The following is a 72,089-nucleotide window of genomic DNA, read 5'->3' as shown; positions in this document are numbered from 1 at the left end:
CAGGTTGAAATTCATTTATCTGGCCAGGCACGACTCAATTCTTTACCCTTCATTCCATTCGTAATACTAATAATCTGTGTTCTAACGTGGTCTGTAGATGTCTCACATCTTCAAGGATGCATTTTATCACTTTCCTTTTTTTACTCTGATGTGTTTGCTTGTGTGCCAAGCAGTTGCAGATGGCAGCTCCATTCTCCTTATTTTATGCAATAAAATTTAGAGCACACATTCCCCTGCAACCGTGAAAATCATTTTTCTGTATTTGTATCTCACACAACTCAAATTGGAAGAGGGTTATTCTCGGGCGGCTAAAGCTCGGCACACAGATCTCCTTTGTCTGTATTTGTATCTCTCACACAACTCAAATTGGAAGAGGTTTTTTTCGGGCGGCTAAGGTTTCATTAAATCTCTCTTGACCCTGCAAAGCTCTTTCTGTCAGAAGCATTTTTCCGAGGTAAGCCATTGTAACATCCATTTACCTGCACCAGATTCTTAATTTTTTATGAGGATTAGTAATAGGACGTTTTCTGGTGATAAATTGCTGCGATCCTCTTTCCATATTTGTTGCGCGAGGAGTTATCATCAGTACCCAGAAGTATACTCGGTAATTGTGCTCGAATATCAACAACCCAGTTGCTCTTCATGAACTAAAACATGACAAAGATTGAAGACAAGTACTCTTAGAAAAGAACGAACAAAAGAACACATTCGTTGTAGTAGAGACGCTCCATCTCCATGCAACCAGAGAAAAGCTCTCGAGATCCATGTCGATGGGTGATGTGTTAGGATAGTATAGCTAGTTAGCTAGCTAGGGAGCCTTAATTAAATTATACACAAGGGACTTTGGACCGATCCCTATATAGGAAATTGCTAGGTAACTTGGAAATTTAACTAGATAGGAAGAGGGATTTTCTCCTCTTTATCTAGGAAATGCGTTTTCCTATATAGACCAGGTAGTGCTGTCTAGGGAATTTGACTTTAATATGGAGAATCAATGTTATCTAGATAGCAAATGAGGTGTTTGGTATATAGGAAATTATATTTCCTATATAGAACACTCAATGCTATCTAGGAAATGTCACTTTCTATATGGTGAATCAAGTGGATTTTAAGTTTCCTTATATAGGAAATCACTTTCTTTTCTAAGAAATGTGAGTTTTTATGTGGAGAATCAAAGTTTCTTATATAGGCAGTTAGCAAGAATGTATCTTTTCTATGTGGTGATTTCAATTACCTACATAGAAATGAGTTGTTTATGCAAGAAATAATACTGGATAATCCATGGAGAAAAAAGTTTTTATATTAAAAAGGAGCATATACATAACAAACTTGTTTAATTTTAATTTTAATGAGATACAATATAGGCTAATTATAATTTTTCTAATTTTAACTCTCATATTTCTTCTATATATCCAAAAATTTCAAATGAATGTGCATTGTGAAATGAAGTTTAATCTATTTCTAAGTGCAATTTAAAATAATATATCTATTTGTAAGTGCAACATATAATATTATCAAATGTGTTAAAAAAAAAAAGATATGTAATTCCAAATTGATGTTTCAAATAAAAGAGTCAATTAAAAGTAAATGCACAATATGGATCTGATATTTAGATGAAAGTCTCAATTGTCTAAGATTTTCAAAGAAAAAGTTGCCACCAATAAACAGCAAATAATTCCTTGAGCCATGATAAAGCACAATGTGTGATGTGAAATAGAATGTTTTGGTGTTGGAATCAATTATCTCATGTTAATCCGAATGATAAAATTATAACTCAAAATAAACTCTCTTGAGCATCAAATAAATATAGTTTGCCAATAGATTTATAAAGTCGATTAAAGTAATTGTGAATGAAATGTTTATATCCTCTAGTACACAAGTTTTCAATTAGATTTGTAAACTTTTATGATGTCATGTCAACGGGGTGCAATGTATCTTCATTCCATTGACTTTTTGATACCCTAAACTTCCATTTACATTTGAAAATAAATATGACAAAAAAAACTTCTAGGTTGCTTGCTATATTATCCACCCAAAGGGCATTCATCTAATCGATAGTTAGTTTGCTTCTCTCCAAATGTTTTCCCTTACATTTTTGTATCTTTCTCATATACATTATACATTAAGTTTATATTATGTTGTGGTGTTAATGCATAGTTACTCTATGAATGTTTTGATACCCTTCATCTATGTACATTTGAAAAGAATCCAAAATAAACGTCAATGTTTCTTGCTATATTGTCGATCCAAAAGGAAGCCATCTAACAATAACATAATTTTCTTGGGTCCATGCGAGCGAAGTGACGGAATTAGCCCGAGTAGTGCACATGTGCCACCCATCCCTATGTGGTGCTAGGGAGTAGAGGCTCCCTGAAAAGATGGAGAAGCGATTCAATTGTCATCGAGTGTGTGAAACCAATGAGTGTGGTGTGTGGTGAGGATGGAAGTACCTCGAAAGAGGTGGAGAGCAGTGATGGAGAGAGCAGTGCCTCGAAAGATGTGGCCTCTATTGGTGGGATCAGCTCGAGGAGTATGGAGAATCGATATTTTACATGGAAGAATTGGCAAAAATTTGCCAAGCAGCTTCACTCTACTAGATTTGGAAGAAGCCAAAGAGATCCTACAAGCAGAGGTTGCTCGATGCACTAGGGAAATTGCCACCAAAGGGTGGTACGAAGTGGGTCAAAAGCATGTTGCACAGTGTGAGCTTCAGGTTGAAGACATGAAGCCTGTGCTCGAGTGGTTGGCAAGAGGAAGTGCCTACTTCTTTAGAGGCAAGCTACCAACTTTGGAGGAGATCCAATAGTTCTGGGTTTTTGAATGTGATATTGCATCCTTGGCCTACATGGCAAAATTCATTGGTAAAGGTTTTTTTATTGTGCTTGTTGTTTTGGAATCTCTTTGCAACAATACTTTGGGTAGGTCTTTCTTTTTTGCTGATTCTTCGGTGCTTGATATCCCTTGGAGTGCGACCTTCTCTATAGATGAATTTCTATACCACGACTATCCACACTGTGGATGGATTTTTTGAATCTCCCACCTTGGTTGGGTGAGTGAGTCGACAAGATTGCTACAACAATGGGGAAAGTGCTGCTTATTCCTCCGATTGCATGTTCTCCTTTTGGTTGTAAGAGGGCCTAGGTCCTATGGGATCATGCCGAGCTAATTCTAGATTTTATTGAGGTTAAACTCCCAAGTAGGCTTTTGTTTTTTGGACAACTCAAAGTTGGGTGATTCTCGGATTCTTGCTCCACCATTCTTGGATTCCTACCAAGGAGTGTCTGGAGAGACCAACTAGCATGGCCCTTGCATGAGGGGACAAGTTCTCTTCACCATCGGATTCAAGCATGCAAGAGGGTGCACCAATCCAATCTGCTTCTAATCAAGCAATCCCGTTGTTGCACCCAACCACAAGCAAATGCGATCATGGATCAACGAGGGCCAACACACAGTTAGGTGAACATTGGCGGGTGGTGGGTTAAAAAGTTAAGTCCAAAGGGGTTGACTCCAGTGAGAAGACCATGCATAGTGTTGGCCCATTATGGCAAGCCCTCACAGTTCATGATAAGGGGCTATTAGTGTTGGATTCAATAGCTGTGGTCTCTTAACTTCTAGACACTCCACAAATTGTCTTACATGATGATCAAGATCTTCCTGACGCTATGTCTCTATGCTTATGGCTATGCTATGGTATGTCTCTATGCTATGTATGTATTTATGCTATGCCTATATATGTATGGTTATGCTATGCTATGTACATGCCTATATATGCCTATGTATTCTTATGCATGCCTATCTATATAATTTATTCTTATGGTTATGCTATGTGTTTGTCGTTATCGTCTTTATGGTCATGCTTTATGATATGTCTTTATGCTATTTATCCATGCCATGTCTCTATATATTCTTATGCCTATATATGCCTATGTATTCTTATGGATGCCTATGGTATGTCTCTATGCTATGTATGTGTTTATGCTATGCCTATATATGTATGGTTAATATGCTATGCTATGTATGCTATGGTTATGCTATACTATGCTATGCTTATGCTTATGATTATGCTATGTGTTTATCCATGCTATGTCTCTATGCTTATGCTTTGTTGAACGTCTCTATGCCTATATAAGCCTATGTATTCTTATGCATGCCTATCTATATAATTTATTCTTATGGTCATGCTTTATATTTTTATTTTATATGTTTTCTATTTGTTAGAGTTCTCGTTTTCATTAGATACTTTTAGAAGCCCTTGCAAGTAGCCTTTGAATTGTAATAAAGAAAAAGATGCTATGCCTATATATGTATGGTTATGCTATGCTATGTTATGCCATGCTATTTACATGCCTATATATGCCTATGTATGCTTATGCATGCCTATCTATATAATTTATTCTTATGGTTATGCTATGTATGTATTTATGCTATGCCTATATATATATGGTTATGATATGCTATGTACATGCCTATATATGCCTATGTATGCTTATATATGCTCATGTACGCTTATGTATGCCTCTCTATGCTATGTATGCTAATGGGTATGCTATGTGTTTATCCATGCTATGTCGCGATGCTTATGGTTATGCTATGGTATATTATGCTATTCCTATATATGTATGGTTATGCTATGCTATGTACATGCCTATATGGTTACGCTATGTGTTTATGGTTATCAGCTTTATGGCCTTATCTATGCTATGTCTCTATGCTTATGGTTATGCTATGCCTATATACATATGGTTATGCTATGCTATGGTATATTATGCTATGCCTATATATGTATGGTTATGCTATGCTATGTCTCTATAGTTATGCTTATGCTATGTGCTTATTTATGCTATGTCTCTATGCAAATGGTTATGCTATGGTATGTCTCTAAGCTTTATGTTATGTCTCTATGCTTATGGTTATGCTATGTGTTTATCCATGCCATGTTTCTATGCTTATGCTTATGCTATGTGTTTATCCATGCCATGCCTCTATGCTTATGCTTATGCGATCTGTTCATCCATGCTATGTCTCTATGCTTTATGTTATGTCTCTATGCTTATGGTTATGCTATGTGTTTATCCATGCCATGTCTCTATGCTTATGCTTATGCTATGTGTTTATCCATGCTATGTCTCTATGCAAATGGTTATGCTATGGTATGTCTCTATGCTATGTATGTATTTATGCTATGCCTATATATGTATGGTTATGCTATGCTATGTACACTATAGGTGCCTATGTATGCTTATGCATGCCTATCTATATAATTTATTCTCATGGTTATGCTGTATGTTTATGGTTATCGTCTTTATGGACAATTCTTTATGCTATGTCTCTATGCTTTGATATGCTATGCAAGGAATTGAGGTTATCCAATGTCATATATCTTTGGATGTGGCGTCTCTTTTAATCAAACCTTCAAGGCACGTGCTATGCTTATGATGGTGACTGGAGACCATCTAGCTCAATCTCTCTTTCCTTTCCCCCTTATTCTCTATTTCCTTTCCCTCTTATTCTCTTATGCTTATGCTTCTCTCATTCCCCCTTCTCTATTTCCCCCTTCTCTCATTCGCATAAGCTCTTTTTCCGCAAGAGCTTATGCGGAAATAGAGAATGAGAGAAGCATATGCTTCTCTCATTCTCTTTTTCCGCATAAGCTCCTTCTCTTTTTCCGCATGAGCATAAGCATAAGCATAAGCTCATGCTTATGCTCATTCATGAGCATGAGCTTATGCGTAAGTTTCGGCATAAGCTCCTTCTCTCATTCCGCATAAGCTCCTTCTCTATTTCCGCATGAGCATAAGCATGAGCTTATGCTTATGCTTATGCATAAGCATAAGCATAAGCATAAGGTCATGCTTATGCTCATGCATGAGCATGAGCTTATGCGTAAGTTTCCGCATAAGCTTATGTGGAAATAGAGAATGAGAGAAGCTTATGCTTCTCTCATTCTCTTTTTTCGCATAAGCTCCTTCTCTCATTCCGCATAAGCTCCTTCTCTATTTCCGCATGAGCATGAGCTTATGCGTAAGTTTCCGATTAAGCTTATGCGGAAATAGAGAACGAGAGAAGCTTATGCTTCTCTCATTCTCTTTTTCCGCATAAGCTCCTTCTCTCATTCCGCATAAGCTCCTTCTCTATTTCCGCATGAGCATAAGCATGAGCTTATGCTTATGCGCATGCATGAGCATGAGCTTATGCGCAAGTTTCCGCATAAGCTTATGCGCAAGTTTCCGCAAGTTTCCGCATGAGCTCCTTATTCTCTTATGCTTATGCTTCTCTCATTCCCCCTTCTCTATTTCCCCCTTCTCTCATTCGCATAAGCTCTTTTTCCGCAAGAGCTTATGCGGAAATAGAGAATGAGAGAAGCATATGCTTCTCTCATTCTCTTTTTCCGCATAAGCTCCTTCTCTTTTTCCGCATGAGCATAAGCATGAGCTTATGCATAAGCATAAGCTCATGCTTATGCTCATTCTTATGCTCATTCTTTTTCCGCATGAGCATAAGCATGAGCTTATGCTTATGCTTATGCATAAGCATAAGCATAAGCATAAGCTCAGCTTATGCTCATTCTTATGCTTATGCTCATTCTTATGCTTATGCTCATTCTTAAGCTCATGCTCACCCATGAGCATAAGCATAAGCTCATGCGGAAAAAGAGAAGGAGCTTATGCGGAAATAGAGAATGAGTTTCCGCATAAGCTCTTTCTCTTTCTCTTTTGCGTGAGCATATGCGGAAATAGAGAATGAGAGAAGCTTATGCTTCTCTCCTTCTCCATTTCCGCATATGCGGAAACATGAGCATAAGCTCATGCTCACCCATGAGCATAAGCATAAGCTCATGCGGAAAAAGAGAAGGAGCTTATGCGGAAATAGAGAATGAGTTTCCGCATAAGCTCTTTCTCTTTTTCCGCATAAGCTCTTTCTCTTTCTCTTTTGCGTGAGCATATGCGGAAATAGAGAATGAGAGAAGCTTATGCTTCTCTCCTTCTCTATTTCCGCATATGCGGAAACATGAGCATAAGCTCATGCTCACCCATGAGCATAAGCATAAGCTCATGCAGAAAAAGAGAAGGAGCTTATGCGGAAACAGAGAATGAGTTTTCGCATAAGCTCTTTCTCTTTTTCCGCATAAGCTCTTTCTCTTTCTCTTTTGCGTGAGCATATGCGGAAATAGAGAATGAGAGAAGCTTATGCTTCTCTCCTTCTCTATTTCCGCATATGCGGAAACATGAGCATAAGCTCATGCTCACCCATGAGTTTCCGCATAAGCTCTTTCTCTTTTTCCGCATAAGCTCTTTCTCTTTCTCTTTTGCGAAAAAGAGAAGGAGCTTATGCGGAAATAGAGAATGAGAGAAGCTTATGCGGAAAAAGAGAAGGAGCTTATGCGGAAATAGAGAATGAGAGAAGCTTATGCTTCTCTCCTTCTCTTTTTCTGCATAAGCTCCTTCTCTTTTTCCGCATGAGCATAAGCATGCGGAAAGTCATCCTTCTCATGCTTATGCTCATGCATGTGCATGAGCTTATGCTTAAGTTTCCGCATAAGCTCATGCTTATGCGTGAGCTTATGCGGAAATAGAGAATAAAAGAAGCATAAGCTCATTCTCTATTTCTGCATAAGCTCATTCTCGATTTCCCACTCTATTTCCCCCTTCTCTCATTTCCCCCTTCTCTCATTCTCTATTTTCCCTCATCTCTTTCCCTTTCTCTCATTCTCTATTTCCTCATTCTCATTCTTTTCTTTCCTTTACATCTTCTTTCCCTCTTATCTTTCCCTCTTCTTTCCCTCTTTCCTTTCCCTCTTCTTTCCTTTCCCTCTTCTTTCTTCTTGCCTATGCCTATGCCTATGAGAATGCTCATGTTTGTTTATTTGTTTTCTATTTTCGTGTTTGTGTCTATGTTAGACATGGGATCACGTCGCTCATCGGACGAGTACGGACAGCCTCGCAGGAGGAGAGCTCACGATCTATATGCTCCAGAGGACTTTGATTCCTCTCAGGCGACTACCCCGAGGACTACCCCTGGTCTGACTCCTCTCGGTCCTAGCACTGTGACTACCCCTGGTCCGACCCCTCTTCCACGTAGCACTGCGACTACCCCTCAGGGGACTCCTTTGCTAGCCGCGCATGGCTTTGTTGGGACTCCCGACGAGTTTGTAGCGCAGATGAGCGATGAGGAGGCAGTGAGATTCTTCTCTCTGCTCTCTCAGAGGACCTCCGCAATTCCTTCCCCTACACCGACGGGTGGACGTACAGCCCAGCCATCCCCTTGCGCCCCTTCGACCGCGGGATCATCACCTGCGCATGCCTCCCGCAAGGGAAGGAAGAGTAGGATGGGCGGATCATGTTGTGCTGGCTCAGGAGATGTAGACGAGTCAGCACACTCACGCTCCTTTAGGTCTCCACTTGGTCCGGAGACACAGTATCAGTCAGGTCCCTTTCCCTCTCCTACTCCCACAGCTACTCCTCGATCCGGAAGCGGTCGCGCAGCTTCCACTCCTTCAGACTCTGCTACCGTCAGTCCCCCTTACTCATCAGGGGATCTCTCCTATCAAATCACATCTGCCGGAGAGATAATAGAAGACAAAAAGGGCAAAGCAGTGATGGCCGCCATGAGGCGGTTGATGAGTCATCACTTCAAGAGCGGCATAAATATCGATTGGCGGTATCAAGATGCCCAAAAGAAGCAGGCGGTGATCGATGAGTTAAAACAAAGATATCCTAATCCACCAAATGTGGAGTTTAATAACAGTTATATGCTCGAGCGCATGGGTTTGGTCCTAAAGCATCGCAGATCAACCATGCGTACTTCCATTACAAAGGGGTTGGCTAAACCCAGCTGGGCAGACAAAGCTGATTGGAAGTACTTCAAGAAGCAACATAGGGACCATCCTGAAATGTTCGAGGGTCAGAGGAGGGCTGCGAAGAGACGGCTGGATGTCGTAGGTACTTCGCACTTTGGTGCAGGCGGACGGTATGTGTTCGAGGCAACCGTGGTAAGTTTACTTCTTTCCATTTAATGTATTGTTCTATTTGTTTTACTTACATATTACATGCACTTTAGCTAACTCTAACTCTCGTAAATTGGATCCACAGTAAGCTGCGATGGATCGTCTTCCTACGGATGCAGAGACGCGGTGCGCATTTTGGATAGGAACCAAGCCGTGGTTCATCGAGCAAGAGGCAATGGGAGCAACAGTCGATTGGGCTGAGGTGGCTGCTCGCACGGTATAAGTTTACTCCTACTTGTAATCTCACTTTTTAATTTAAGTTCCAATCTAATTTTCGATTTACATGGTTCACTCTCAGGGTCAAAGCTCAAGCATCCCATCATCAGAGACGAGCGATCAACAGAGGCAAGGATCAGACGCAGGTGCCGATGACGAGGGAGAAGACGCAGGTGTCGGGGACGAGGGAGAAGATGCAGGTGCTGAGGACCAGGGAACAGCCCAACAAGACGATTCAGATTCGGATTCGGATTAGTAGTGGTAGTAGCATTTTGTATATCTGCTCGTTAGAGCAATTTTGTATCGCCCTTTCACAGGGTAATTTTGTTTCAAACACAGTTGTATATGTATATGCATTTCTTCCTCATCGTTCACAAGAACAATTTTGTATCACCCTGCAAGCAAGGGAAATTTTGTTATAAAAAACTTTCTTTTGTAATTACAAAAAAAAAAAAGGGTTAGTGGGGCTAAACAGGGCCAAAAGGAAGCCCTGTTTAGCCCCACTAACCCTTTTTTTTAACTTTTGTTAATCGTCGCTATATAGCGACGTTTGCCAGTGTCGCTATATAGCGACGATTATCAGAGTTGCTATATAGCGACGGTTTATAGTGATGCTCCTTTTCCGACGATTTTAACGACTTTTATAGCGACCTTTGCGCCCGTGAAAAAAAAAATTTTTAATGTAAAAAGCGTCGGTATTTCCGTCGGAAAATGGCCTATGCCTTGTAGTGGACATGAAGATAACATCATTCAAAGCATATGAAGGAGTACACAGTATGTGTTGTTATATGATTTTTTAAAATATTTTTTCCTTATGTATGTTCTTATTTGACACTTACGTTTAGTTACTCTATTTGAATCATGTTTATGTAGGTGTAAGATGGCTAGCAACAATGCGGACATGGTAGCAACGTTGGAGAAAATGATGAGGGAAAATCCAAGTTTCCTTGGACTCACGGATTCAATGATTAAGGATATTAAAGGTATGTCCTTTTATTCTTGGACATTCGTGTTTGTAATCTCTTATGGGTATGCGATGGGGGGGAGAGAAAAGGTAGGAGAGGAAAATGAGTGCTTGAATTTAAGGGGTGAGATGAAGGTATATGGAATGGGAGAGGAGGAAGGATTATGCAATGGGATGGAAGGCTATGAGAGGAAAATAGGTGGCTGAATTTAAGGAGAGGAAAATGAGTGCTTGAATTTAAGGGGTGAGATGAAGGGATATGGAATGGGAGAGGAGGAAGGATTATGCTATGGGATGGAAGGCTATGAGAGGAAAAGAGATGGCTGAATTTAGGAAATGGGATGTAAGCGTAGCTGAAATTAGGGGATGTGAGAAGGGGGTGGCTAAGTTTAGACTATGGGATGAAAGAGGCAATGAAGAGAAGGGGTGGGGGGGGGCTGATTTGTACTATGCTTAAACATCTCATTTTTTGCATTTCTCTATTATGCACCTATGTTTGCACTATGTTATGGGTTGACTTCAGTTTTATATGATGCTATGTTTAGAATTTTGTACTATGCACTTACCTCATGAAATTACACATATGTTGTCTATATAGCTGGCAAAGGAGATCCTACAGATGCACCAAGAGATGGGTCTTCCAAAGAAGATAAGGACCGTGCTTCCTGCAAGATAGGCCTCTAGTTTCTCCTATTCTAGTCTCGGGTGCAATTTTAACACCTAGTTATGATGACATCTTTAGGCCACCTAAGATGAGTGGCAGAGATAAAAGTAAACTCTATGGCAAGGAGCTCTTGGAAAAGTACTTTAAGGACCAACACTCTCTATTGCTAGATAACTATCATCATGTACAAAGGTGGTTTGGAGGAGTAGAGATTGGTAATGGTCTATGACACAAAAAATACCAACAAGAAACTATCAAAGGCATCATTCATGCTAATCATCAGGAAATCATGCCTTTGAAGTTCAGTGGAGTGGAGTACAGTTGGTGAGAGGAAGACATTTATAGATGGTGGATCTTGTCAAAGCAATCAAGAAGAATGTATAAAAGAAAAGGAGTGTTACAAACAAAGTAAGTTGACCTTTCAATTGTTTCATATCTTTTGTAAAACTTTCATACTTAAAATCATAACATAGATATGAGCTAATCATTATATGCTATTGTGTTCCATAGGAGCCTATAAGTAAATCTCAAACGATGAGTCAATCTATTAAGGAGGTCAGCACTACTTCTAAAGAAGCTAATTTAGACGATGTTATATCACAACAAGTAAGTAAAAAATAATTCTCATTCTTCTAGATATTAAAATGATATTCAAGACTTAAATACTTAAATTTTATTGTCTAATTGATATTTTGTAGAGAGCCATGGAGCTTGAACCATACATTCCTTCTATGGATGAGTCCGTAAATGATCCAATTCTAGAGAAGGTATGAGTATATCACTACTTTTAATGGTTCTCTAATTCATTTACAACATATATTTATTTCATTAATTTTATATTTAATAAGTGACTTCTTATTGATAGTGTTTAATTCTTTGGTATAGTCTATTGGGGATTCGAGTTCTTTTGGAGAGTACTATGGACAAGCATGCCCATCATTTGAAGTTATTCATGCATTTGAAATATAAGTTAATATTTTTTTTTTGTTTAAGAATGAGAATTTTGCATCATTTCAATCATGTGTTATTTTGTATAGATGGATAAGTTCATGCTAGCTACAAATAGCTTTGAAGGATTATAGTATTATAACTCTGATCAGGTATTATTTCTCAATCCTTAGCTAAGTATTTCTATTTTGAATATATAGTTAACCATTTAACCAATTTTAACGTTTTATATAAACCATTTGACTAATTTGAACATTTTCTATAAAGGATTCTTATGGCGAAGGCCATGTAGATATGAATCGTTGCAAAACATTTTCTGAGTTGCTACATGAGAAAGATACGTGTGAAGTAGAGGAAGGAGCATACGCCGAAAACCAAGATAATGTATGAATCGCCTATTTTGTTTAGACATCATTATGATTAAGTTTTCACATTTGAACTATTGTCTCTTTTTAAAGATGTTTCTCATTCAAGTTTTATAACATTTTATATAAACCATTTGACTAATTTGAAAATTTTCTATAAAGGATTCTTATGGCGAAGGCCATGTAGAAAAAACATTTTTAGAGTTGCTACATGGGAAAGATACGTGTGAAGTAGAGGAAGGAGCATTCACCAAAAACCAAGATAAGGTATGAATTACCTATTCGTTTCAAACATGATTATGAGTAAGTTTTCAAATTTAAACTATTACCTCTTTTTAAATATGTTTATAATTCAAGTTATCTAATTTACTTTTAGGATCATAGATTAAATTCAGATGATTTTGCAAGTGAGGTATCTAGAAAAAGTGAATGAAAAATGAAGGTACGAGTTTTTATTAATGCAATACTCTTAAAAAGCCTTTGTCTTGTCTCAAGTCTATGATACTCCCTTAGTCTTTCCCAATTTTATAATATGTTCAAACCTCTAGGAGGACAAGTGGAGGGTTGGCACAAGGAATCTTGCCACCTCATCCTACTTTCCCCATTATTTAACTTGCATTCTTGGACTATCTATACCTCCCCCACATGGGCCTATCCTATATGGATGGAATAACCCAATATAGTATCCATCTCCACCTATTTTATATTACTTCTCCCATGTACTTTGAGCCATATCTCACTAAATCCAGCCTAGGTGGAGGAGTGGCACATGGAGGAGCCATGCCACCTTACATTTTATAATATTACTACCATGGATTATGTACAACACACCTTATGGGTCCTCTTACGTGGAAGGGTGGCACATGGTCATGCCCTGCCACCTCAACCCTGGGCTCTATGCACACCATATTTTATTATACTATTGCACACATACAAACACACACTCATATTTATGCCTTTTTCCTTAAACAAATTTATCCATAACAATGCACGCACGCGTGCATGTGCACAATGCACACATTTTAATAGTAGTCACTCGGGGGATGGAATACTAAGAAACCCTAGGTAACACATTCGTTCAAGGGGTATTTAAAAAACCCCTCAACTAAAAAGTTTCCACTCAAAAAACTATTCCTCTTTCCTTATGAACAAACGGATTTTTTTAACAAGTTGCATTTACATTGTGAAGCTCCAAATTGTTCAGAACTCTTGAGAGCTACAATAAATGAGTGAACAAGTCCATGCCAATAGGCAAGTAAAAGAATTAGCAAAGTGGTCACTCGTATGTTAAGAATGGTATAAAAATCACCATAGACTGAGGTCTAATTAGCACTAATTTGGTAATCTTACGACTACTTTAAGGGAAGTTTTCCATGCGTCACTCAAAGGGGAGTCCTCTTCTCAACAAAGGAGGCCTCCATGTGGAAGTAGGAGGTAGAGTGGAAGAAGATTTGGGAGAGCCACGTGGTTGAAGAAGGGGATTTAAGTTTAAGCTAGATGGAGAGATTTTTGTCCACTTCGCATGAGGCTGGAAGCAGCACTGTGAGGAGTCTGAGAAAAACTCCATGTAGCATGATTTTTTGAGCCGTGATTGCAAGCAGTGCACATGGCATAGCCATGAGGGAGCCCACATCAACTAAGTGGATCCACAACATGAGAACATCTGCAAAAGAGTGGTATGTGGAACTTAGTGCTATAGATACAATGCAAAAATCGAGCATTGACTTCACATGCACCATGATATGTGGTAGGCATTTATTAAAAAAGAAAAAGCAAGTGCAATCAAGGTGGCATTGACGTGGGTCATCAACACACATGCACACACACACACACATGGAGATGGAGAGAGGGAGAGAGAGAGAGAGAGAGAGAGAGAGAGAGAGAGAGAGATGATATGATATGATTGTAGTTAAATCCTCTTGAGACCCTCAGGATCTATGGGACTTAGTGACTACTCTCGAGGGTTCACCTTCAAATATTTTAGTGTACCACATGCATTCAAAAGGAGGGTTATTTTAATCCCACTTTTGGAAAAACTTAACAGGATTACAATAACAGAAGGGGTTTTCGCTAGCTTCCTCATAGATCTCATATTGCTAGGCTTGGGCACTTGCTTAGTTTGAATTATATGTTTTTTCTTAAACATTACTAAGTAGCTAATATTTGGACCTAGACATTTCTAATTGCTATGTATAATATTGTAATTTTACATTTAGTTAATAGTAATCCATGTGAGAGCTAAAACACGAGAAAGCATGGCAATGCCATTAAGAAACATCACTCTCCCCTTGCAAAATCTCAATCTTTTGCATGCATGCACATAAGTCTTTTGCTAGGGGAGGAAGGCAATACATCTTATAATAAGTAACAAATATAATGTTTGCAAAATATCGTATTAGGGGAAACAAAAAAGGGATGAATGACACATATTCAATAAATATTTGGTACAAAACCTAATAACTAATTGTTTGCATGATTTGAGAAGAGTAACATCCCAACAAATGCCACAAATAGACAAACCCAATCAAAGGCTTCTCTTTACACAAACTTGTCAAAGCTACTCATAGAAACCAACTTGCAATTTTAATCTTACTTTGCCATTCATAGGTTTAGATTTCTTATCCCACATGTCAATAAACTTAAACTAAAATTTCTCACTTCTTGCATTCTTTTTTACAAGTTTAGTCCTACACCCTTCTCTAATCATGTGCATATTGACATGTCAAGCCACTTATGCTTTGCTTAGATCAAGCATTTTGTAAAATTCACCTCTGTTAATCCACTAGTCCATCCTTGTTCAGTCTTTACACTTGGAAGATGAGTTTTTTTTTTTAAATTTGAGAAGAGGATGAAAGGTCAATGGAGTGAAAGGAGGAGATGGAAGGTCTCAAAGCCATAGGTTAAGACTTAGCCAAAATTTTAAAAGCCAATCCAAGTATGCAATTTGAATTGATTAGCAATTTAAGAATCGATCAATGCATGTGCCAAAACGAGCTTCAAGGGTTTAAAACATGAATTTGTTTTGGCCTTGGCCATTTCTCAATTACTTTTGATTCCTCTATTTTCTTGATTCTAGCAAAGTAGGCAAATGAGAGCTCCATCGGATCCAAACAAAGGAAGCAAATTGGATTCCTAAATCTAGCATTAATGAAAAAAGCTCACACAAAATCATTCAATATCTAGGGGAGAAGGGGGTCACATTTAATGCACAACCACCATTGCTAGATTATTGGAAACATTTTTATTGAACTAATAGTATAATCTATAGAAGAATAGAGTCACATTTGTAGATGGAGCTAAATGGAGCGATCATGTGCTTGCCTTTGCATAAAGTGCTTGATCTACTCCACTTTGATGTTGAGATGATGGTCATAAAGTGGATCTCTTGCAACCACTTGCATTACTCTTAAGTCATAGCCTCGGTCATAGCCAGTTGAGATCATTCATAAAAGAAACTGGTCGAACGATGGGAGTGTAACTCCCTGCTCACTGGCTAAGGGAAGATCCACCTTCAGACGGGGAGTGATTGAGAAGGGTCATGTATCTTTGCCTCTGCAAAGAAAAGGTTCAGTACTCATCCATTCAATACCTATTCTAAGATTTATCCCCTTTCCATTCTCTAAGATTTATCCCCTTTCCATTATGCATCCTCTTGCCCTAATGTCATACATTACAACGCACAAATTCATGCCTTTAAAATTCATCATAGCACACATTACATGAAAAACTTCACGGCATTATACGTTGTACCACAAGGGACTTTAAACCAATCTCTATATAGGAAAAAAGAGGATTCTCTATATCATTTACTAGTTTAAAATGAGCATAACTAGGAACTGGTCCAAACTAGAGAAAATAGAACATTTCCTACTTAGCCTATCTAGGGAATCACTCATGAAAATGCCCTACCTAGGGAAATTCAATCCCTAGTTATCTATCTAGGGAATCTTCCCTATATAGGAAAAGTCTTGGGCTCATTTTGAACTAGTAAATGATATAGAGAATCCTCTTTTTTTCCTATATAGAGATTGGTCCAATATGGAATTTTAAAAATCATTGTCGTTTTTTCTAAGTACTCTAGTTATAAAAAATGAAGCATTTAGTACTTCACATCTTCCTTGGTAGCTACTCATTTTATATATAGAAATTTGAACTTGTAAAAATATAAAAGGACCAGAGCAATAGGTAATTGTTTGTATGATCACACAAGCTTCAATTATATACACATTAAAATTCAATAAGAGCATCAATAAAAGATTATAAAGTTTCCTTCTTTAGTATTTCTATGAACTGATAGCTCATAATCTTCTTCATACTTCAGTTAAACTGCATCAAAGACAAAAAGTAGATTCTGGAGCTTTCACATAAATTTTCTTCATACTTCATAGAAGCATTCATAAGAAAAAGTGAATAGATTCTACACCCAAAATTTTGAAAGTTAAAGAGAGCTAAGAAAGCTCGATATAACATGTTTGAATAGGTATTTGCATTGAGCTATATCTCATACAAAAATCTCTACATCCTCTAGACTAAGCATGTTAGATTGTGTCTTGACTCTAACTTTTTGACTTTGAATTGAACCAATGTACAATGTCTTTGATCATTTCTTTACTATCTGGTTTCTTATCCCTAGAGTAGCTTTTGAAACCACTCTTGGTTTTCTTAAGCTTTAAGTATGTACTTTTAAGAGAAAAGTACATATCAAGAATTGTGTGTACACCCATACATTTCAGGAGAATTGTCTCCATATTCTCTTCTGAAAAATCATCCACGTGATGCCATAATAACAAAACAAAAAGTCACAAGATAATATTTAAAAGAGAGTAAACAATTTATACCATCAACCTCATTAATGAAGCATTGTACAAATGAAAAATATCACATACTTCTTTACTTTCACTTGAATTCATCGTGTCCATCTCCATGTCTTCACCTTGAAGATCTTTTAAATTCTATTTCAATAAAAAGAATGAAATTAAAATCAAAATACAAACATCTTGAATCATAAAAATGAAAATTTTAGTAGTGATAATACCTTGCAAGCTTTCCTTTGGACTTTATCGTTCCTTTGTACACCCTTTTGCTCCAGATGGCTTTTTATTTCTTCACTTACCTATGAAATGATACGAGACATGGTATTAAAGAATTATATAACCATACAAACTACTTTATATACTTTGCCTGCTTTCTGCTCACGATTCCTACGTGTATTCTGGCCAGTAAATCTTCTGCTCATACCGGTCGCATCTGCAGAACTGTAACATCTATGCCCCTTCTGAGTTCCTGTGTGCGCATTCGATTCGTGCATCTACTGTGTTCACCCGCACGATAGTTTTCCGGGCTCCTGCGTCCTCTGGTCGTGGACAGTTTTTTTGAGTTTCTGCAAAACTGTAACAACAGATCCCGTGCCCCCCTCTCTCTTCTCTTTCTCTTTCTCTTCTCCTTCTCCTCTCCTCTCTTTTTATTAAAGAGTAGGATTTGAACCCAAGACCTCCCCCTTTACAAAAGGGAGACTTATAATTGGGCCAACAAGTTGGAAGTGATGAAAATGTAATGATTTTTGTTTATATATTGAAATCTCGGGAACTGTAACTCTCTAACCGTGGGGAGTTTACTCTTGCTGTAAAAAGCAAAAGTACTTCATTTCATGTGCTCTATTCACATCTCCTGCTAGATTGCTGATTCGAAACTTTTCCAAGTCCACTTCACAGACGCACGCTACGTGAGGAGGGTGATCATTTGTAAGGAATGCAAAGGTTGTGGTCATCATGAAACTAAGTGTTGGGCATACTTGATACAAGTTTACCGACTTTGGAAGATCATCAGAAAGGTCCTCAAGGACATTGCTCAAAAGAAGGATGCCAGACCACACACCCCTTGAAGAAATAGCATGGCGACTACAAGAACTAGAAGAAGCTGAAGGTGATGTGCAAGCTCTCCAACTGTTGACATTTGTCATGGCATTCTTGTTTGCCTTGATGAACAATCTCATGCAGCGCCATGTCTCTAACCCTCGCTTGTAAAGATGGATGTGATATCATGAGGGTTGGTCCTTTTAAGATTGTCTATGTGCTATTCTATGCTAAATATTCTACCCTACCTATGTGTGCTTTGTGGATGTATCTTCACCCGATTTTCAATTCAAGCTTCCTCTTTCTATTGTTTGTCCATAGATAAGCCTTGTCTTGCCTCTCTCTTTTCCATCTTCCAAGCATGGCTGACATTCCCATGTTTTGTGGACGGGTGGATAAAATCCAAATGAGTATCTTGTGGCCTTCAAGTGCCGTTGTGTTTCTCTCAACTTTCTTACTGAAGACAAATGGCTATTGGTTCTTCCCACATTTCTAGAGGGTTTGGCTCAGCATGTGCTGGGCTACCTTGTAGTAGGAGCAAGTGATGAATTTCGCCTCAAGCTTAAATGGGAGAATCTAGAAACTATGGTGCTGGCACATGAGATTGATTAAAAGTTTGATAAAGTTCAATCTGACCCCGCTTCAAAGAAGATGATTGTCCCTCCGCAACCCCCTCAATTCCTGCAACAACTTGGGGGGTCTAACTCAGGGGCATACCCCCACCCCTCATCAAGGATGTATCCACCGCCTCCACCTCAAATGTATGGTCCTCCCTTAGATGCTTACCCTCAGCAAGGTGTATATTCTCACCCTCTACCTCGAAGATTTCCCAAGCCTTGCCCACGAGCCCCCCTCCTTTCTACTCCCTCGGCCCCTCTAGCTAAAGAGGCCCCCCCTGCAATAGAACCTAGAGTCAATCACCTAGCCAAGGCCTTGAATGATGTTCGGCTTGAGATGGTGGGAATCAAAAATCAAGCCAACCACCCTCTAAGAGACCGTGCTAATGTTGTATGCTACCTCTATGCTACGAGTGCCACCAGAAGGGTCATTATTGCACGAAATGTCCCAATATTCCAAGGGTGAATCTTTTAAGTGAATCAAGCACTGAGGATTCTGACATTGAGATCCTTGACCTTGGGAAAAGAAGTCGTACCACCTTGGACCCCTCTCCAAACCATGGACCAGGCCGCCCCAGGAAGAATGTGTCCTTCTCAGAGCCCTCAGATGCTGAGATGGTAGACCCACCAACCGAGAAGACTAAAAGATCCCACAGGAGTAAGTGGTCACCCTCAGATTTTCCCATTGGCTTGGGGCAAGAAGACTATTCGGTCATTCAAAACCTTGCTCATCGTTCTTTGAGCATCACGCTCCCTCAACTAATAGCATGATACACACACCGTGAGAGAAAGAGAGAGACATGTTTCTCTTCCATTGTGGCATGGAAACTTGAAAGGGCTGGGCGTCAAAACTCAAAAGTAGCATGGAAACTCGACAACAATGGGGCATGGAAACTCGAGCAGTGGTGGCATGAGTCTCTCTAAGAAAGCAAACCGAGGAAGATAGGACTAAAGCAAACTCGTGACCATTGGGGGGGATACGGTGACTTTTGGCACTACTTTCGAGGCGATACACTTCACACGTGCGATTATTAAATACAATTTAATATTTGGCAAAAACGAGGTGCACATACTATTTTTATCCAATGACTCCTTTATTAGCATAAACATCTATTGAGCTGTAGCAAGGGCTCTCAACAAGGAGGAATAAGAAAAAGGGAAAGGTAAGAGAGGTATCTTCTATCTCTAAAGAAATTGATTGGCACCCACATACAATCGATGTCATCATAGATAATTGCCATGTCAAAAATGTGTGTGTTGATGGGGGAGCTGCATGTAATATCATGGTGCCCTGAATCATGAAGAAATTGATTTTGAAATGTACAAGGTGTTCCTCCACTCGAATCAAGGTAGTAGATGGTCGACGACTCACCACCCTGGGAGTCATTGAGGATTTGCCCATCACTGTCAATGGGTTGACCACCACCGTCAATTTCTATGTAGTGGACATTGAAGATATAGGTAGGAGTTACCCTACTCGGGAGACCATGGTTGAGAAAGAGTGATGCAGTCAGCTATTGGAAGATAGGACACATGTCTTTTGGTGCTTCTAAGGAGAAGATCCCGGTGCAACCAGGTGCCATGGAACCAAAAGAAGAAGAGGAGCAAGATAGTGATACTCTCTCATCCTCGGTGTCTGAATCAATGGAAGAATGGGAGGAGTCCTCAAAGGAGGAAGTTTACATGATGGGGGTGTCTCCGACCCCACCACCTATAGAAAAGGTAACAACTAGTCCTCAACAGCTTGAATCTATGCTTTCCCCAGACCTCACCGCAAGTGAGAAAGACGAGTTCCTAGAAATGTTCAAAGATTTCCCTGACCTTTCTGCAACTAGCTACCGCCACCTTTGCCATGTGACTACCATAGAACACAAGATAGAGCTGAAGCCTGATGTGAAGCCTGTGGCTCAGAAGTATTGGAGATTAGGGCCCCTATAGACCGATGCTTTACGCTCGGAGTTGCAAAAGCTTATAGAAGCTAAGTTTATTGTTCCAGTTTACAATATTGAATGGGTTTCACAAGTGGTAGTCACCCCAAATAAAAACAACAAGTGGTGGGTCTACATCGACTATAAGAAACTCAATGCAGCCACCAAGAGGGACCATCATCCTCTTACCTCATTCTTGAGAAGGTAAGTGGTCATGAGATGTATACTTTCTATGATGGTTACTCTGGGTTTTATCAAATCAGAATTGCCGAGGAAGATGTGCTTAAAACCACATTTGCCACACCCTGGGGGACGTTTGCATTCAAAGTAATGCCATTTAGCCTCACCAATGCTCCTTCTACCTTTCAAAGATTTATGCAAATGGTGTTTTCTCTTTATTTGGGAGATTTCTTGGAGGTGTTTTTAGATGATTTTTGTATATTCTCATCATGTAAGGAGCACATCATGAAGGTTAGGTTGGCCTTCCAAAGGGTCAATGAGGCGAATGGTAGTCTCAACCTTAAGAAATGCACCATTGGAGCCACTCAAGGGAGGTTACGGGGACATATTGTCTCATGTGAGGGTGTCAACAAGCCTGAGCTCGAGAAGGTAGAAGCCATCCTCAAGCTCTCCCCACCAACAACCAAACGTCAGGTACACTCATTTGTTAATCTAGCAAGGTACTATCGCCGCCTTCATTGATCAATATACTAGTTTGACACGACCCATGACTATGCTATTAAAAGATGGGGTTGATTTCTCTTGGGATGAGGATTGTGATCATGGGTTTGCACAAATCAAGAATGCTTTGGCTTCAGAACCCATTCTACACAATCCACATTGGTCAAAGACTTTCTATATCAATCCTAGGTTTGGTGAGCACACTCTAGCAGGTATTCTTCTCCAGCAAGGGGAGGATCGGTTCATGTATCCCATTTGATTTGCTTCTCGACAATTGCTCGATACTGAGCGACGCTATTCAGAGGCTGACAAGCATGCCTTGTCTTTGGTGTTCTGCATTGAGAAATTTAAGCATTATGTGGCTGGAAAGTGCATTATACTCACTAGCACTGGTCTTGCAAAGCAGGTTCTTCAATCACCAAATCCCATGGGCCGGTTGGCCAAATGGTTGGCAGTTCTACAAGAATATGATTTTTCTTTCAAAATTGTAAAAGGGGGTTGTTCCAACTTGAAGAATGCTTTGATTGATTTAGAGGAGTGCCTTGATGTAACCCTTGTAGCGGCCATAGAAGTTGGAGATCCATGGTATGGTGGTATCTATAGGTTTCTAACTACTTTCTCCTTTCCTCCAGAAAGTACTAGCTATGAGAGAAAGAAGATCCGCAGAGATAGTAGGCACTACACCCTCCTTGTTGGGGTGTTGTACCGTCAAGGCATGGATGGGGTACTAAGACGGGCCATTGATGTAGATGAAGTACCTAAGGTATTGAAGCATTATCATGATGGATTTTGTGGAGGCCACTATGCTAGTGACTGTATACAGTTAAGAAGATTTTACATGCTGGATACTATTGGCCGACCTTGTTCAAGGATGTCACTTTGTATTACAAAACCTATGAACCATGCCAATTCTTTAGTAGGAAGGATTTGCGTCCTGGGCAACATCACCCAGTGATGTCCATCCATCCGTTTCAGAAGTCAAGCGTCGCCATGCTTAGCCTCTAGCCTCTAGTCCTAATTTCTTTTTCAGCTAATAGCATGTGTGTGTCTATGTGTGTGTGTCTTCTTCTTCTTCTTCTTTGTGTAATTACCCAAATTGTTTGTCTGCTCTCTGGAAATTGAGAAGATGGAATCATGGCCCAAGCACTAAGAAAATATATGAAATGGCTCAATGCCCTATCCCATTGGATTCTTAACAAATAGGTTGGTGGTGAATTTTCCCCCAAGTTGTATCGGAGGCCTCACAAGACTAGGCAGTGCTTTCCTATTGTCATGATGTTGAGGACGTACTTGCATTATGCCTCCACGATGCTCTTATGTACTGTGGTCTATGAGGTAATTGCCGTTGTTATGATCTCTATGGATTGCAATGTTTGCACCAATAGTTAATATCCTAAGTGATTCATGGATACATTGCATCCATGTTCGGCTTCTTTAACAATTGCAAGGGAAGATAAACCCTTCATTCCAATGCATAAGCTCATAAAGAGGAAAAGTACCAACTTAATTCAAGGTTTGAGCTACTAGCTTTGGTGAGAAGGGGATCCCCTACTGTTGCTACATACAATTGCCACAAGATCAAGTATCAGGATCCCTATATTGTTACGGTCATTGATCATCATAACAAAGGAAGAATTAGTGTCATCAAGAATTATGAGAAGCTTAAGGGAAGCTTTGAAATATTTTATGTGCAAGACATAGTTGTACAAGAGTTTATTGGGTAATGTGTTCATAATTCGTTTGTTTTGTTAAGAAAATTTTAATCACAAGATACAAAAGATGTTAAGAGGAGTTTGGATTTTAATGTTGGGTGGTAAACTTTGAGTGGTAATATACAATGATGCATGCTTTGGATACAAAGTGCAATGTTGAAGAACAAGTGACATGTTCGTTCATGTGAACAAAAGATCACCATATAACTGAATCTTTGAAAGCTCTAACGCATTAGACTGATAACTAAGGAAGCTTAATGAAAGCTCAAATAACTCTTACCAGGTTTGCTCCCCCTTTTCCATGGTGGATTTCCACAAGTTACCGCACTACATAAACGTTGACACATGTACATACAAATAGACACATATGCATATACCAACATCACAAGCACACAAAAATACACAATCTCTCTCTCTCTCTCTCTCCCTCTCTCTCTCTCTCTCTCTCTCTCTCTCTCTCTCTCTCTCTGTCTCCCCCCCTTGAGATGGTAGCGAAGTAGGTCTCTAACCCACCATCCTAGATGGGTCATGCTCCTCGTAGGACATAAAAATGCCTTGAGCAGTTTTATGTTCTATTACATGGCCAACTTTTTGAAATTTTAATGGCAAGCCTAGCAACATTTTTCACAATGTCATGCTATCTTTTACATAGCATCATAAAATATTTAAAATTTGAGAGAATTTATTTCATGGAAAAATTATTCACCATTTGTAAGAATTGAGTAAAACATTGAACTCAAAATTCTAGATCCAAGGGAAACACACAAGAATGCAAGAAAACCACGTTTTCCTAATAATCATGCATTTTATTGACATTTTTGAATTTGTCCTAATGTGTCATCCATAAACGTCATATTCAGTCCTAAAAAACCAAGGAAAATAACCATCCAAATGGATAATATTACCATTTGTATTGGGCCTATAATTGGCAGTAATAAGGCCATTATCAGTTGATGAAAGGCATATTATTGGTATGGTAGATCTATTAAGGCTGGTATTAGGCTTAGTTTTGGACACTAGGCATATTATTGGTAATAAAGGCATATAATTGGTGGTAATACGGCTACTACCGGCAATCACTTATTCTCTAGCTCATTTTTTACATACAAAATTGTTGTGATACCTACAAGCACTTTTCCTTCAGCAGAATTCTGGTAGGGTATGGTGCACCATAATTGAGTCACAAGAATCTAAGAAAGGAAGACTATGAGAGTGTGAGTGTTAATTGTTATTGAAAAAGTGGTCGACTTCTCAATATTCATGAGCTTGTGTGTGCACATGTAGGAAGCGAGTTGCTATTGTTTTGTGGCATTCCTATTATTGTGCTAAGTCTGGCATTGAAAATTTCGAGTTTTTTGGAAGGAGCATCTTGGTGCTACCAAGAGGTTTCTATAGATTGTTGCAGGCTGTGGGTTTGCAAGATTGTTGCTGGGTTCATGCTTATGATTTCATGTGTTGATAAGTAGGTATTTGGGATTTTTTCTAAAGAGTTGAGGAAACAAGTTGTAGAGAAGAGGTAGGAAAATTGATTTGTAGGATTGACAAAGTATACTAGAGACATTTTTAGGGGTTCTATGGATGGTAGCTATTCAATTTGAGTGGAAGAGAGCTTTGTATTTGATCCTATGGGGCTTTGCCTAGAAGTTTTGTAGTTTCTCTTTGATGTCATTGTATGATTTACTGAGGAGATTTTCTTTTTTCCAGAGTTTCAAATTTTGTGGTTTATGAGAGATTGATGTGTGCATAATGCTCAAGTTGTATATGAAACATGATTTATCTTTAATGCTATAAAGGTAGCTTCTTAATGTTGTTTCACCCATCCTATCAATGCAAAGAAAAATTATTCCCTATATGATTGAGAATTACTCAACATTATTTGAGAATTGAAGCACTAGAAGCCATTCTTGCATGGATGGACTTTCATAGTTAAGCCGGGTCATCAAGACCTAAAATGGCTTCAAACAATGCCAAGCTCACAATGTTGTGATCAGTATTCTAGATCGAGTTAGATTTCCAATCATTTGGGGGTATGATTGTATATGTCCCTAGAAAGACCTAATGTTCTCACTCGAAAAACGTCCATTCAAAAAATTCAGGGAACCATTGTGCTAAAGTTACAAGGGAAATACCCTAATTATATGAAGGCACAAAATGTAGATTCAATGAAGTTTTTCACATAGTACCAAGTTAGCCATGACTCACCCCCAACCATTACTCAATCCAAGATGTGTGGCTTTTCTACAAGCATAGATTATGTATTCTGAAACACAAGCAACATGGTCTTCTCGATGATGCCCACAACTCCCTCGTAGGTGGCCAACAATGCATCACTAGCACATTTGAGAAGTTAGAATGCTACTTTTAGTGGCCTAAATATGGGAGAACATGTACAGTTATGTGCAGAGATGTCAAGTGTGCCAAAAAGTCAAGAGTGTCCCATAAGAAGACAACATGTTTGCTTAAGCTATTACTAATTCTAGAAGTTACTTTCCAAGACAACAACATGGATTTCATAGGCACCCTTCTAGCATCTATAGCTACCATTAGGAAAAGATGGAGCTCATTTTGGGGCCTTTTATGTTAGGTAGATCCTCCATTGAGAGAGAGGCCAACATTACATTGGAAATGTTTTTTTTTCCAAAATTGACTTCTCTCTCTAGATATGCTCCAACCAATGACATTTTGAAGGTCCCGCTTGTTTTTTAGTCGGTCAAAAATGCTATGCCAAATCCCAAAGAAGATAAAGTGACATTTTGAAGGCCCCCCTTGAGCATTTTTTAGCGTGTCACAAATGCTACGACCAAGGACCCAAATCGCTTTCTACTATTTTGGTGCAGAATTTGGTGTCTTTGCCATCACTATTATATTCAAAGTAGAAAAAAACTCCCAAAATGACTTTTGAATCGCTAAATTTAGACTCTTGGAGGGGTCAAAACGACCAAAATAGGTGCAAGATAGGAAAGTGCTTAGGCCAAGTGCCCAAATCGCTTTCTTAAGAACTTTCCTATTTGGCACCTATTTTGGTCATTTTGATCCCTCTAGGAGTCCAAGTTTAGTGATTCAAAAGTCATTTTGAGAGTTTTTACTACTTTGGACACAATGGTGATGCCAAAAACACCAAAATAGTATAAAGCCTTGGACCTAGCATTTATGACACATTGAAAAATGCTCGAGTGGGAGCTTCAAAATGTCAATTTATCTTTTTCATGATTTATACATCCAATTGAATACTCGACCATATAAAGTTGTGTTTCTCACTCTAGAGCTTTTTAATTTTGAGCCAAGGAAAGAAGAAATCATGAATTTCTTATAAGGTCCGAACTGAGCTCTGTTCTTTCGTTATGGTGCAATATTGAGTGTTTAACTATTGTTAATCACTAGAAAGTTTTACATGCTTATTTCTTGCAAATAACTTGGCAACACAGAAGATGCAACATGCTCTCTCATCAGGTGTTGATATCCCATTGGAGGGTTGCCACCATGAATCATTCCCATAGACATGGATTTAAATTTTACCTCTCATCTTTGGAGGGCCCCTCTTGAAAATTGTGGCACCAAGCTCTAGATGTCTAGCGCATCGCATCTGCATACAAATACGAAATCAAAAATATATTAACATTTGGTGTTCGATGTACATAAAGCATATTGCCATGTACTCAATCAAAGTGGGAGCACTATCTTTTTTCACTCATACAAGACATTCTTAATTATATCTATTCATTGAGTAATGGTCGTAGACTATATGAAGCAACACTTGGTAAAAGGTTTTTCTAACTTCGTATTAGGATGACCTACCCATATCATGAAGCCAATAAGGCTACATAATGCTTGGTAGAGATTGCAAAGATACTTCGAGATCATCTCACCAAAGCATAAGTAGCATACACATGCTAAGCCAACAAATCCATTCAAGATTCACCTTCAAGGAGGCTTATTTAAAAATTATCAAGAAAAGGTTGAAACAAGTGGGCAAGTTATGGCCAAATATCTCCTTCAAAAGATTTGGACCCTTCCCAATTATTAAGAAGATCAACGACATTTCCATGAACTTTTGGCTTCTGTCCTTGCACTCAATGATACCGTCCTTGCACTCAATGGTTTCATGGTTGAAGCCTTATACCGTCCTTGCACTCAATGATATCACATATGAGAAGCAACTAAAAGTGTTCGATGAATTTGAAGTTTATAGAGCTAGAATAGATTCTCCTCCATAAGTGGAAACATGGGCCAAGATGAAGCATTTGCAAATTCTACATCAAGTTCCAAGATTCAAAGACCCATGAAGCACTATGGCTAGATGAAAGCTTTTTCCAAGAGTTTCGACATATTTTGGTGGACTACTTGAAAGCAATGCAGTTATTGCAAAGTTAAGGAGAATGTCACATGCACCCTTGCACTTGACTGGAGTGTGACACACTAGCTACATCCTTAAGTGTGTTTAATAGATCCATAATAGGCAATTTTGTCATAAGACATGACCCATTTGTGAGACCTAGTCTAGGATAGTGATGCACGATCTACATAGGACAATCTCTCAAGCCCTAGGTCAAGTCCTTGTTCACTAGTACCCAATAGAGAACCAAGTAGATAGTACTTCCACCTTAGGTTTATAGTAAGATGCAACCCATGAATAGAGCCCCAAAGGGGCCCCCAAATGGGTAGCACCAAGTGTAAATATGGACAAGGGGAAGGCAACTTTAAGGAGCCTCTATCCCTACATAGAGTCAGCCCATAGGGATGCATTGGCAGCCCCTACCAGCCAGGTGGGTTGGAAAGTCAAGTTGTTTCAGCTATAAGGGCCCCCTAGCCCCCTCTTTTGGGCATTTAGTCCCTATCCTTCTAGTAGAGTCTCTAGCCCCTTTTTGGACCCTAAATATTCCCCAATAGTTATGACCCAAAGGGAAGGTCACCCACAACACAACAATACAAGGTTTGGCGAGCAAACAATTGGAGGGTGGTTCTATTTTAGCAATTTTCCTTTCAATTTTCATAGCTCCATTCACATCCCTTTCTCTCAATTTCACTCAACTCTCATCTGTCAATTCTCAACTCTTTCCATCTTGAGTTTCACCTCCATGGAGAACACTAGCCTCTCTGATAGCCTCACAAACTGGTCTACAATGTTAATGTGGGTAATATTGAGGCCTTTATTGGGCTAGCATGTTTCTCACGCTCTGTGGGTCAGGTCTTCATATTCAAGGTGCCACCCTCAGGGTTGCAATCCATACACTTTAGAGGAGTGTCTTTTGAATTTTCAAGTTCTGCACGTTTAAAAAGTTCTCCCCTGTATTGGGGGAGGGAGTCCCTCATTGGATACATGGAATCAATCAATTATCGACTCCTTTTCTCTAACCATAATCTCTCTCTCTCTCTCTCTCTCTCTCTCTTTCTCTCTCTCTCTCAATCCACTACACCGGAGATCATTTAGTAAGGTGGGATGAATCCAATACCAAACGAGTATTGTTGAAGTCACAAGAAGGATTGAGCAAGTGAAGCAAAAGGGAGAGATTATTCAAGAGAGATAGGCCCAATATATAGGCTCTAGTTACATCCAGTAGTGATATCACATGTGAGCTCAGTAGAGCATCTAGATCCACAAATCTCTCAATTAGTTCCATGAATCTCTCAATCACACACCACACACCTAGATTCACTCAATCGCACCTGCTGACACCTATCTAGGCACACCATGTGTTCACACACACTCACAACCTTGCCCATCTTCCTACTCTACTACTAAACGCTTTTGGAAGTCTATTGAGTCTTTGTATTGGTTTGCCCACCTCTAGTGGCAACACGCATGATCCACAACCTGGTACTCAGTCTAGTTGCATCAGAAGTAGACTCATTTGGGCATCCTCATCCCACCATGATCTCACTCTAACTTTGGTTTGTTGGTTTACAATTGGGAGATAGATAATGACTATGCATGGGAATACCCTTAGATCCAATAAGGTAATACATAAGACTAACAATCATTTTAGGGGGACATCCCAAGGTAGAGAACCCTTATTGACCACACACATAAATATTCCTAATTTGAAGATGTGGGGAAATACCCTCCTTTGATGGCATATCTTGTCCTTTTCCTCCTCCTCTTCCAAGCTACCATAGTGTGAGGTTCATTGTCATTTGAGAGGTTCTTGGTGTAGCCAATCTTGTAGCTCCTTTGCTCTTTGTCCTTCTCCACACTCTTTAATGTATCTTGTCCATATTTTGCAATACAAGATCCTTGTAGTCCTTCACCTTCTTTGAGTGTCCAAGCCTTAAAAACATTTTGTGAATCATATGGACTGAAGAGGGTCTTACCACTTGTCATGCAAGGGTAGTGCCTACTCTTGTGCAAGAGGTGGTCATGATTGTATGGCAAGGTATAGTCAACCTAATGCAAGTTCATTTCATACATCATGAAAGATACTGAAACCATAACTAAGGCATCTTCAAAATAAGAATCATAATGGTTGTAGTTGAAACCTTTGTTCCAATCATATCCATTGGCAATCATCATGCAAGTCATGATATATTATTCCTTCATGTAAGCTCTTGTCATAGTCAACCCACACTAGTCAACTAGTCAACTAGTCAACAAGATAGTATGACTTGAAATCCAATTCAAAGTCTCATAACCTTAATTCTCAACATAAAAGGTGAAAAATGAATTCAAATGAACTTAAAAGAGCATTCTTACAAATGAAAAGCAGTCTCTAAATCTTTGATCTATGCTTTAACTCCTCAAGCATCACCTTAGCATTTAGTGTAGCATCAAACTTCAAAAATAGTCTAGAAATGCTTGTAGAAAACAGAGGAACCTTGGAGGATTGCTACCTCACTCCACAAAGCATCAAGTAGAGGGAATTTTTTGCACAATAAAAGGTACTTGGAAGTAGAATACTTAGTGCAAGTCTCAGACCAAATGAAGCTTCACACCACCAAGGGTAGCAGCATCTTCTCCACCTCCAAAAACATGTCAACCTGACTAGTTTTTCCTTAGTTTCTCCTCATTCACTTAACCATTTGCTCTCAAAATTCACTAGTAGGTAGCTAATAGGGCCACCTAATTGCACCTCATACCATTTTCGAAATGGTGGCTCCAGCAAGTTGTATCATTAGAAATGGCGTGGGATAGGGCAAGTGTAAGTACGGACTGTAGAAAGACAATTTCCAGAAACCCTCTGGAGTGGAAGTGCGCGTATATAAGGGCAATCTATGGCTGAAAGACTTTGGAGAATGGTGTCTACATTGGGAGAACAAGCACTTGGAAATTCTACTCAAAAGAGGAGAAAATGGAGAAGAAGAGAGTGTGAGGGAGAAGATGATGACATGGCACTCAAGGAGGCCTCAAGGAGAGTGAATGAAGGCTCTGATACCACATGTTGGAGTTGTAAGAAGGATTGAGAAAGTGAAGATTATTCAAGAGAGACAGACCCAATATATAGGCTCGAGTTACATCCAGTAGTGACATCACATGTGAGCTCAGTAGAGCATCTAGATCCACAAATCTCTCAATCAGTTCCATGAATCTCTCAATCACATACCACACACCTAGATTCACTCAATCATGCCTACTGGCACCTATCCAGGCACACCATGTGTTCACACACACTCACAACCTTAAACCTTAGGACTCTAGATCCCATTACATCAATTCGTCCTTCAAGTACCAAACGTACCCAACATCTCCACCAAAAGATGTGACATGAATTTGGGGGTAATAAAACTTCACGCACCAGTTAGCTTCCTACTACTTCCAAACTTAGTGTGATAGAGATCTTTAACACTGGGAAAGGGGAAATAAAATAAAAAATTTCATGCTAAGAGACCACACCACATGTTCTCCCACTTCTTCCTTTAGATGATAATGAAGATGGTAACCCTAGGGTGCCAACTCAATATGTAATATGTTACTACCCTTGTCCAAAATCCAGGGTATGGGGGGACAAGGTCCATTTATAATATGCATGATTTCCTTTAAACATTTTAAATATGCAAGGACAAAAAATAAAAAATTAATGTCCCCCCTCCCACAAAATATAAGTTATATACCTTGAAAAATATGCAAGGTTTTAAGATTTCTACATATTTTTAATAATATGTGAGGCCTAAGAAAGGGGATCTTTTGGATGAGGGGGGTAAAACAAAAAATACACTAAAATATGAAAACCCATCTCCTTTCAAATTAATGTAACTTTTTCATGTGTTACCAAAATTTCAAGGTGTAAAGACATATTTGAAGCTCTTTTAGTGTAGAACACAACCTTGTTAATTTGAAGAAATTCTACTCATGGCATATTGTCATCTCAAACTCAAGATTTTGATAGGTTTTCTTACTAAAGGGACTTGGCACCCTAGGATGGTAACATACCAAGTGATGTTATAGTCTAGCATAGGGAGAAGGAAATGATCAACAGAGGCCATAATCCACGAGGGGGCCACTATGTAAAAAGCCCCATATAACACGTGCAATCAAGGGGTATTTAAAAAAATCCCTACCTATAGATTTTTATAGCCTATATACACCCCTTTTGTAAATTTTGAGGTGATTGAAGTCACCCTTATGTATGAAAATTTTCACTTTTTGAATTAAAAAATTCTTATGTATATTTTCTATAACTCCATAAAATTATAAAACACCTTCCATTGATCGCACGTGCTATCTTCCATATTCCTTAGTCACCCCCTCAAGCCATAATCTCAACAAGACGGTCTGCACCAAAGAGAAGAGTGATACGTTGTTGAAATAAGATCTCAAGGCTCAATATTACATGAACTTATATATATTAAGGGGTCTCTAAGGGGTTTGAAGGGGCTGAATGGGTCGGATGGGTAGGTTCCGGGGAAACATTGCACCTCCTTCATAGTAGATACCTCTACAAGTAGCTTAAGACACTCTCCGTAAAATGTCATCAAAGAAAAAGGCCTATAGCTTCTAACAAAGACATGATATCAAATATTCAAATACATTGAGAGATGCATCTTGAAATGGGCTTCGCACTAATATAAGTTTCATAAGAAATAGAGAAGCGGTTGAAAAGTTATGGACATTTTACTGGAAGGAGGTAAAAACGGTCTTAACAGTAAATAGTCACACACACTTTTTGATTTGACATTGATACAAAAACTAAATACATATTATAATTCCCTTGAAGAGATCTTTCCGGTGATACAAGTTTCATTGAAATCGGAGCATTCTTAGATATTTCTTGGTGACCCTCCCCCCCTCCCTCCCCTCGAGATTCCTCCACATGCTTGGCATGTGATCTCTCTTACATTATTGCTCATTGGAACACATGGACATGAGACCCACCTTTTTATATGACTCACTCTTCCTATTTTCTAAAAATCCCATAATATCCCATACACAAATAACTCTCACCCCATATCAAGGTATTTATCATTCATATGTCACATGGTATTTACAATGATCCATTCCACTGATCCTCTCAATCCCATACAATATCTTAGAAAATGGAAATAAGTGAGAGCCAGGCTATCACTTATACTCACACTCTTGTCAAAAATAGAGAAAAGAAAAACCAATGCCAAATAAAAGATATCAAAATTTGGCATTGCAGTGCCATCGCTCACCTAAACTATGAAAAGTACTTAAAATATTGCAACTGCTTGCCTAAAACTGCAACTTCTCGCCAAAACTGCATGAGCTCACCTAAAATTTTCACTCGTATTGCAACTAAGAAAGATAATTCTTCACAAGTTGAATCTTTATTCATGTCTACTTCAACATCACCAGCTTTGTCCTCTCATCTGAATGTAATGGGAACTCCTCAGGTTTCAAATCCTTTGAGTTAGATCATAATATCTAGAATTTGATGGATGTGTTTTCCCATTTGAAATTACATTTGGTTAAAATACAACTACTAGTGGTCCTAGAGGTGAAGATATTGATCAAAATATGTTGGGATCACATGCTATGAATGCCATGAAAAGGGGCACTATCGCACCGAGTGTCCTAAAATGAAGCAAAAAGAAGAAAATACATTATCCAAAAGAAGAAAATAAATTAGCAATAATAGAAGAAATTTTCTTATGAGAAATAGAGAAACCTATTATAATGGGAGGAAGAGAATAGGAGAAAGCAAAGGATTTAGAAGTTAAGGTCTTGAATATTGAAGCAAAAGATAGTAAAGATGTGTCTTTTGCTCCTCAAAGGGAAATACCTCCTTTAAAAGAGGATGATATAATGTGTTTTGGGGAAGATGTCATCGAGCAACCCATAGCTGTGAAGGCCATCCCAACAAAATATGAATCCTTAATTAGGCTTGGATCCTCCTCTCTTAAACTTCTTAATGCAACATTAAACTAGGGGGAGTCAAAAATTTATTCATTGCCAGTCTTGGGTGAGGATACCACTACCTCCATTCCATCAATTGATGTTTCTCCTCCTATAGAACATGTGTCTAGCGAGCCTCTTGAAGGATTATATGGATTGTTTGTTGAAGACTCATGTAGTTGACACATATGAATGAGAAGAAAAAGATGAATATGGAAGGCAAAAAAATCTTTCTTTCTAATTCACGTCCAGTGCATCAAATCATATGGATAAAGAAGGTGATAGGTTGGATCATATGCTTGATGGAGTTTCATGCTTGATAGAAAAGCCATGTAAAGATCTTGAACCATGTGGCTTAGGTGAGTATTGATCTTTTAGATACTATTAAGATTCAAAGCAACATAAGTTAGAAGAAAGAAGTTTATAGTGGTCTCGTGGTGGGGTGACCCTAATGCTAGTGAGACTCTTGAAGCATTGACACTTATAAAGGATGCTGACTTGGAAGTATGACTATGTGGTGCTGATGCAAGGGTCCTCGAATGCTTGGAGTTTGAAGATGTTTGAATTATGCCTTATCCTTTTATCTAGTTAATCAAGAATGTAGTGTGCTTGCTATTGTTAGCTGTGAGGATGTCAATAAGGATGTGCGTCACACATAGTTCAAGTGGAGTTTGGATGGATCAAAAGTACTAAGCCATTCATCCAAACACACAAGAAATTATTTCTTGATTCTACTCACTTGAATGAAGAAATAGATTCTTGGATAAGGAACTTGGTGATGCAATATCGGTTCTTTGATTGAGGACATGCATTAGGGAAATTTTGTGCTAAAAAAGGGCCTCTTGCATTGGGTTCTTAACAAACTTGATTAGGCTCTAGGCCAATGAGGAACCTCAAGCATTAAAAGAATGGAGTGTTTCTTCCTCCTCCTCATTGATGGAAGTGACAAGTCCCCACTCCAAATTACTTAGATCATCATCATAAAGGGATTTTCTAACTATTATAGGACACATTGCCTTCTATATGTGGTTGGATTAGATATGATCCAATGGTTCTAAAAAGGAGGTCACACATGCTTTAATGGCACATGTTGGTGGATGGGGGTGTGAAAAAGAGGATTAGATCTCAAGAAGATCTAACAATCACATTGAGGCTCTAGGATAAGGGGCACATGATCCCTTTGATGAATGTGTGATCCAATGTTCTAAGATTGGCACTCTACACATACCAGTGGATGTTGATCCAATAGATCAGGCGATGGAGCACATGTACCATGCAACAAAAAGTGGATTGAAAGATGGAAAAATAGCATGTGGCACGCATCATTGGATCAGAGATCTCCTATGACTACATGGAGTGTATGCGGCAGTTGCATGGCCAAGTGGACCTCTATGGACTTAATGCCTTATAAAGGGTGTAGGGGAGCCATTAGATATAATTCTTATCCAATGCTCAAGGGATAGCATCAATCACATGCCCGTTTTCCACCATCCAGACTAAATCCAAGGGGCTCTAATGCCCATAAAATTCTCATCTTACCACCACTTTTTCCCTCAAGAACTAAGAACTGAACATATTTCTTAAACTCCACCTTTGAGGCCCTTTTTGAGTTCAACATTCCCCTAATACTTAAATTTCTTTAACAATTCCTTGTACTTTTGATCAAGGCAATCCTTCTCTTCATCCAATGGTATACTATGTGTTTGACCAAGGCAAGGAGTTATTAGGATGCACCCATGAGTATATTCTATGATCAGCCATCTTGATTGGCCAGCAGTCCCCTAAGACAGAGGCTTGGGGAAAAGATCTAACACAAAATTTTGATATCTTCTATTTGATATTCGTAGCACATGTAGGTATGATAAGATTATGAGGATCAAGTGGTAGCATAGCTCCCAATTTATTTTCATTTTCTAGGTATTGTAAGGGATTGAGAGGATGAAGGCAATGGATCGTTGTAAATACCATCTGTATGAGCGATAAACACCTTGGTATGGGGTGAGAGTTATTTGAATATTATATATTACAAAGTTTTTTGAAAATAGTACGAGTGATTCGTGTAAATAATTGGGTCTCATGTCCATGTTGGGTCAATAATGTAAGAGAAACTGCATGCCAATTGTGTGGAACCTCTTGTAGATGTTCTCTTGGAATCCACTTCTCTTTAGTTGCTTTTTCCATGAGTAGCCTTGGATCTCTCTCTCTCTCTCTCTCTCTCTCTCAGTAGTTTAACATTTTCTTGAATATCAAAACAAGATTACAAAGTCCTCATAGTGTTCCATGCCATCTCATAGTGGTCATGTATAAATCAATGGCTAGGATTTTCAGCTAGCAAGGGTTCCCAAGAGTGTAAGGCACACAAAGGGGGATACACAAAACCCTTCCCCAATGGTTATCTCTCTTGCATGTACAAATAAATATGTCTACAATAATAGGCACCATGGAGGCAAAAACACACAACCTCCCTAGTGGTTATCTTTTTTGCATGTACAAGGATAACATGTCTGCAAGAGATACTTCGACGGCAAACATACATTGCTCTTTTTAGTCTTTATTGAAAGGTTTTATCAACTTCATGTTCTCTAGAGATTCCTTCCTTTCTTCTTCTTGTAGTGCATTAACAATGCCTCCCAAATTAAGATTTGGAATATTCTTCAATGCTCCTCAATCTATGGACAAAATGAGCTCAAATTTGAACAGCAACAAGCATCTCATAGCATTGCCCAACTATGGCTAAAAGGATTTAGAGTAAAATGATGGTAGATGTTGCATTCTCCAAAAAATCGCCAAATAGGAATAGTGGTGGTGCGCACAATAGAGAAAAGATATCTATGATTTCTTTGAGACAAAAAGTCACCTAATAGAGTGGAAAAGACTTGCAAATTTTGGTGGCAAATGGTGCTTCTAGGTGGGAGAACAAGAGTCAACCAAGGAAGGGGCAAAATGGTGGAAGAAGGAAGAGGTGGGGAAGAAGATGCTGATGTGGCACAATGGAGGCCTAGAGGCTCAAGGAGGGTGCTTAGCTCTGCACCATGTAGGAGAAGAGCAAAAAAATCATGATGGAAACTGAAAGCATGAAGAACAAGTGCATAGATCAAAAGGAATGAGGGCCGTAGGTAGGACAACGTCTACATCCATAGTGACATGATATGCGACCTTAATGTAAAGGCCACCAACATCCATGATCTAATCTACCAGCCCCTAGAATCTAGGAATCATCTAGGTGGCAATCTACCACCGCCTACTAGTGCCTCTACCAACACATACATGAGCATAGGTGTGTATGGAGGCAATACCTTGGCCCATCCCAACAAACTTTTTATCAAAAAAATATTAGAGTTTGCTATACAACATTCCAAATTCAAATGTCTAAAATTAGAGATAACATCTGAGCCATTGAACGAAGTTGTGGAACTATTCAATGTAACTAATGCATGGGGAGTCTATCATATACTACAGGAACAAGTACAAGGGCATATTGGCTCATATTTAAGATATTAAAAATGCATGCATTTTTATGGGAACAAAAGTTAAAGCCTTGCTTCCAAAACCAACTGATGTCGATAAGGCAAGACCTGCTCTCAATTTGGATGCATTTGATTTAGTCAGTGAGCCTCACCATGTATGTAGTATACTCACTCTAAAAGGAAAGGTTGGGAGTCTAACGAACTGGAGCTCACACTCAACAACAACTTTGTGATGGATGTTTGAATATTTCTATAGGTCATGATGAAAGTTTACAATATGCCTATGGAACAATGCAATGGTCAACTAAGGATCATGCTAAATTTTGATGAAATTGAAGTGGTTAAAGGTCAAATATTAGAAAGACTTACTTTGATGTTGATGAATAGAATATTATACCTTCAAGTTGAGGATGCAAGGCACTTCATTGTGCAATCAAAACAAGAGATTTGGTGGCTGGTTGCATTTTGAGGGAACATGGAAATTGCATTCAAAGTTGGTAATGGAAAAATGCTTAGAATATTTTTAAATAGAATGTGAGTTGGGTTTTGTAGGTGGAGAAGGAGTCACATTCAATTGAAGTGGTTCTTTGACGAAACCAATATTCTAAGTTTGATCAAAGGTCATAACAACTATGAGCTACTTGACTTTTAGGGCTATGGTTCCTACCACTTGGAATGGCATCTAATATTGTTGACCTCTAGCCTATTAAATATATGTTTAATGTGGCACGTGGAGAAAAAAAAACAAGCCATCCTTGTCCATTGTGCATGCAAAACAGAGTACCATTGCAATCATGTAAAAAGAAATGATTCTTTGAGCTTGTAGAAATTAATTAAACTAAGGCACTAAATCATAATTTTTCATAGAAAGGTACATCTTAGAGTCCACTTCTTGAAATTCCTCTTAAGAGAGTACACATTTGTGACCTTCATGCTATTGTTAGAATAATTGAAAATCCAATGCACATATACACGATTCATGCATATAACATGAAGCCCCAACAAGATAGTGAGAGAATGACAGCAAGAATTGAAAATATTCTTTTAGATATGGGACTACACTCTAGGCAATTAAACAATACACAAGATGAGCAAAGACATAGAAAAACAAGATATGTTCCATGTAAGGTAAGCTTTGTGGTGTCAAGGCTTCAAATTTCCTTTCTACAAAGAAAAAGAATTACAAGTTCAAACATGCTGAAGAGTATGATGTATGGCAAAAGTTACACAATGCCTATTGTGAATGTGGAGGAAGGGGGGAAAAGGATCGGAAAAGTATTTAGTTTGGTTATCTCTTGATACCTTCGTACTATGACACAATTTTTGATATTTTCTATTTGATATTGGTATATCTTTTATGTAGATTTTAAATTTTGATATTGGTACCTCTTTTATGTAGATTTGATAAGCTTATGATGATCAAGTGGGCTATCACTTTATTTTTATTTTCTAGGATATTGTAAGGGATTACGAGGATGATTGAAATGGATCATTGTAAAAATACCATGTGTATGAACGATTGATACCTTGATATGGCGTGAGAGTTATTTGTGTATGAGATATTATGAAGGTTTTAAGAAATAGAAGAGAGTCATAAGAACAAGTGGGCCTCATGTCCATGTTAGCTCAATCGTGTAAGAGAAATCCCATGTTGAGTGCATGGAAGGCATGTGGAGGGGCGTGGAATCAAGAAGATTCCTTCTAGAAGTTCTATGTGGAATATAGAGGATGTGGACACATGGAAAAGAGAGGGTCCCTATGGGCTCCATGTGAGAAGACTCTTGATTTTCTCAATTTTTAAAAAATCATAATCATCTTGTGACGGGACACATGTAAAAAGTAGCCAAAAAAGGCATGAATGGTGACATACAAGCTTATGTGGTTGATGGGAAAGGAATCTATAGGCAACATTTGTAGATGGATCTACAAAAGGATTTCTCCCCTCCCTTGTTCAAGGAGTCTCCCGCCATTAGGCAACATGTTGTTGTAGCTCGTCTCCTCAAGCCTCTTCCATGAGCATTCTCTCTCCTTCTTGTAGATGTTATCTTGTATAGAATTTTGGAATCCACTTGTCTTTAGTTTCTTCTTCCATGATTAGCCTTGGATCTCTCTCTCTCTCTCTCTCTCTCTCTCTCTCTCTCACACACACACACACACACACACACACACACACACACACACACACACACACACACACACACTCACACACACACACACACACACACACACACACACACGCACGCACGCACACACACACACTTAAAGGTGTGAAGGCTTTATTGGCATGCCATCAGTGACTTGTAGCTTCCCATGGATATTGAGATCCATACATGTCATTTCTCTAGATTTTTCCAATTTTCTCTCTTGAGCTCTCATGTTTCCTTCATGCGATCATAATGATCACATGGGTCAATAATTTATAAACCCATTGTGAGTGTCTATCCTTTTCTTTTAGGTGAATCATATGGGCCTTGGACCATTGACAAAGGTGGACTTTTGAGAGACATTTCTTCCCATGTGAAATGTGTGTGAAAAGAGGAAAATTTTGGGGAAACCCTTGGTGGTTAATTACTCATAACTTGTTGCTCACTTCTCCCACTTTGATGAAACTTATATAGTAGATTATATTTAGTTTTTGTATCAAGGGTCTAACAAAAAGTTATGAGACTCTCTGTATGGATTATGTATTTCCATGACAGTTTTGACCCCTACTGGTAAATTGCTCATATTAACTTGGTGCTCACTTGTTTGATTCTAACAAACTTACATTAGTGCAAAACTCCTTCAAGATGCATCATTTTTTGTGTCCAATCCTTGTATTCAAGATTAGAGGAGTATGTTATGGGACTCTGTGTGCACAACTTTTTATTTTCATGGCAATTTTAACCCCTTCTTGTAAAAACAGCGAGACATGAAAAACGACAATGAGTCATAAGTTATCATTTGCAATAGGCTATTATGATTTTTCAATAGTCTTAAATATTGTTCAAATTTACAATCTGTTGGAGACACTAATGAGAACTATTTTCATAACTACTTTTTACATCAAATGACAAATTGAAAAAAACAAGATCAATGATACGATCTAATATTCTTTGAAACTACTAATAATTCATGCATGTCTACGTAAAGTATAATACTTTATTTACTTAGTACAAAAATGTGCTTTTTCTTCTACAAAAACTTCATCCCAATCATTGAAGTTCATCCTTATCATTGAATTAGAGAATATATGTGGTGTTAAGATAAGTAGGTATATGTCGTCCATAGACAAAGAAGAGGCTTGTTGAAAGAAAATATTTCAATAAATGTAGAAAGAAAATCAAATATCAGAGCGGTCAATTTCTAGACGATTGTGAGTAGTACACTTTAGTGGTTTACTTTATTTTGATCTAAGTATGAATCATGATGATGAAAATAGTTGTCCTTTTAAAAAATGATGTAAATGTAGATTCTGGAATCCACTTTGTTTGATAAAGTTGAACAGATAAAAATTTCCATCAATGAAACAAAATTTTCATCCAAAAAAAGGAAAATTTCTAACGTGAATGAATGAAAATGTCATTCTAGTAGAAGGAAAAACATTTCATCACATAAAGCTTTCATCGATGGAAATCTCAATCCGTCAACAAATTTTTTTCCGTTAATGAATTTTGGGATTCTGCAATCCCAAATTTCATAGATAGAAAAGAAAATCCGTCGACGAAAAGAAACTATGTCGGTAGATTTTTTTCGTGTTGATGAAATTTAATTCATTAACGAAAAAAATTTTCGTCGATGGGAAAAAATTTCCATCGACGAAAATTTTTTGTCAATAAAAGTTTGACGTGACGAAGTTTTTTGAATGACATTTTTGTTCATTCACAAATCAAAATTCATCTTTTCTCATATGAAATTTTTGTTCTATTGACAAAACTTTTCTTTTTTTCTGAAAAAAAATCATTATGTTCACGCTTGTCAACATAGTGGATTCTAGAATCCAAAACTTCATGAATTTTTCAAAAAGAAAATTGGTAGCATACTCATGCTTTGAATTCTAGCCTTTCTAAACTAAAAGCTATATTTTTGCAAAGGCTAGATCTCTCAATCGAACCAATTAACTGAAACACAGTAAATGATAAATTGTACTAATCAAAGACCGTTTACAATTTGACCATTTGAGTCATTGGGCTTCTATCTAAATCTAGAGGCATGCTTGCTTTGAATAAACTTCTTCTATGGTCATGGGCTCTATATATACCTACCCATCTTAATGTCCAAATATATTAAAATTCAACCATTTGATCAATTATGTATTAAAAAGAAAAGTTGTTTTGTTAGGCAATGTACTAGAAGTGTTTCATAAAATTGTATTAGATCTTAAAGTAACATCATTTTATAAATTATCAATTTGTGGATATCATGCTGCTATGTACAACAAGTATTCTAGAAATGTGTACTTATCCATGAGGGCAATGTTGTTACTTATGTGGAAGTCAATCATACAAAATTCTTTCAACCAATGGACTTTAGGGAACATATCATGTAGAGGTGCTTAAACAACACGATAAAAGAAAAAAAATGGAATTCATCGATGTGTGGACATGCTTGATTTATAGGATGTAGAAATCCTTGTATATGGATTTGAGTTAAAAATATATTAACACTTGCACGAAAAACAATTGGTATTTTAAAGCAAAAGCTCTAACAAGTCTCTTAGTTGAATGGAGTTTTGTAATTTGTCGTGTTTTTCAAATTAAAGAAAACACTTTTTTCAATTGATAATACTAGACTTTTTTGGGTTCTGGAGTAAAATGTAAGTAATATTCTATGCATTCTTCTTTTATGAGCATTCTTTTTTCATAAGAGTACTAGTTTTTTAAAATGTTTGACATGAAGTGTATATTTCGTCCCTCTAATTTTGACAAAATGCACATTTTTGGGGATTTTTTCCAAAAATGGAGTTGACTTGTCGTTTGCATGATTTTGTTGTCGTTTTTTATGACTCGGTGTTTAAATCATCCAACTCTCTAATCACTTCTTTATTTCCCATGAAGTTTATATCAACTCAAAGTCTACTTAAATTTGCATTTTACTTATGATATTCAATTTCTAGTATGATTTGTGTATCATGTATAAATAACAAGTTATATTCCTCTCATCAAGTGAAAGGATCCTTATCATCGAGTTTAGAAGAAGCAGAAAGGGAAGAAGAGCATGAAGTTTCATTATTTCCAACCTCATGTCATATCACCTTTGCTATAGAAGAAATTTTTTGATGATGATGATGTAGATCATTTTATAAACATGAATCACTTTAACTAGAATGTAGAGATCACTTGGGGAAGGAATCATTTCGCATAGTACATGGTAATCTGCAATTTGGATATTGACATTTACATATTGAATGGTGTCGTACTTATACGAATTTGTTTTCATGTATGGTAGCACATTTTATATACTCATGCACCATAAATGGCATGGTATTATGGAAGCATTGGAGTGTGGTCCACTTAGGGCATGTAAATATCGCATTGGCAATCACGTTGTGCATATTATAGAGTGATACAACATGGAGCTAATAAAACTAAGTCAAGCTTGATTGCTAGACTAAACTCTTACAACATGGAGCTATAACACTAGCATTTAAAGAGTCATCAGTGCCCCATGCTATGTGAGATGTCAACATTGAACATAGAAGAAGAATATACAATTTATAAAATGCAAGACAAAATCATGCAAGGTGGCATGTAACACACCATAGAGAAGGGCACATATGGGCAGAGTCATATGAGATCGATGGTGTGGACTCTTGCCCATGCATAAGTTTTAGAATTTCTTTGTAAGTTTACTTATGTCATTTGCAACAATAAAGTCCATGTATAGAGTCTATAAATTGCAATACAAAAGGGAAACTTTGAGTCATTCATGCATGTTAATTATAAGCTTTTAGCTCAAGATTGAGTCAATTTTAGGTTGAAAATAAATGTTTTTAGAAATTAGGGTTTTAGCCCTACATAAATTGGGTCTCATTTTCATTTCATTGTAAGAGCCCTCCATCCCCAAACTCCCACACCCTCTCCTACCTGCTCTAATCCCCCACCCCACCCTTGCTCTAGCTTGTATAATGAGGAGATCATAAGGAATCCCACCACAACCTCCAAAAACACCCAGAAAGAGGCACCCGACCAGATATTAATGTCCTTTTCCCAAAGGTGAGCTTCACCAAAGTTATAGTGAGATCACGCAAGACTTGAATAGTAGTCAGATGTCTAGATGGTTCAAGGGGATTGTGAATTCCCCTTGGCATATAAGGGTATATGTCTTGCCTTGTAGAACACCATGAAGTCCTACTTGTAGACCTCATGGATGATGTCTAGATGATCATCCATAGAAGTAGGGTCACAGTGGCTACAAAGCATGTAGTTTATTGTATGCCTTAGATGATCTAAGGATAATTAGGGTTGAATATCTTTTTTATGCTCTGGGCGATAGTTAAGGTTGTTGTGTGTACTACACCTTGGGGGATCTACAGATACGAGAATTCTCAACCTTGTGTATCATTCCTATGAATATAATAGAGCTATTTTTTTCACATCATTTGAAGTCTATGTCTCTATCTTTAAAATCTCCAATTTACATGCAATTTTAAAAAAGAAAACAATTTTATTCCTTTTCCTTTGCAATCTCTATTTTACTTACAAGCAATTTAAAGAATTCAGCACAATGAAAAAATAAATCAATTCATAAATATAGTCTTTATTGATTCGAAGTGAGATTACATGGATCATCCCTTTAGGTCACATATTACTCTAGGTTATGCTTCTTTTTGTTGGGTCTTGCACCCTCTTTAGCTCATCCAAGAAGAAAGGATTCAAAATTTTCATTTTCAACTGCTTGGGGATTAGTGACACAAGGTAGGCCTACAATGGCTACAATGTTATGGAGGGATCCGGATCATGTGTCCCCAAAAACAAAATCAAAGAAATCCTACGCTTTGTGGAAACTACACAATCGACACTTTGATGGGTGGCCTTCACCCTCAGCATCTAACTAAGGACCCTAAATGTCTTTATCTTTAACTTTCCAATATACACAGAGCCACTTTGCCTATATAGTGACGAGATAGTGACCAATTGAAGCCATTTCTCCCCTAGAAGATCCTTTTCTCCCACCCTTGTGCATGGCATATTCATCTATCCACAAAACATTCTAGAATCAACCATTGATCAATATTACATGAAAACTCCTAAACCCTGATTGTTGATTATATTTCATTGTACTGAAATTGCACCAGATTATTCATAGAGTAAAGAAAATATATATGGTGAAATAAAAAATCAAAAGAAGGTGCAAAAAGTAGGTCTTGGGAAAATGATACCTTCCTAGCCTTTTTTTGGTCTGGAATTTCACCAAATACATCCTCTCTGCTAGAGGAATCTGTTGGTGAAAAAAAAGAAGAAAATAATGAAATTAAGACAAATTAGGGTCTAGAAGCCTAACCATATGATAATATTACTTTTTCATTTTTTTAAATTGCAGAGCACTCATTTAGACATCAAAAAACAGATTATGAACTTTTTAGACCAAAATGGACCCAGGAAGCAAGAAATCCGTAACGGTGCGACCAAGGCCTTCATTTCAATGGGCCTAGATTGGCCTGAAATTACATAGTATGATTTATAATTAGTAATATCTGAATGAGTACTTGGGTTCAAAATCTAAAAGGTTTATTGGGTTGTGTTACGTTATTGAGAAACCCTAGTCTTTGAAGATAAAACAAGTTATTTTAATGTAAAAACAGAACCTATAGAAGTATAAAGGATTTATATGATATGGATAGGAGATTGAATCAACGATGAAAAAATATGATAACAAACCCTAATCCCTAAGATCGCCAAGTTCCACACCTTTGGCACCTCATTGCGAAAGACATCACCCAGCAGTGACTAACTCGAGTCCCTTTTCTGGCAGGTCTTGCAGCTCATGTTGTGAGGTGCCAGCTTCTTCATATTTGTCCTAGAACAATGACTTCTGCAAATCTTAGAACTCTCCCTCGAACATTTGGTACTTTGTCACAGCCTCGGGTGGGGCACTCACAAATATGTAAGCATAGCACGTGGGTTCAACAAAAAGAAAATTTAAAATCTTGCTTTTGCACTTTTTTAACATACAAAAGGGTACCATTTTTAAAATCCTTTTTTTGCACTTTTTTAATATACAAAAGGGAACCATTTAAAGGGAGTATCACGAATTGAATAGAAAAAGGATGACTTTAAATCATGAAAAAATCACAGTTAACGAACTTTTAAACTAGTCCTTAAACTCATGTGATATAGAGGATTCACATGTCGTAAATACATTGAGGTCTAAGCATCCTTGATTGTCCTCTAGGTGAGATAAATTGCCACTAAATTAGTGAGTCTTGAGTCATTGAAGTGTGAAATCTCATTGATTGTTGGATTGGTGGGAGCGCCAAAGTCAGTGACATCCTTGTAGGTGTCATTCGAGAGCTGGCATAGTTCCTCATCCTCTTGAAACTGGTTTCTTCCATCACTTCATTAAGTAAGAGGTGTTCCTCACCCTCAATTATAGTGATTGGATCAATTGATGCAAGGTGTGGCTTGTTTTTTGCCTCATTTGGATCATAGGAGGATGGGTATGCATAATTTGGATATGTCCATGGGATTCCTTGGTTCTCAAATTGCTCGATGGCTAGGTTTATAGTGCATGTTCCTTAGGCTCTATGTCTAGATTTATCTAGTTTGCTCTAGCACTTGTGGATGTTGGTAGACTTTCTCTACCATTTGTGGATTTAGAAGGACCCTTGGACTACTGATTGACATCATCATCAAACTTGCTAGTTGCGAGGACAACGCCAAGGCCTGCATCTCTCTCTATAAAATGAAGGGCAAGATGAAGTGTCCCCGAGGGGAATAGCGTACTCACAGAGAGAGATAGGGACATTATCCATGGCCCTACCTAGGGTCTTCTTGAAGTTATCGTTCTCTTCAAGAGATCTTAAAATATCAAAGGGGACACATTGGTGAGCGGAGGTAGCGTCATTACACATTGCCCATGGATAAGTCTATCAAAATATTAAAGATCGAGATCTTCAGCAGGAAGGAAATATCTTAAGGTCGATTAGAGATGGATTTTCTTGCAAAAGATAGGGTAAATCTATTTTGCTAAGGCATGGAAACCAGTGGATGGAATCTCCACACTTTTATAAAGGGGGTATTTCCCAAAAAATACTTTAATTAAAAATAAAAATAAAAACAAGAAACTATTAAATCTCTCTCTCTCTCTCTCCCCCGCCCCCCCCCCCTCTCTTTATATCTCTTTCCCTCTATCTTTGCTATTGCCAACTACATTTTCGTCTCTGATGAAAAGCTTGGTCCACTCCTCTTCCAATTCCAACGTTAGATCAAAATGTCCTTGCCAAGAAATAAACACCTTGACAACGGTACCGTGTGTCCCATCATGCAAATCATCATCCATCGCTTCCAATTGTAACCTTTTCCATCTAAACCTTCTATATCTGAAAGGCATGCAAAGATTTTCCTTCCAATGAAATACCTACAAAAATTAGAAATGTCAATACATACTATCCTTTAACATTATTATTGTTTATACTAACAACTATTGTTAGGCGTACTCAATAAAATGTCACATTTGAATTGTTAACTTGGGTTTGTACCAAGTCTTCACTATTGACATATTCTTATTGTCCATCTATTATTTAATAATTCACAAAGTCATTCTAGTTCTAAGCTCTTGCAAGTATATGTTAACTTTTTTTTTTCTCAATTGCCTACAGTTAGCAAAAAAATCAACAAAGCTCGAGAATGGAAGAAACCAGCTCAGCCTAGCATTTCTTCCACCAATAGTTAGCTTCATACCATTTCTCACATCATTGAACATTGTAACTCTATATGATTTACTGATCTCCATGCTTGGAAGCGGCCACCATAGACTATCAAAAGATCCTAATCTTCCGTACTAGCCTTCTTGATATGGCATGATGAGCATTGAGTTATAAAAGAAGGTCCAATCTTTCTTGAACTCCGACGCTGTGTGACTTTCATACTAAAGATAATTGATCTCGGCAAGAAGGACATGCAACAATGATGCAAGATCCCACTCCAGCGTGCAGACTGCCTCTTTTCTAGGAGTCAACCCCTTAGGCTCCACCAACCTATCCCACCTGCAGGCTAGCTATTTCAGAGTCCTGCCATCAGATTCGCCTACTTCAAATGAATTGGAGCATATCTTTCACTCTATGTCCTGGGATCTCACAAATGTGGAGTGGATCTTTGGATATTCACCTAATCCTAAACTACCAGATTTTAAGGTTGGTGAGACGTTACCAGCTCCTACCGACCTTGGAGAGCCTATATCAATGATCCTGACTTCAAGCAGCAGGATGGAGATCCTCCTTCAGTAGATGAGTCATTTTGGTGTATCCACTCTTCTCGATTTAGGTATCTTGCTGCCCAGTGGATTTCTAGCTTATCCATGTTTAAACAGTTGATCTAGTTGGAGAGACATCTCTTCCATTGCCACTCTTGCTGGCCCCAACCTCCCCTTACGTGCCTTATTCTCTGCCACCTGCTTGCAGCTGATCACAGCCCTCCGTGCAGAGATGTGGCAGTTCATCCCGTTCTCTCATTTGCTGGCCATGCAGCAGCCCATATCCTGCCCACGTGGAAACTCCTGTTGCTGCTACAGTAAGCCCATATGACTGCTCATGTGTCAGCCTCTATGCTGTCTACACGGCAGCCCACATTGATCTTCCCACATGACATGCATATATCTAGATGAATCCAGGAACATGCCCAAACTCATCCTCTAAAAACACAACACGGCTGCAGTTTCAATCTCATGATAGTCACTCATATAAGGTTGAAAACCATAAAATCCATCGCGCATAGCAGGGACTAGTTATTATGACATCCCCACTGATATCATCAGCGCCCAACAGTGGGTACAGACCATAGTATTAAACATATGCTCTACATACAAATCCACAGACCCACACATACTTGAGCATCCACTCATACAAAGGTCTTCTTACTGAGTTTCTATCGGCACTTCGAAGGTGAAGGGCAGACTCAGCCATGACGGAGGCTAGCACATTGATCTTCCCACATGACATGCATACCTCATGGTAACATGACATGTCTATGGGGGCTTCCAGCTCGGACCATTAACCTTCTACACCAATACTAAGTTAGGGTGAGATAGTGGGTGGGCTCCCCATTTTCATGGAATGATTTCAGGAACAAAAAACATGATCCAGCCCCTTCTCCCAGAATGCTGATATCAATATCTGGGTATACGCAATGTATGATGTTACAATAACATCTTGAGTTTAAAATCGATTCAGAGATTATCTCCGACACAATCAAATCATTCAAAGTTACATCTGAGGGAGGAGCAGAGCTAATTGAGAAGCCCACGGACAAAACATGTGATGTAACTAATCTAATAGTCCAGCAAAGGTGAGGGAGCCCCAAAAAAGACACTGCATGCACGGTGTCATTGTTTTGGGGAGCATGGCTTCATTTGTTCATGCATATCAGTTTGGGTTGTAAGGGGAAATAAGGTCAACATGTCATAAACAGGATGAAGCAAATCGGATGTCCTTCAGGAAAAGATGGTAGCAACAAAAACTTGGAAGAGAATGCTAGCGCAGAGCAAGTCAACGAAAAACACCATAGCTGCCTGCTCTTATGAATTAAGGCACAGGTTGCAAAAGGGGAGGCAGAGAACCAGGAGCAGCTGCAAGATGAAACTTTCAGATTCCATATTAGGCAGTTACCATTTAAAAACGACACTTAAGTGCAGACAACTAAAAAGCAGGCAAGCGAAGCATATTCAGACCTTGCAAAAATACGAACTAGAAAAAAAAGGAATTGATACAAGGAGACTCGTCAAACCTGATTGCCCACTCTATGAGTGTAATCAAGAGAGAGAGAAAGCTGCTTGACAAAACCCAGAGCCATATATATTTAAGGGGTTCTTGAAGCACCAGAAGCCCAGGAGTTAAGAGAGCTAAGAAAAATCAAACATATGTTTCACTACACAGCAAAAGTGAGAGAGCCCAAAAGGGGGATACCAGTAATTAAGTTTCCACACTGTTGTTGCTGCACATCAATTATAATAACTCAAAGCACGCCTTTGTTTGTTGATGTGCTTATAAATTTTGGTATGAAGACTTCTAAGAAGAAATGAGATTAGCAATGTGAACGAAGCCAGATGAAGCAAGTCAGGTCTCCTTCAGGGACACGATGGTAGCTACTAAATGCGAGATTCAAAAAAGCAAGTCAAGGAGCTATGCCATAGCTGCTTGCTGTTATGAATGCAGGCACAGTTGCCAAAGGGAAGAAAGAGGAGCAGCCAGGAGATAAAGCTAGCAGAATCAGCCTTCTAAATCTGAGGTTTTTATCATTGAAATTGACAATTTTGAAATCACAAATATTGCGATACCGCAGTGCCAAAAAATATTGCACGCTCCCCCCATGCACAAGAAACCCTTCCTAGTATTCCTCCCACAAATTGAGTAAACAGAATGAGAATCAATTCCTGACATCAGTACATGAACCTATCAACCGTGATGGTTTCTAATTTCCACTGCATCTATTAGAAAGTTATGCATAGCATCACTTGACATTTCACACGGAGCACATTCACCTCTCCCCTTTGAAAATCAGTTCTAAACGAGAAACGATTTCCCTTTCTGACCATGAGAAACCAATGCTATTTTAGACCAATATCAACTTCGTTACAAATAGGAGCGCATAATCTCTTTAACCAAAGGAAACCATCACTTATGTAGGTCAAGAATGAGGAAAAGATTCAGACTCTATTATATATCAAACCCGACTGGCAAATTTTGAATAGCTGTGACCTGACAAATGTCTTCACCAATCTCTTTGATGCCAAAAGATCTAGCAACAGTGGAAGGCAACTAGACCAACGGTGTACCCTCGCAAGTACACATAAAGTCGAGAAGTATGTAAGAAGAAGACGAAACCCATCCACAGAGCAGCTGCTTTCGCAAGACCTAGCTATCTGGCGTTCTGTATGATTGAGCTTTCTAATTTCCAGTGCCAAAATTCCAAAATAAAGCAGTAGCTACCCCTCCCATCACACCCAATGCAAAGGAGAATACAAGTGTACACCCTTGAATAGACCTCTCGGTTTGAAAAAACTCCAACGGGATCAACGTGGGCATTGTACTCCAGAAGAACAATGCTCTACGTTCATAATTGCACTGATTCCTCCGTACTTTGCCGTCGTTGCTACCGCTACCAGGTTTTGGGCAGCTGAAATTGGCCATATGTTAGGGTTCCTGGCTGTTGCTCAGAAGATGCCATCTGCTTTGAGCCGGTTCCGCTAAACGCTCCATTTATTCCCACAGTAGCAGCTGACACTCCTGAAATCCCAACATCCTCTCCCTGCTTCGCCATAGAGATTCTCTCCCCCTCCAACTCCCTATACTTTTGTAAATACAATTTGAGGGGCTCTATATAATCCTCAAAACCCAGCGTGGTCATCGCCCAAAGCAAGTCGTCTCCGTTCACCGTCTTTCTTTTCTCTCGCTGGCATTTGTCGGCGGCCTCTCCAGTGATGAAGCTGATGAACTCCGACACGCACTCCTGGACGGTCTCCTTGGCCTCTTTCGACATCTTAGCATTCGCAGGGAGGGCTCTTTTCATGACTCGGCTAACGTTTGCGATGGGAAGAAGCTTGTCTTGCTCCTTGAGACTCGAAGATGATTCCAGCCCATAACCATGATGCCCTCCGAAATCTTCCTCGCATTGATTGCCACTCTCGGGGCTGCCGTTGTGATCTGCCATGTGATTGATTCTGAGGGGACTAACTTAGCGCGCTTTCAAAGCGGGTGGAGTTGGGAAATTGTATCAAATTGAGCGTGGGCTGTGAGCTAATGGATCAAAGGCCAAAAGACATGAATTTTCGCCATTGTCTGGACACTGCAGCATGAGAAGGCGATCGGAAGGGTGGAGTCAACAGAAGGGAAGCTGAAAATTCACGCCTATCCTTCCTTAATGGGAGTCGGCTTTTTCCATTCTCAAGCATCTTCTTCTTCTTCTTCATTTACATTTAATCAAATTGCCCACTTATATTATTACCTAGGTTGAATCTTCAAGCATCTTTTCTTTCTTCCTTTTTTCTTCTCACCACTTGGGAGTCATCACGCTCCTCATTTATTTACCTTGTGATTTGGTGGAGCACTCCCAAGAGATTGAATGCACCAACCATGTAGTACCTCGAAGAATTGGCCATGGACCGGGCGGTTGCCACACATCAGTGTCAGAGCTCTTCCCTCTTATTGCGCCAACTCGGAGGACAACATCCCTTCCCATCACCTTGTGGAGGATGGCAGGTGGGTGGTGTGAACCCAACCTTATAATAAACAAGAGGAGGTCACACTGCCAAAAAACAAAATTTTGCTAGCTACAAGGGGCACGATATGCATACATACACTACCAAGGCTAGATCCTAGTGCTAACAAACATGAACCACTCGACACAGATTTCAAAGATTTCAAACCATACCCACCGCCAAGCTTCAATCAAGCACAGCACATACCCAAAATAGCCGTAACGCAGCTGCACCCAGATACGCGCAACAAGTCGCTAGTGTCGATAGGACCCCATCGAATCACCCTTGAGGACCATCCTCCATTTAGAATCCAGTGAGAAGCACACCATCAACCCCACCTTCTTTGTTGAATCTTCACACCATAACCCTTTAGTTATCAAGCATGACCACCACAAGTGCCTCAATCTTCCATGCATTGGGCAATCTAGATTCATGCCCATCCATGTAGCAAGTTTACAGCCATCATGCTAATCGGACCAAACGTCTCGTAGATGCACTTTAAACCACTTAGGCATGCGTCTTAAATTCCACTAAGCCTTAACTAACACCACCAAAGATTGCTTCTCCATAAGCCTTCTGTAAACCACCCTTACTGAGAACTTATGTATGTAAGTTTTCCCTATACACCACTAGTTCACCTACCAATTCAGGGAAGTTTTGCAGTTCGACGGCCACCCATCTCAAATTCAATCCAAAATCACTCCCACCAAAGTTGTTTCCCCATCAGTGAGTCAAAACCATCTCTGAGATCGAAGTTGCAGGCTTCCAATGGGCCCGCCTCATCTCACACAACTATAGCCAGGTTCAAATCCCTTTCTCTATAAACTCCTAGCTCGAGGAATATCAATCCATGCCAGGGGTTTCCCATTCAATGTAATGGACTAGCTCCACCATAAATTTTGGAACTAGGTTGTGTAGGCCACCTTTAGGCTGGAGTAAAAGACTAGGCACCTAGCAAGAAAGCACAAACACAAGGAAAAAAGAAAGACAATAACATACCACTAAAAAATAGAAGGTTATGGCCTTTTAAATGGCTTTTGACTCGTTTTTTGTCATGGAGCAAGTACATGAGACATATTACATGGTCCATTTGGAGCCAATTCTCCCTGCAAAAGTTAGGGGTAGTGTTTTATTGACTTTGTGATGTCCAAATATTTGTGCCTTTTTTTCTTTTTCAAAAAAATATTTGTGCCTTTTGAGAATTGAAGGCCAACAAATACATGAATACGTCTATGCTCGAGCTCATATTTCATCATTGGTTGCAACCTATATAATATTGTGACATGGACTATAATTACCATATGAATTGTCATCCTTGGATATTGTGTCGAACTCAACTATCTTTGCTGACACCAAATGTTCCCTCGCATCAAAAGAGACGAATGTTGTTAGATATCAATGCTCCACTCTCGTGTAACTACGCGGGAACTAGCTAACTCTACTTGTAAGCCCCCCATATGAGGAGAAGGCATTTGAGTAGCTCGGTTATCCGATAGGTCCTGGTTTGGACACCAGATGGGGGCCATGTGTGGCCTGATGGCTGGACAGCTTCAGATAGAGTTGGCACACTGCCAACTAGGCTACATGCACGTGCAGGAAGGCATCCCTTGACTGACCGCATTGAGGGTAGATGGAGCATTTCACGAGACAGCCCACTCTCGGGTTGCAGGGCCCGTTTGGAGTCTCAGATGATCCCAGATGCCTCTGGGCCGAATGGAGGCCATAGGTCAGTTGCTCTGTTTTACGCACCGGTTCTATCGTATGGTTGCTGGCCTATTTCGGGACCGACCCCCAGTCGACCATTTTGGACGGACTGGGTCGGTCACCCAATTGAGCCTAACCGACTACGACTGGTGGCTATATAAGAGCAAGCCCGTGAAGCCCATTTCATCACTAGCTACAACAACCCTGATTCCTTAGCATCCAGCCTCCGTCTTCTACTATTTCCAACATGCCATCGAAGCTTCTTTCATAGGAGCGCATGGTTGGGAGGCAGCGCCATCTATTGTATCAGTTCTACAGTAATCAAATTTTTGATTCTCCATACTATCTTGTTTTCTCTCTTGCATACGAGATCCTCTTATATGTTGAGCACATACGTTGTATCATTTTCTTGCATGGTATCAGAGCCTAGACTCTAGCAAGAAGATTTGGTAGTGTGTTTCTATTTGCGAGCAGATTGTGAGAGATGGCCTAGCCCGCAAGACTATGAATCCCACTGTTCGGCGAAAGCAAAAAGTTGGATAGCTCTAAGTATCCACTCTAGAAGTTCAAGTTGAAGACCATCCTAGGCGCATATGAGCTTTGGGACACTACTACTGGGGTGGACATGAGGCCGATTGTGAGACCGGATCCAGCCAATGCAAGACAATAGATAGTACCAATTGCAGATGAGATTCTCGCGTGGACAATAAGAAATGCAGATGCATTGTGTTCTATTGTCTGCAGTGTTAGTGATTCTGTCATGGCGTTCATTCAACATGTCACCACAACGGAGGAGGCATGGACGGTCTTGAAAAATCAGCACGAGACCACGAATCAGACGTGGATTCAGAATCTAGAGACTCAACTCGCGAATGAGAAGTTGTCTGAGTCTGAAGCGATAGAGAAGTTCATCACCAGGGTGAAGAATCTATACGATCAGATGACTGCAATTGGCATCACCATCACCAGCGAGAATCTAGCACGAAGGTGCATACGGATTCTCCCACCAAAGTATGACGGTCTTGTTACGGCACTGAATACGCAAAATAGAAATCCGCCCCTCAACTTTGAGGACTTCAGTGCGATGCTTTTGGAGAAAAGATGCGTCAAAAGACGAGGACTGGAGAAGATTGGGCTTTCTAAACCGGATCAAAGAAAGGTAAGGGTAAGGACTCTAGTAACCCATATTCTTTTGATGATAAAAAGAGAAAGAAGAAGATCAAGTGCTTCTATTGCAACAAGGCAAGGCACAAGCAGAATGAGTGTCGAAAGAAGATTGCAAATGAGAAGAACGGAGTAAAGAAAGAGTCCAGCAACAATGCGCAGGCAGTACCAGTAGAGCTGTTCGTCGCAATTGAGGAGATTTGCACAGAGGCAGTTCATGTACCTGCGGATGAACCGTGGATCATTGATAGTGGTGCATCACGCCACATGACCAATCAGAAGGATTGGTATACCTCTCTATAGCCAGTAGGGAATGACATTCTGGTAGCAGTCGGCAATGATGCAAAATGTCCAGCAAAAGGAAAAGGTACGATTGCTCTCAAGTCAGATGGAGTTGTAAAATAGTTGTCCGATGTTCTTTATGTGCTAGATATCAAGAGGAACTTGTCTGCTGTTTCTACAATCACAAATCGGGACCTCAAAGTTCAATTCGATAATCCTGGATCTTCAAGGAAAGGTCGTTGGTAAAGGTACACGGTGCAACAACATTTATGAACTCTTAACTTTCAGTGCTCGAGTGGATGTGAAGAACACTAAGCTATGGCATGAGAGGTTTGGTCATCTAAACCTTAGTTCTTTGAAGGAGATGCATAAAAGTGGAATGATTGCAGACCTACCAGAAATTTCAGATCTGCCCGATGTATGTGAAGCTTGCATGATGGGCAAGCAGCATCGGCATCCCTTTCCTAAAGAGGCCAGCAGGGCAAAGGCACCTCTTGAGCTCGTTCACACGGACCTCTGTGGAAAGATGGAGACGGAAGCTTTGGGTGGTTCCTACTACTTCGTGATGCTGATCGACGACTACAGTAGAAGGATATGGATATACTTCCTGAAGACTAGGCTTTTAGTAGGTTCAAGAAATGGCATGTAATGGTCGAGAAAGAAACAAGGAGGAAGGTGAAGGAGTTGAGATCAGACAGAGGTGGAGAGTTCACATCAACTGAATTCGAAAGTTACTGCAAAAGTCACGGGATCAAGAGGCAGAAACCCCCGCCACATACATCGTAGCAAAATGGAGTAGTAGAACGCAAGATGCGCGTCATCTGCGAAATGGGCCAAAGTATGATGAAAGGGAAAGATTTGCCAAAGACTTTCTGGTGGAAGCATGTAACACTGCAGTTTACATCCTGAATCATAGCTACACGAAGGCTGTGAACGAGATGACTCCACTGCAAGCCTTTTCTGGTAAGAAACCTTCAGCTGCACATTTCAGAGTTTTTGGATGTGACTGTTTTGTGCATGTCCCTGATGCTACCAGGACCAAATGGGAACCGAAGATCTGGAAGTGTATTTTCTTGGGCTATAGTGAAGAGGCAAAGGGTTACCGTCTCTATAACCCTGTTACCAAGAAGGTAATTGTAAGTCGCGATGTGGTCTTCTCAGAACAGCCGCATCAATTGGAGGAGGATGCTTCCTTCCCAGACAACCAGGACCAAGATATCCATCCAGTACCACCACCAACATCAGATCAAACTCCCCCAACGGTGCTTGGGAGGATTCAAGACAAAGAAGATGAAGAAGAGCCTACAGAACCACAACGGCAACGGCCATTACCGAAGTGGGTAAAGCAGCTTTTGGACGGCAGAGAACCTCCAGCCATTGAGGAGGAACCATCCAAACACTGCCGGTCCAAGAGATTAGAAGAGCAAAGAAGGGCACAGGAACACTTGGTCAACTATCCTTTGATGACAGAAGTGATCCGTGCTGATGAACCCAAGTGTCTTAAAGAGGAACAGGGCGATGATAGGTGGATGGAGGCTATGCAGTCGAAGAATGGCTCCATAATGAACAACACTTGGGGAGCACTTGGGACCTTGTGGATCAACCACCAAAACGCAAGGTAATAGGAACCAAGTGGGTCTACAAGACCAAGTACAAGTCCGACGGCACGTTGGATAAGTACAAGGCTCGGCTCATGGCAAAAGGATTTGCACAGGTACATGGTTTTGATTATCAAGATACTTTTGCTCCCACAGCTCGACTAACCACAATTCGCAGTGTTTTGGCTTTAGCTGCCCAGGGAAGTTGGCCCGTGTTTCAGATGGATGTGAAATCCGCCTTTTTGAATGGAGATCTCAAGGAGGAGGTATATGTGGAACAACCACCAGGTTTTGAGATCCCCGGTTCAGAAGGTAAAGTCTGCAAACTGAAGAAGGCACTTTATGGGCTAAAACAGGCCCCACGAGCATGGTACCAGCGAATTGATGCCTACTTTCTGCAAAACAGGTTTAGGAGGAGCCCATCTGATGCAAATTTGTATATCTTCAGAGAAGGAGGCAGGTGTATGATCGTGGTCCTTTATGTGGACGACCTTGTCATAACAGGGAACCATGAAGAGAAGATCTTGCAGACGAAGCATTTGCTAGGAAGAGAGTGTGAAATGACAGACCTCGGATTGATGCATTTCTGTTTGGGGATTGAAGTTTGGTAGGAGCCGAAACAGATCTTCATTTCACAGCTGAAGTATGCTGGAGAGATACTGAAGGCATTTGGCATGGCTGAGTGCAAGACAGTTGGTACCCCTATGGAGGTTGACGCGAAGCTCTCAAACGAGGATTCATCACCACTGGTGGATGAAGCGAAGTACAAAAGGCTTGTGAGCAGCTTGATTTACCTGTGCATTACATGGCCGGACATCAGTTTTGCGATTGGTTTACTAAGTAGGTTTTCCAATAAGCCCCGGGAGAACCATTGGAGAGCAGGGATGCGGGTGCTGAAATACATCAAAGGCACAGTTGATTATGGCATCACCTATACCAAGGGTAACATCTTGACCGGATTCTGTGACTCGGATTGGGCAGGAGACGTCGACAGCAGGAGATCAGTGACAGGGTACTGTTTCTCACTTGGATCTGGAGTTGTATCATGGGTCAGCAAGAATCAACCCACAGTTGCTCTTTCTTCTACCGAGGCCGAGTACAAATCTGCATGCTTTGCTTCTTGCAAGGCAGTGTGGTTGAGGAGGATTTTGGGGGACATGGGTGCAATGCAGAACAAGCCTACGCAGTTATCATGTGACAATCAGAGTTGCATGGCAATTGCAAAGAACCCGGTGTTCCACGCTTGCACAAAACACATTGAGATTCAATATCACTTTGTGCATGAGCTCATCATGGATGGAGAGGTCGACTTGGTGTACTGTCTGACTACAAAGAATGTTGCGGACATCTTCATGAAGACTCTTGGAAGAGACTTACTGGAGAGGCATCTTCATTGACTTGGCATTGGGCTGAAAAAGTAAGTTCACTTGCGGTGAGGGGGAGTGTTAGATATCAATGCTCCACTCTCGTGTAACTACGCGAGAACTAGCTAACTCTACTTGTAAGCCCCCCATATGAGGAGAAGGCATTTGAGTAGCTCAATTATCTGGTAGGTCCTGGTTTGGACACCAGATGGGGGCCATGTGTGGCCTGATGGCTGGACGGCTTTAGATAGAGTTGGCACACCGCCAAGTAGGCTACATGCAAGTGCGGGAAGGAATCCCTTGACTGACTGCATTGAGGGTAGACGGAGCATTTCCCGAGGCAGCCCACTCTCGGGTTGCAGGGCCGTTTGGAGCCTCAGAAGATCTCGGATGGCTCTGGGCGGAATGGAGGCCGTAGGTCAATTGCTCTGTTTTGTGCACTGGTTCTATCGTATGGTCGGTGGCCTATTTGAAGACCGATCCCTAGTCGACCGTTTTGGGCGGACTGGGTCGGTCACCCAATTGAGCCTAACCGACTACGACTGGTGGCTACAACTGGTGGCTATATAAGAGCAAGCCCATGAAGCCCATTTCATCACTGGCTACAGCAACCCTGATTCCTTAGCATCCAGCCTCCGTCTTCTACTATTTCCAGCATGCCATCGAAGCTTCTTTCACAGGAGCGCACGGTTGGGAGGCAGTGCCATTGATTGTATCAGTTCTATAGTAATCAAATTTTTGATTCTCCATACTATCTTGTTTTCTCTCTTGCGTATGAGATCCTGTTATCTGTTGAGCATAGACGTTGTATTATTTTCTTATAGTTGTAAGAACTTAGATATATGCATCAAAAGAGAAGAATGTTGTAAGAACTTAGATTGAAGTAAATATATCTAGGGGAAGGAAAGCAATTACCACACGGTATGCAACAATATCATGTGGTATTGTCACTTTAGTTACCGTACGATGTGTCATTGCACTGCGAGGTAACCTGTTGCGCACGGTCAGTGCCGAGTAAAATATGATGATGAGAGAGAGAGAGAGAGAGAGAGAGAGAGAGAGAGAGAGAGAGAGAGAGAGAGAGAGAGAGAGAGAGAGAGAGAGAGAGAGAGAGAGAGAAGAGTTGTAGGTGAGAGCCACTAGCCTACACATGTAACATAACATGAAATTTGAAACAAATTTCTATAATCGCTAGCCTAGAGAGTCTTCCTCGTAGGGAAACCCTAGATTTTCAACTTCCCCTATAAGGAGCTCATTTATGTTGTTTTGTGGGTTTGAATAGGAAATCTTGTAAGGTGGGCAAGGTGAGCGCCTCTTCTTACTATCGATTCGTGGTGCACATCGAACATGAATAATATCATGTTCCAGGAATTAGACCATGTCTTGAATTAGATCTAGTGAGAGGGATCACGAGTCGATATTTTGCATGGGTAGTGGGCCGTTTTTGTTTCCTTAATCAGCTTGGTAGTTTTTCTCTTGCGGGATAATTCACGCTGTCTAAGAACAACTCCACCTCAAATATACTTGACCATACATCTTGCTTAACATGACCTAGAAGCTGAAGCAATGGTTTGACCTCAAGTGAGGGGGACTTCTAGAGAGCAGCCATGAAAAAGACACAATACAGAGTGAATGGAAGTCGTGCAGCCTATCACAGAAAAATGTGGCTGTTGCAATATCAAAGAGCGTAGTGGCATTTAAAATAACTCCATTCCATGTTGTCAGGCAAGTCACCAAAATTGAATTCTAAGTCAGCTTGGATGGTCGAGTCACGCTGTTGGACAATTGTCATCAAGTTCAATGAAAGGATGAATACACAGACATCTTTGGGGGTTGAAGCATGTAGCCAACATCAAAACACATGGCTCTAAGGAATCTAAAAGACACATCTACCACAAATTGCAACACAAATTGCAAGAGGGGACATCCTCTTTTAGCAACAAAAATAAGAGCAAAGCAACTCAAAAATAAAAAATAGTTCACCTTAATGGCTATGGTTGTGACACTTGGTTTAATAGGGGCTCACAAAAAGAAAACTTCCCTTTAGGCTACCTACTGGAAAGACTCATTCCACCATGCAAACCAATCCTCCCTTTCCACTATAGTAGGCGACTGCAAGACTTCCAAGCGTCCAATCATGTTGTCCAATCATGTTAGAGCCTATAATATTCAATGGATATCATGAGCATAACTTGCCATAGCTTGAAAAACCCCACCAAGTCAACATACTTCCACCCTTCCAATGCTTCAAAATCCATTTTTAAATCTCGACCCATGGCTCTTGACATTCAAAGAGGCATGGTAACTATTTACACATCAACAAAACATTCCTCTTACTGATACCAAGAACTCCTAACCCACCATATAACTTAGAAAATTTCATGGCTTCATAGGGGATGTAGTGCCATTTGCATTCCCCCCCCTCTACCCATAAAAACACTCCTAACAACCTCTATATCTCCTACATTTCAAGCCAAATTGAGGCCAAATAAGCGTTAGATCTATTGCCAAAACATGTGGAATAACTAGTATCCAAGCTGTCCAACTTCTATATTTTTGGGAAGCTTGTGAAGATATCCATGAATGCCTTCTTTTACTCATTTGAGTTCGACAAACTACTTGGGCTAGCTCCATTTGCAAAACTTTATTCCTTGCATAGGGGGACCCACGATAGAACCACTCGGACACCTCTTGAAGGGCGTTACTTTTGTTAATTCCACCTCCATGTCGTGTACTCTTGAAATAAGTACCTCGAACTCTATAATGAGACTTTTCCATCCCTTGGGCACTCTAAACATTCAACGAACCATATTGGTAAAGAAACCATGGACCATGAGGATAAAGAATGTGCTACATAAATAGGAAAAATACATAATGTAAACAAGAAAAAATTACTTGCAATTAAAATTTTAAAAAAGAAAAGACCAAACACACCACCCTTCAATGAATTCTTTCGCAATGACTTTGTATAGCTGCACATCATCATTGTCTATGGAAGGCTTCCTCAAGATCTTTACCATATTGTCCAATGCCTTCCAAACATGTATTCTCAAGGTTCTCACATGAGGATCAGCTTCCAAATTAGTAGTGCAATCACATAACTCTTTCCAATAATTCCAATGCATATGTGATCGATTTTTTTCATGATTGGACAAAAATCTTTGTGCCTTTGAGCCTCCCATGGACACTTTATTTGGAAGATTTCTTGATTTTCCTAAGAATTGTGTGTCTTTGATTAGCTTTGCATTCCCTCCATGTAGACCCATGCTCAAGAGCAAAGCTTCAACCCTTTCTATACATGATGCCATTCTCTCCTCCGGTTTCATGTTCCATACATATACAATGTGCAAGTAAAGCAATTTATCAATGAGACACATCTCCACATGCAACACACGAAATGCACTCTTTGTAATGGCATGCCTAATATTGGATCCCAATTTTTATCGATTTGATCTCTATTGGGTGCAACATCCTGATTGAGACAATGAGACACATCTCCACATGCAACACAAAAATGCACTCTTTGAAATGGCATGTCTAATATTGGATCCCAATTTTTATCGATTTGATCTCTAGTGGGTGCAACATCTTGATTGTAGCTCATTACTCCATTGCTCCCAATTCATCCATTTGTTAGAATCATCATTTGTGATGTCATTCATTACATCTTTAGCATTCCCAAAGTCTTTTTCCTCTTTTTATTTGCTCTTTCCCTCTACGTATTCCTATGTTACTGCCTCGAAGTTGTTGTGAGTGCATACAATAAAGACATAGATATGTCACATTTGCACTCAATTCCATTCCAAACATACACTTCAATGTTCTAAGATCTCCTGGCATGTGCCATTCAACTTTAAATGATCCAAACCCTTCAACTTGAAGAAACTCTCCTTTCGTCTGGGCATGACACTTGGAATTGGAGATCTATCAAAGACCCATTTCAAGAATGAGTGTGTCTCTTTAGGAAGTTCAAATGTGGCAAGCCACCAAATGTGCTTTTCCAATTGCACACTAAAATCTTCCCTAACTTCCTTATCTTTGGCAATTCCAAGGGATTTGTTCATCAAAGTAATACTAACCCTCTCCAAGTTTTTACAACCTCGCACTCATCCAATTTGATAAGGAAGACTAATAGTCCTTCACAATATGAAAAATTATAAGATAATTTACATGATTAAATATGAATTCAATAAAAATTGTAGTTCTCTAAACAATATAATTGTAACCTACCCCATGCTTTCACATTGTAAAACTCCACCATTGCAGCTTGGACCCTACATACATCCAAAAAGACATTGTTATGCCCCATGTACTCAAAGGTGCTTATGCCCCTTTGGTAGTTTGCTCTCCTTCCGTTCTTCTCTGTTGGCCATTTGTCTTGTTTGTGCCTTCCAACATCATGCTTTTTGAGATGTGTATAAATCCACCCAACAAATCCTTGATGGCAAAATTTGTTTTTTTCCTTGCATTTCTAACATATACCGGTCTCGGCAATAAAGGATTCTTTACACCTTGACCTCAAAGTGCATTTACAAAGACATTATATACAACTAAGTACCCTTGCTGAGACTAATTCCACAAGCATCACATGCATGGACAATCTGATGGATCTATGAGATTCTCTAAATTGCCTGTAACTCTTGTAATATTGCATGTCTCAATGCACGCCTATGGGGAACCCTAAGAATAGAAATGAATTCTTTCTTCTTAAGCACACTCTTTATGGCATAAAGTTTGTTAGATGAATCTCTTCTAATAACCTCGTTCTGCAAAAAGAGTCAATGTTTGCTTGGGTGTAACCAATCACGAAACTATTTTCAGGGCCATTTTTGGGCCACGATGCAATGCGCTTCTAGGTGCATGGACCCGCACTCTCACCAAAAGTTTTCCCGATGTCATGAAGGCACACTGGCATGATAATGAGACACAATCTATTTGTTCAGAACACCGCATAGCTAGACACATGGCATCTCTACACTACTTCGCGCAGCTGGCCTATGCTGCCTGATCACTTATTATCGTGCAACCTTTTGCTGTAGCTTTGCTACCTGTCCTCACTAGGCATACACCCATGCAAATCATTAAAATTAAAGGTTGGCTTGGAGAGACAACTGCGCTGGTTCTTGCCATAATAATTAGACAATCTATCATTTTGAATACCGCCACAGTGCAGTCTCTTGCCTGACACCTATCATCATGTAGCCTTTTCCCACTTCTTTGTCCCCAATCCATGCAAATCATAGGTTGGCTTAGAGAGACCACCGCACTAGTTTTTGGCATAATAATGAGACACAATCTATCATTCTGAGCATCACCTTAGTTCAGACTAACCACGTGTCATCGCCCAGAATTCAATGTTGTCTTGGAGAGACCACCATGCTGGTTCTTGGAGTTATAGCTCTGTTACCTATTTTTACGTATTACCGGAGGAGATCTATGAAAGCCACCATGATGGTTCTTGGAGTTATATATTTGTGTACCAAGGAAAATGTATTCCATTGTGCAACCAAGCAAAATGAAATTGATGATATGGCCCTTGAGGGGTCCCCTTTAGGGGCAAGGGCCATATCTACATGCATTATACAATATCCAGGATGCCACTGGACAAAAATGGCATGTCGATATGGCCCTTGCCCCTAAAGGGAACCCCTCAAGGGCCATATCGTCAATTGCATTTTCTGAATGTTTAATTGTATTTTTCTAGGTGTATCTCCATGCAACCAAAATGGTGGGGTCGTTGGAGTTATTTTAGTGCTATTTTGGTCATAAACCAAGGAAATTGTAGTCCTTCTTTCTTGGTATTTTAGTCCTTGTTGCAGTAAATATAAATGATGGCAAAAGTATAATTTATCGAGTGAAAATTGAGCAAAAGAGATTACAATGTACATTTACATCCAATAATAGGTTATATAAAAATTATCAACTTATACCGAGCAAAAATTGAACAGAGGATCTTACATTTATAAAAACTTGGCAATTGCTGAGAGCCTTAAACAAAAAATTACAAGTAGCGACCATAACATTCAAATACAAATATAAAAGTTAACAATAGTGCATACTGAGAGCCTCAAATTGAATAAAAAGAGATTACATAAATGCCTCAGAGACCAAAAAATTACATCCAGTGAGCCAAAAGATCGTTGAGCTCACCCAAAAGACTACATCCAGCCATTGAGCCTCGTCTGAGCAAGAGGGAATTTGTACAACTCAGTTTTTTGTCAGTCTAGCTTGTTGCATTAAAAAATTTTAGGGAGCCAAAGGAGGATATGATGGAGAGGCCGAAGAAAATGCACATTGCTAGAACTCAAATTATGGGCCCCCCAGCAAGTCGAGAGTACGCTGGTCTAAAAATATTGAGAGCTTCGTCGACATCTAGGGGGAACCCATACAGCATAGCCATAAAGAGGGCCTCTGTGAGCATGTTATATAAGGTGATGACATTCAGATGTGTGGGGAGTCACCTATGGGAATGAAGGGTCCACTAGTGCTAGCATCTCTACTCCACGTGAGTGCAACGCAATCACCTTATATGAGAAGAAAAATATGCCACAATAGATGTGGCTGATGATAGCCATCACCATCGGGCAGTAATTCCCACAAAAGTAAATCGTGAATCCTAATCACATGTAATCCCTCATTACCATAATTTACCACACTCCTAGTAATCATGCATGCAAGCCCGGTGGTGGTAACTGGAAGTTGAGTACTTGCAGGCCACTGTGGTGGCTAGTAATTAACTAACAGCCTAGTGAATCTTAGCCTCCATTTCCTTCATTGCTTCATCTTCTATCTCTCTCGACCATTTCTTTCTTCCTTGCACTCTTCTTGCAGCTTCTATCCCCTCTCGTAATGGACCCTGCATAGTTCAAGAGCTCCTCAGGAGCTCCTCGCACAATCTTTCCTCCCCCTTTGCAGCACAATGCAAGAGCCCCTCCTCCCCTGATCTTGAAATCATGACATATGGGAGCTCCTATCTCGCTATTCAAAAGCCCAATTTGGATGCTCTCCAAAACTTCACCAGGATGATGCAGGAGGTGAACGTAAATCAGTAAAGATGGAAGAGTCAAGATTTCGAGCTTGCCAACAAACTCAAAGATGTGCTGAAGACGACCATTCAGTTCTTTCTTGATACGAGAGGAACCTGCAAGTTTTGGCAGGTTCAAGCAGTAGTAGAGCAACTAAAAGGACGTGATGTATCTTTCTCAAGGGCAATCTCCAAGAGTATGTTAACCAACCTGAAGAATTGTGTCGATGGCAAATCCCAATTATCATCTCAGTCCACTGGAGTTGCAATGCACCAGATGGCATCTACCCTCAAAGGGATTTCTGAGCAATACGAGAAGCAGATGTCTCAGAAGGTAAATTTTCTACAAGAGAACGCCACCGATGCAGCAAAGGTAGCACAACTTGAGAAAAGTCTTAGGGAAGGTGCAGAAGCCAAGGTAGAGGAGGCACAAGTGAGGGCCTTGTAGGCACAAGAGCAAGCTGAGGCCACTACAAAATTGGTCGGCATGGAAAGGCATAGAAGAGAAAAAGCAGAGAAGTGCATAAAGGAGCTCCGAGATAGGCTCGAAGAAGTGAGAAATGATGGGGACATGGTGGACAAAGAGCTAGAAAAGATGTGAAAGGACCTTGAAGATCAGAGAGCCAAAAAGAACGGTCTTTACAAATGGCTCTACAACATGCAGAACGCATTGAAAATTGAAAAAGACCAAATGATGGAGGAGCTGAAAAGGGAGAATGCAGAAACCAGAAAGGTGATGCAGGAACTGCGAGAGAGCTTTGAGGCCAGGAAGATGGGGCAAAGAACAACCGGGGTGGAGAAGACAATGAGGTAGCTCCCCAAGCCAAGAAGGATGAAGAGAGCAACCACGGTGGAGCAGATTCCAGCCACTACGGTGGAGAAATTTTCATCAGCCACGGTGAGGGTTGTTTTTTTGAAACACTATTGACAGTCCAAAGAGCAAGCTACAATACCCAGCAAGAAGATTATGATAAATGTTTGCACAAGCTTGCCGTGGCTTTTGACAGTGGTGAAAACCAATCTGTTGCCCTGTGAGATTTCCAAACTAGAGTGGAAGTCTTGGAAACCACCCATGAAGATGTTTTTTAAGAATTTACAAAAGTTCAATAGATGCTAAGGGATTCATATGAAGCGTTGCACAGAGTGAGCAAAAAGTGGAGGAGATGAAGAGAACATCCACAGCCTTAGGATGAGGGAGGAAGGAATCAAGAAGCAACTTTGTCATGTACAGAGTAAGACTGTGGTATTGACGGCTGCAATAGTTATATCGGATGCCTATCCTGCCATACCCCCATCATAGATGCATGCTGTATCCGATGGCCTGCATGCTACCACCCTGTGCACATTTTTTGCTTTGGAGTGTTTATGCATACAAAATCGGTATGTAGAGAATGCCATTTGTCATTGCCCAGGTCATGGAGAGATCAAATGTGCGTGCCTGCTACAGCTATCTACGACGAGAAAGTAGATGTTGCATCTCAATTTTCCATTTGGGCAAAAGATCTTAAAGACAAGGAGCTCAAATTGAAGAAGCCAAGACCAAACCTGACTGGCAAGGAAAAGGAGCTTGAAGGGAGGAACCAGCCCCCTTCAGGAATGGAGCAAGAAGGGCCGAGCCTACAACCAAGAAGCTCAAATCAAGGAAAGAGCAAGCAGCATGAAGGGAAGGGAGCTCAACAAGGAGTCCTTGAGATGCAATCTGAAGTAAAGGAGTCTTTGAGATTGTAATCCATGTAATCTATGTGCAATCTATTGAATTGTTAATCTTCTCCAAAGTTTACTTGGGCAATGTTTTCTCAGCTAAGTGAATAGATAGTGTCCTTTGATCCACACCAGCACGATGATAATAATGAGACAAAAGATTTCGATTTGACACGTAATGTGAGACGAAAGATTTCGATTAGATCACTAATGTGAGACTGAAAGATTTCAATTAGTGAACTATTGTACCATGAAAGATTTCGATTAGACAACTAATGTGAGATGGAAGATTTAGATTAGACAACTAACATGAGATTGAAGAATGAGAAGGTTGGGCTCAATGAACTCTCTCCCTATTTAAGTGCAGTGCAGACACAACTAAGAGCCCATTACAAAATCTAGCCCCAAAACTCTGTACACCGATCCACCTACTGTGAATCTATGGCATACCCAAAAGACTTTGGAATGCTTTTGTTCTATCTGAAAACGATGTTGGATGGCATCCTCGCAGAAACAGACCCGAAGAAGGAGGAAAGTAATTGCAAGGAGGACATGCTTTGGTGGTGGGTGTATTACTTGGAGTCGGCACAGACGGTGATTATTAATTTCCCTGGCTATTGTTTTTTCTGCTCCTTTAAGGTACTTGTCAAGCTCATGATGTAGGTTTCTTTTGGCAAGACATTTCTTGAACTTGTGGACATTCTCACAGTGCTCGTAATACTGATTTTATATCGACTTGCTTCCATGTTAGTACTTAAATGTTTTAAGTAGCTCGGTGGTTGTAATCTAACAGTAACTATACCCAGTCTAAAGGGCACTAGCACTATGCAACAAATTTTAGGATAGCATGGCAATAGTGTAGGGATAGCACGATGTACTACAGAATTAGTGCAGGATAAGTTACCGCCAACATAGTGGTTGGTTGCACTAGAATATGAATAGCCACCAGTGTGGTGGTTTGCTTCTATTATTACAAGATGAATGGATTTATTATGGGAAACCAGTGCAGTGGTTGTTGGGACATACTAAAAGCAACCATGGGATGAAATTTGATGGTTAACAAAATGGTTAATAGTCTAAAGGGCATTGTTTTAGTATAGCACTATGCAACAAATTTTAGGATAGCACGACAGTAGCATAGGGATAGCACGGTAGTAGTGTAGGATAAGTTATCGCTAGCATGGTGGTTGGTTTGCACTAGGATATGAACAGCCACCAATGCGGTGGTTTTCTTCTATTATTACAATATGAATGGATTTGTAGGATGTGTGGATTTGTTATGGGAAACCAATGTGGTGGTTGTTGGGATATACTAAAAACAAGCATGGGTTTTATCATTTGGGATTTACAAAAATAATTTAATAAAATCAGCACGGTGGTTGTTTGGGATATACTAAAAAGAAGCAGTCTTAATACAAATTTCATTTTGTAGGACAAGTGGACATATTGTTTCCCTGCAATGAGACTACATACATTTTCTTAGTACTATCTCAGTTGTCCTCATCCACTGCTCCAAGACACCCCAAGATGTGTTGATGCATGTCTAAATCCAAGTTGAAGATACTCTTTCCCTTCTTTTGTTGTGGCACAGGTTGCATCTGGAACTTAATAGCTCTTACTAGATGAGAGTACACACATGTTACGAGAGGGGTTTTTTTATTCTTTCTAATATCCTAGTCAATGTAGCAAGCTCTTGTTGGATGGACCAAGTCTTTTTCAACAACTTGTTCTTCTCATCTATTAATCTTGTGATTTTCTCTTCTCACCTTTCTTTTGCAATTTAAAATCAACAAGTTTTTTTGTTCTTGGGTTAGTTGTTCTTGGAGGTTATGCATGTTATTTTTAAGTATCTTTGTCTCTCCTTCCATTCTCAATAAGTGAACCTTGACCGATGTGTTTTCAATACCCTAGTAAGCCTTGAAGACCATCTCCTACATATTGAATCAAACTCGTCACATTTTCAAGCATAGGTGGTGCACCTATCACAAAGGATCCATTGGATAGAGTCCATCAACACTCACAAAACCACATTATTTGCTCCTTTTTGTCATAGTTGATCTAGTGTTTCTTTGTCAACAATGTTGTGGCCATGGCATTGACGAGTCATGGCATACTCTGGTGCAACTTCAATGTGCAAGGTGCTTTTTCATGACTTATTGGTGTGATCTTCCAATGGAGCCATGAGAGGAGTTTAGAAACTTGGAATAGAATTCAAAGAAGCAAAGATTTACAAGAGTAGAGGATAGAATAGGATTAATGGAAGAAATCTTGGGACAAAATAACGAGAAGAAATTGGTTTTGGGTGTTGAAAAAGGAGTATGACTTAGGGATTGGAAGATGATTATGGTGAGAAGGAGTAGGATTTAGATGTTGGAAAGTGATTTGGGTGCATAGGCATGGTTTGGAAGAGTTTTAGGCCATTTTGGGCACTTTTGAAAAATTTCACATTTTTTTGGGGGGGTACCCGTGAGATAATTTTTGGGAATGTGGACCACCTAAAGGTTGTAAATTTTTTTGGATGCATTAATTTTACAAGCAAAAACCTATGAGCAGATTTATCCGAGCATGTTTTTCAAGAGATTTAAGAAATTGTATTTCTTTAGGAAACATGGTTTTTACACTTCTATTTTCACTAGAACTAGATTCCTTTATCAAAAAAACATACAAAATTGTCACTCATTCAATTTTACATAACACAAATTTTCTTCTTCATAGACTTCCTTTGTACCCCTGTTATTACCTTCAAAAAGTGTTGAAAAATAATTCCTTTAAGAAACATTACTCATAATCACTCTCAATGTAATAATATTATACATATATAATTACTTATTAAACACATTTATGTCAATATGAAAAGAGCTTTCTAGTACTTTAATAGCATAGATAAAACAAGATATTTATGGATATGTTTCTAAAGAATTTTACATTACTATAAATAAGTATTAACTTGGGCTTATGTGTCACTATGATAAAAAATATAGAATATTTACTATTATGGATGCAAGAATTTTCAAAATATAACTCCATAGATGTCCTTAAATGGTGTTTTCTGATCAATTTGAGTGGTTGAATGACTATATTTGGACATTGGATGTGAAAGTTATGCCACTTTGAAAAGTGTTGTCCATGGTAGTTTCGCTAGCAAAACTACCTTGGAAGACCTAGTTCAAAGGGGTTTCGCTACCTTGATGGCTTAATTCAATGAGGTTTCTTTGGATAAAGCCTTTCATAGGCTAGATTGAGAGAGGATTTTCAATGTTACCCCCTATTAAGTAAAAGTTGTAAGAAGGATCATAAGGGAATTTTCATAGAGAAGTCTACTCCACATGTGGGTTTCTTAAAAAGCCATCCCATTATGTTACTCACCATTCCCAAAGATTCATGTAAATATTTGTGTATAAAATAGGTATTGCTATAATACTTTGCATATTTCTAAGTGAAACTAGGTTTTGTTCTAATCTATTCTTGGCATATTTTTACATATTTGGAAGCTTTTTTTTTCCTTCGCTCGGATGCTCGGAAGATTTCGCTCAAAAAATGCTCGTCCCCAATTTTTGAGAGTGGGGTCCCCCTCCAAGTGGGAGAGGGAGGTGCACTTTTGGGGGACCACCAAGGGCCTAGGGAGATGTACTGTTTACCCCCCATATGGGGGTGATAGGACCCTCTATAGGCCTTATTAGTTCTTAATCCATTTTGCTAATCCACTCCTGATGAGAGGCCCTTTTTGAGTCCAAAATTCCCCTAATGCTAGAGTGAAAAGGGAGCATGGAGGATTTTGTTTCTTTCATTGCATGAGAGGCCACTACATGAAGCAGATTGTGCATCAAAGATATACTATATTATCCCATTCAATGGGAGGTATATAAGGCGAGTATAAGGTCTATTGTCCATTTTGGTAGGCATAGTCATGAAGTTGAAAAGGGAGAGTGTAGTGAGCATGTAAATGTCATGAGGAACTTGGTAGAGGCATATGTCGAAAAGATCCACTTAGCCAAAGGTGGCTAGGGATACAATAATGACTAACATAATTTTTTATGGTGACAATGCCACAAGGTTGATGGACAATGGGACCTTACTATTACATTTGTATCCCTTGACAAATCAAAGGAAGCATGTGGGATCTCTTTTAATGTTTTATTGTTGACAATTCCACAAAGTGGATGGACGACGAGACCTTTAATAAGTTGCTATGACATTTGGAGCCCTTGACAAATCAAAGGAGGTATGTGGGTCTTTGTTCTCGTTCAATGTTCTATTGTTTTTTTTTTTTTTTTGCAAGAAGAGACTTCTATTAAGTATTAAAGAAAAACCATTAGAGCAAGCTCCATACGGGATACATCGTGCAATGCACGAAAAGCTCAAGAGCCAAAAAGAAAGGATTGAGGCTGATAGTGCCATCTCAATCCGGTAGAAACCTCCGAGAAAAAGGGAGAACCCCTCCAAATTCGAAGAAATATAGTCCTTCTAGAAGAGGCTGCCCATGAAGGGCCCTGCATGCTAGCCCATATGGCTATCAAAGTGTGAACCGTGTCAGTCCAAATACCCACGAACACCTGATGGGTGTATCTGGGTGCCATCCAAGGCCTCAGTACATCTGGCTCTCCAAATGTGCCAAGAGGAAATGCTAGCCAAAATCTCCGAAGAGGTGTCCAATGAAGCATGAGAAGCTCTGAAGGGAGTAAGTGGTACATCCTAAAGAGAGCAAGGCTCTATCACCTACCAATGGACCGAGAGTAGCCAAGAAGAAGGCTCACCCTCAAAAAACACCTGGGGCCCGATAAGGGATAACCATGTGACCGAGCCCCAAGTCATGAAGAAAGGGGAACTGTGAAAGATGCTGAGTATCCGAGCAACCCCTTTCCAAATAGTCCTCGCCTAATTGTAGTCCCAAAGGCAATGTCGTACTGACTCCTCTACAGAATGACATCGAGGACAAGTGGGATCAACCCTAAATCATGATCTCCATAGGTTCACTACAATCCCTCCATGAATAGAAAGCCAAAAGAAAATAGTGATCTTTCTAAGTCTGAGGGATTTCCAGAGCCTCCTCTAGAAATTTCTATGCAAATCTGCGGTGATGAAGGAGCTTTCCCAATGGGGGGCTTTGGAGGGAATCCAACCCCTACTGTTTAGCTAAAATCTCCTGGCATTACCATCCGTGAAATGAAAGAAGGGAATCCCCCTCTCTCGGTGCCCATGATCTATCCACTCCCACTCTCCTGGGTCCCACTGCAAGCACCTGATAGGTGCACCTCCATATAACCACAACCTCCAAGATCCCAAGGCCAAGAGCAGAGGCTTGGGGTCTAAGTACCACTGCAAGCCCGCTCCATGGTCCACAAAACCAGCAATCCTGATAGGCTAAAAGGCAACCTCAAGAAGAATGCCATCCTTGGATGTAGGGAGTAAACCTCCATCCCCAATGTCAAAGACCAGTGCGTCTTCCTCGAGACCTCGGAGAGTGATCACCTGTAAAGAAACTGATGTCTTCGAAAAAGCCCCCATCCAAGTGGTGAAAGTAATCAGCAACTCAACTGTCCATTCCACCAGGATGGCTGCACCTATCTGCTGAATCCTACGTGCTACCCCTCTCAGGTGACTCATGGATTGCAGTCTCTGATCCTCAGGTACCCTGATAAAAGCTTTCCAAGTGCCTACTGTGTAGGTAGGGCCTCTCTCCCATTTAGACCACTGCATGTAATGGGAAGTTCCCAGTGGTCTGGCATGCTCGTCAAGAATACTATCATTCTAGATGATCGGCTACCTATCAATCTCTTCGATAGTAGAAGGTGGAATCCTTCGAAGAGTGTTCCTGAAGCTCCCCCAAGCTTTCCGAATGGCAGTCATGAGAGGAGAGGCAGGAGACCTGAGAGGGGCGAAAAATTCCAGTGAGGGCTATCCACCCAATCATCTCCCAAGGTTGGTGTGCAAGCCTAAATGCATCCAAAAAAGAAATCCTTCCATGGTTCTTGCCCAGGCATGAGTCCCCTCACCACCACCTTACAAAGCAATGCCCTACACTACAAGTCTGGGTCAATGACATTAAGGCCCGCTTCACATGTAGGGAGAATAATGGTCTCCCAGGCCACCCTTGCTGCAACATCTGTTGTGCCATCAAGTCCACTCCATAAAAAATTCGTGACTGGTCTGATGAG

At 39.8% G+C, this 72,089-nt stretch overlaps 1 protein-coding gene and 1 pseudogene across 5 annotated transcripts in view; one reads left to right on the top strand and one right to left on the bottom strand.

Moving 5' to 3' along the window:
- The window catches only part of LOC147890236 (sulfite exporter TauE/SafE family protein 3-like), a 5,605-nt gene extending 5,222 nt beyond the window's left edge, over nt 1–383 (top strand). For 4 of the 5 annotated variants that reach the window (XM_087390157.1, XM_087390155.1, XM_087390154.1 and 1 more), the window contains 2 exons: nt 1–27; nt 174–383. The exon at nt 1–27 is cut by the window's left edge and continues 75 nt beyond it. In XM_087390157.1, the coding sequence (XP_087246283.1) occupies nt 1–8 (8 nt within the window). In that variant the 3' untranslated portion in view covers nt 9–27; nt 174–383. The remainder of the gene's footprint in view (nt 28–173) is intronic. The other variant, XM_087390156.1, reaches the window with a different exon arrangement.
- Nucleotides 384–49,532: 49,149 nt separating this feature from the next.
- LOC147890235 (nuclear transcription factor Y subunit B-1 pseudogene) lies at nt 49,533–50,790 on the bottom strand (annotated as a pseudogene).
- Nucleotides 50,791–72,089: the final 21,299 nt, after the last annotated feature.

This window comes from Dipteris shenzhenensis, chromosome 19, assembly GCF_047967505.1.
Source record: "Dipteris shenzhenensis isolate YYH24624 ecotype China chromosome 19, Dip_SZ_1.0, whole genome shotgun sequence".
NCBI lineage: Eukaryota > Viridiplantae > Streptophyta > Polypodiopsida > Gleicheniales > Dipteridaceae > Dipteris > Dipteris shenzhenensis.
The sequence above is the reverse complement of the archived record's forward strand: the minus strand, read 5'-3'. Positions and strand labels throughout refer to the sequence as shown.